Here is a 56818-nt window from a genome sequence, read left to right as displayed (position 1 = left end):
ATACTTTTATTATCCTTAAATATTATACTTTTATTTAGCAAAGATGCTTTAAATTGATCAAAAGTGATGATAAATACATTTATAATGTTAAAAAAGAGTTCAGATAAATGCTGTTCTTCTGAACTTTCGATTTATCAAAGAAACCTGAAAAAATTCTACTCCACTGTTTTCAACATAATAACAATAAATGTTTCTTGAGCAGCAAATCAGAATATTAGAATGATTTCTGAAGAATCATTTGACTGAAGTAATGATACTAAAAATTCAGCTTTGAAATTACATTTTAAAATATATTCAAATAGAAAAATGTTATTTTAAAGAGTCAAAAAATATTTAAAATTGTACTGTTTTTGCTATACTTTGGATCAAATAAATGCAGGCTTGGTGAGCAGAAGAGACACGTCTTTGAAAAACATAAAAAATCTTACTGTTCAAAAACTTTTGACTGGTAGTGTATATTTGAAAAACAAATAAAAACAAACAACAAAATTTCTTTCTTTATTTGAGTTGGCTTTGCACACATTATAATCTTTCCACTGACACACTGTATTATTTCTCTCATAATTTATTCGGATTAATTTGATGTTTAAGAAGGTCAAGATCTAAGCATCTTGAAGATTGTCATGCAAATATGGCTGATTCTCTACTCTGAGAACTTCAATAACTACTGGCCCCAGTTTAGAGCCTGCTCTGTGACCCAATTACTGTCATAAGAATAAAAATGATTAAGCAATTAATTTCCCCCCCACCAAGTCTCTCTCACACAGATACTCACGAGAGTGGCACATGGACAAAATTCACATGGCTCTCAATCACAGGCCTTCTAACACACACACACACACACACACACACACACACACACACACACACACACACACACACACACACACACACACACACGTTGGGTTTACATGTTTTATGGGGACATTCCATAGGCGTAATGGTTTTTATACTGTACAAACCGTACTTTCTATCGCCCTACACCTACCCTACACCTAAACCTAGCCCTCACAGGAGATTGTGCACACTTTTACTTCCTCAAAAAAACTCATTGTGCATGATTTATAAGCCTGTTTCCTCATGGGGACCTGAGAAATGTCCCCACAAGGTCAAAATCTACTGGTATTCCTATCCTTGTGAATTTGGTCCCCATAACGTGATGAATACCAGGTACACACACACACACACACACACACACACACACACACACGCACACACACACTCAACTCTACAACAACCTCAATACACCCACACACACTCTCCTGCACTGCTCTACTAGCACTCACGTTTCAGATGCTCACACGTGTCTAAAACACATGACACAATACAACACAGAGGTCAAAAATTTGGTCAAATCAATAGCTGCTGCACTGTAAAATTTTGCCTACACCTGACAAACATTATCCAGATTATTTTAAAACACAGCATTACTTTCCTGTTAGTGATTGCAAGTAAGTCAATGCATTAACTAAATTATAAATCAATAATATCATCATTATCTACGGCTGTTAATCTGTGACAATTTACAATGACTTTGAGGCTTGTCAATCATTTTTAGCATAGTGAACAATCTAAGTTATTTATTTTTATTAAAGAAAACGTAAACGTTATTGATATGTGGCACTAGACCACAAAACCAGTCATTTTTTTTCAAATTGAGATTTATACATAATCTGAAAGCTCAATAAATAAGCTTCTATTGATGTATGGTTTGTTAGGATAGGACAATATTTGGCCGAGATACAACTATTTGAAAATCTGGAATCTGAGGGTTAAAAAAATCTAAATATTGAGAAAATTGCCTTAAAAGTTGTCCAAATTAAGTTCTTTGCGATGCATATTACTAATTAAAAAATTAAGTTTTTATATATTTACGGTACAAAATTTACAAAATATCTTCATGGAACACGATCTTTACTTAATATCCTAATGATTTAATGGCATATAAGAAAAATCGATTCATTTTGACCAATGCAATGTATTGTAATGTTGATTATTGCTACAATAAACCCATGCTACTAAGACTTGATTTGTGGTCCAGGGTCACATATTTTTGATGTGTAAATCTATAATAATGTGATAAATAATTAAAGCAGGCCTATTTTTTCTTTTAACGTCCGATACAGTGAGCAAACAGTTGTTGTTATCGTTTCATCCAAACGCAAAAGCAATTTCTGTGTAGACAACCTTTTAGTAATAACAAAAAGTATCCACCTTATTTTTTAACGTGGACGTAAACCTATGGGTAAGACTTCTGGTTCATTAGCTGCTATAGAGTGTTTTAACGACAAGTCATCAATCAGCCATATTGGCGGCACTAAAAGTAAACAATGCCACTGAACCGAACAAAACTCGCTTATTTTGCTGATTATTGCTGCTGAAAATGGTCAATCACTGTCATGTTTTGGGCTGTACTACACAGTTGGACTAGAAAAATCATTTGGAATACTAAAGTCTGCCAAAAGCTATAACACATCAAGAAAAAGACTGTCTGAGGAACAAAAGGTGTTCATGGTTGGCCAAAATGAACCAAGATTTCCAGGGCAAGAACCTTGACAACATTTGTGCTTGTTCTTATCATTTCCAGTCAGGTAGGTGAAATACTAGGCTAATATCTTTTAATACTGCTTGTACGTATCTTTACCACCTATTAACTTTAGTTTGTCAAAATATTGTGCCCTTTCCTTCTTACTAAGTCATTCTCTATATGATTTAGCAGCTTTCACACAGTTTTCCCATGATTTAGACTGCATAAATTAACAGAACAATGTAGTCAGTAGTACATTGACCATTCAATCCATGCTGTTGCTTATCTGAGTATCACCAATATGGCCGGGCATCCAGGTTACTGACCAAATTGTGACGTAAGTGCAAACCCTCTAGGGAAATAATGAGAAAAATAACAACATGCAGTAAACGGTAAAAACAGCTTGCACTACAAACCAGTGTGCTCATATTTAAGATAATACATTAAATATGGTAAGACACACCAATTTGCAATATCAAACTGCAAAACAGGCCATTTGGTACAGCTAAAAATAACTGGATGCAGATGAAGCCAGAACTGGAAGCCAGACCCATAACATTTACAAAATGGCATAGCCGCTCTTACGTGAAGAAAAAGGTAAATATAGCCTACAATAATTTTAAATAATCCTTTAGTTACCATAAAATCTTGTCTGAAAATAAATAGCTTCTGTGTTGGGAGGTGAAAATGTCTTTAAAAACATAGTATATAAATTATATCTATCTATCTATCTATCTATCTATCTATCTATCTATCTATATATCTATCTATATATATTAATATACTATTCAGTAACAACCTTCCATTTACCATAAAAGTTTGTCTGAACAGATATATTTTTTGTTGAGAGGTAGCCTATTTATCACAACTAGCTCAACTTCTATATCTGACGGAATCCGCAAAAAAATACGCTTTATAAATATTTTCTCTTTTCTATTATTGTGATCTATCAGCTCTCTTTTTAGTTACCATGGAAATTTTGCCTAGGGTAATTATCACCACCTAGCAATTAGGAGAGAACATTTCAGCTTTAGCTCTGACATTTTCTGCTGTCAAACACTAGAGCTGAAGAGTGACTTGTGATGTAGCCTACATAAACACACCTTGGATAGGGAAATCAGGCGCGCTGTTAGAGCAGGTGCACTACCACAAACATTGGCTGTGTCTCAAATTCACCAAGCACTTCTGCCATACTTTGCATCATCACTTTGATTGGATTCCCGAAGCTCATCACATAAACTGACAGCGATTTTATGCAGTAGCTGTTGGCGTTCGTGGACCAGTGCTGGAGTCAGCCTACGCCCACAGAATTTATACCGCCCCCTCCTCTATCCTCCGGTGCATAGGACGGAGAACGCGAAGGAGACGCGTAAGTACAAAGCTGCTGCCATCGGAAGGAATATTCCGTTTTCGTTTATAGGAAGTCTCCGGATTCGTCTCAAACAACAAGATGGATGAAATGGAAGAGGAGTTAAAATGCCCGGTGTGCGGCTCGTTTTTCCGCGAGCCGATCATCCTGCCCTGCTCGCATAATATCTGCCTGGCCTGTGCGAGAAACATCCTGGTGCAGACGCCCGACGCCGAGTCCCCGCAGAGCAGCCGCGCGTCAGGCTCCGGCGTCTCCGATTATGATTACTTAGACCTGGATAAGATGAGTCTGTACAGCGAGGCTGACAGCGGATACGGCTCTTACGGCGGATTCGTAAGCGCACCGACCACCCCGTGCCAGAAGTCCCCAAACGGGGTGCGCGTTTTCCCCCCTAGCGTGCCTCCTCCGCCCCAGGCGCAACACCACCTGCTGCCTCACACCGGCGTCCTGCCGCCGGTCCCGCGGAACTCCTGCCTCACCTGCCCGCAGTGCCACCGGAGCCTGACGCTGGATGACCGGGGGCTCCGGGGCTTCCCCAAAAACCGTGTGCTGGAGGGGGTTGTAGACCGGTACCAGCAGAGTAAAGCAGCCGCGCTTAAGTGTCAGCTGTGCGAGAAGAGCCCCCGCGAGGCAACGGTCATGTGCGAGCAGTGCGACGTGTTCTACTGCGACCCGTGCCGCCTACGGTGCCATCCGCCCCGGGGTCCGCTGGCCAAACACCGGCTTGTGCCGCCGGCGCAAGGCAGAATCAGCCGCCGAACGAGTCCCCGGAAGATCTCCACCTGCACCGAGCATGAACTGGAGAACCTGAGTATGTACTGCGTCCAGTGTAAGACCCCCGTATGCTACCAGTGTCTGGAGGACGGCAAACACTCCACTCACGAGGTCAAAGCTCTGGGGGCCATGTGGAAGCTCCACAAGGTGGGAAAACTGGTTGAGATTGTTTTTTACTATTACAAAATTCCCTGGTGATTAAAAGCCTAGCCTGACCAACTGGTTTAAGCTGGTGTAACAGATGGACAACCTGGTCTGGATCTTTTACAGTCTGGGTAAATTGGTCTTCAGATGGTTTAGGCTGGTCTTCTACACTTAAAAATAAAGGTAACCAGTTTTCACAGTAAAGTCATAGTTGAACCTTTTTAGTAAACAGTTTTTAAAAGTACCAATATGTGACCCTGGACCACAAAACCAGTCACAATGGTCAATTTCTTATTTTTATTTTTTTAAATTGAGATTTATACATTATCTAAATCTGAATAAATAAGCTTTCCATTGATGTATGGTTTGTAAGGATATGACAATATTTGGCTGAAATACAACTACTTGAGAATCTGAGTGTGCACAAAAAAAATCTAAATATTGAGAAAATCGCCTTCAAAGTTGTCCAAATGAATTTCTTAGCAATTACTAATCAAAAATTAAGTTTTGATATGTTTATGGTAGGAAATTTACTAAATATCTTCATGGAACATTATACTTAATATCCTAATGATTTTTGGCAAGAGAAATCAATCATTTTAACCCATACAATGTTTTTTTATTTTTTTGCTATTGTTACAAATGTACCTACTTAAGGTCCAGGGTTGCATATTTTCTTAAAACAAGATATTCAAAAGAACCTTTTGTGCATTGAAAAGGTTCTATGGATGTTAGACGTTCTTCATGGGTCCATCAATGCCAATTAATAACCATTATTTTTAAGAGTGTGCAGCCTGACCAGCTAAAATGTGCCTTAAACCCTTTTAAAAACAGCTCAGATGTGTTTTTTAGAAGGCTGAGCACTCTGGTTTTGGTATTAAAGGTCTGTCATGTGTAGTGCAGTAAGACTTGTCACTGTGATGGGTGAGACACCACCAGTCTAATTAAAACACAGCGCACGACACAACCAGCCATGATTCGGGCCAAATGAAAAACACCTGCGCACTAGCTCTCCTGTTTAGATTCAACAGGGAAAAACCTAAAGTAATTCAAATTCAGCTATTCAAGACAAACCTTCTGATGAAAAATATATGCTTGTGTGGATTTTGAGGCGTCTTTGATCATAACTGCAGTGCACGTTCGGTGCCGTTTTAAAGTGATGGAGGTTAAATGCTCTTGTGATGTTGTGTTTTTCTCAAAATATCTGTTGATGGGAACTCAACCGTGCAGGGTGCTCATGTTAACTCTGTGTGTCTGGGTTCCTTAGGGAACATGTAAAACTGCAGTGGCCTGTTGTTGTAGCAACATGATACAGCGAGGCAGGGAGCTGATTTACTATGTCTGTCTGTGGAAGAGAAAGACTGTATCCATAGGTGAGGCGAAGAATGAGGAAAGAGACTCCCTCTCTCTCCTAGTCCTAACATGCGGCGTTGTGCAAGTTAATAAATTGTGAGTGCATTGTTTTAGCAGTAAACCCTCAGCAAGACCATTTCATTTAATCAGTAAACATAAACATGAGCAATCAACAGGCAGGGAGATGGTGGATCAATAAGTACATAGTTTAACACGGTTATATCTGTACATTACTTCAGCATTTAGAATTATTGTTGGCATGAGACCACTTAGGGATATTAAATACTCCGGGTGATATGATAAGACCATAATTATATGTTATGGCTAATAAGTGATAAATGGGCAAAGTTAAAATTCTGTTTAATACACTGAAAAGTAAAAACTGTTGTTTTGAATGCTATAAATGCATTATCACAACATTAGTATGAAAAGAGTGTTTTTAAATTATTGGTATTATATGTAAAGATTAATTTTATGCGAGTAAGAGATGAAAAATGCTTTTTTGAGCTTTCTATTCATCAAAGAATCCTGCAATTCTCAATGTTTAAAGCAGTTCTGCTGATTAATATTTTTGTGGAAACTGTGATATCACAGTTTCTACAAAGATATTAAGCAGCACAACTGTGTTTAACATTAATAACAATAAGGAATGTTTTTCTGAACACCAAATCAGCATATTAAAAAAAAAAAAAAGGATCATGTGACACTAAAGACTGGAGTAATGGCTGCTGACAATTTATCTTTTCCATCACAGGATAAATTACACGATAAGATATATTGAAATAGAAATGTGATTTGTAATAATATTTCACAAAATTTCAAAATTATAGATTTTTATTTTTTGGCAAAAATCATTAGGATATTAAGTGAAGATCATATTACATGAAGATATTTTGTTAATTGTCTACCATAAATATATCAAAACTTAATTTTTGATTAGTAATATGTGACCCTGGACCACAAAACCAGTCGCTGGGGTATATTTGTAGCAATAGCCAAAAATACTTTGTATGGGTCAAAATTATTGATTTTTCTTTTATGCCAAAAATCATTAGGAAATTAAGTAAAGATCATGTTCCATGAAGATTTTTTGTAAAATTCCTACTGTAAATATATCAAAATGTAATTTTTGATTAGTAATATGCATTGTTAAGAACTTAATTTGGACAACTTTAAAGGTGATTTTCTCAGTATTTTGATTTTTTGCACCCTCAGATTTCAGATTTTCAAATAGATGTATCTCGGCCAAATATTGTCCTATCCTAACAAACCATACATCAACAGAAAGCTAATTTATTGAGCTTTCATATGATGCATATATCTCAGTTTTGTCAAATTTAACCTTATGACTGGTTTTGTGGTCCAGGGTCACATATGCATTGCTAAGAACTTCATTTGGACAACTTAAAAGGCGATTATCTCAATATTTAAATTTTTTCGCAACCTCAGATTCCAGATTTTCAAACGGTCGTATCTGTGCCAAATATTGTCCTATCTTAACAAACCATACATCAATAAAAGCTTATTTATTCAGCTTTCAGATGATGTATACATCTCAATTAAAAAAAAAAAATTGGTCACATTTGGCCTAACTACTGTTGTATAGTACTAAAATTCAACCCTCTGTTATTCATGAAGTATAAGGAGACATTTACATGTGGAGACAGTGTGAGAGCAGAAAAAGTTACCCACAGCACAAGGAAACCATTCCTATTCACTGTCCGCCCCCTCATTTCAAACACCGCATTACTCTATGTGTTGAGCTACTGTACATTATTTTGTGTGTTCAGTTACATTACTCACTGTTCGGTGCTCTATGTGTGATGTTGTGGCTGCATAATATCAGTTTAAACTGGGACAGCAGCAGCACTACAGCAGACCCAAATACGGCTTCCCCCTTTTAGCACCTGAGACACACACACACACACACACACAGAGAGAGAGAGAGAGAGAGAGAGAGAGAGATCAGATCTTGGATCAGTGTCCTCTACTATGGTCCCATATGTAGCTGTTTCACTGAACACTGGCGAGCTGGCCTCATATCAGAGGAAAATGGCCTCTTTCCGCACTGCAGACACTTGCTCGTCATTCACTAAACAGATTGTAGTTTTGCTGTAGCCTCAGGGCACCATATGCTTCTCTTTTTCTCCATTTCTCCATCTATCTTTCCATGCTACATACACAGGCACTTACACAGCAAGTAGGAAATGGGGCCTGTGATGTGTGGATGCTCTGAAAGCCTTTCTACTTAAAGGAAGTATATTCCTGTTTTTTGAAAGAGTGAAAAATATTTAAATTTTAATATTTTAATTGGTAAAATAGTAGTCCATAGATATGGCTAATGTCAATATATAGTGTGCTGGGTGTCAGATATACAGCTGAAGTCAAAGGTTAACATACACCTTGCAAAATTAGCAAAATGTTAATTATTTTACCAAAATAAGAGGGATCATACCAAATCTTATTTTTTATTAGTACTGAACTGAATAAGATATTTACATAAAAGACGTTTGCATATAGTCCACAAGAGAAAATAATAGGTTTCTTTTTTTGTCCCTTGTTTGTCCTGAACAGTTAAACTGCCTGCTGTTCTTCAGAAAAATCCTTCAGGTCCCACAAATTATTTGGTTTTTAAGTCTTTTTGTGTGTTTGAACTCTTTCCAACAATGACTGTATGATTTTGAGATCCATCTTTTCACACTGAGGACAACTGAGGGACTCATATGCAACTATAACAGAAGGTTCAAACACTCACTGATGCTCCAGAAGGAAAAACAACGCATTAAGAGCCAGGGGCGTAAACTTTTGAACAGAATGAAGATGTACATTTTTCTTATTTTGCCTAAATATCATTTTTTTTTTATTTGTCACTGCCTTTCAGAAGCTAAAGTTGTCCTCAGTGTGAAAAATTGGATCTCATAATCATACAATCATTTTTGGAATGAGTTCAAATACACAAAAATGTGGAAAACCAAAGAATTTGTGGGAACTGAAGGATTTTTCTGAAGAACAGCAGGCAGTTTAACCGTTCAGGGGAAACATAGGACTCATGAACAACTATCACTAAAAAAAAACATAGCTGTGGATAATTCAGATAACAACACAGAATTATAAATAAAGTGTTTGTAAACTTTTGAACGGGGTCATTTTTATGAATTCAACTATTAGTTTCTCTTGTGGACTATATGTAAACATCTTTTATGTGAAATATCCATAGGGAATATCTCATTCAGGTCAGTACTAAATAAAAAATAACATACATTTTGTATGATCCCTCTTATTTTGGTCAAATAATTAACATTTTGCAGTTCTCTTTCATCATCTCGTGTTCGAGATCCACCTATGGGAAGGGCATCCGTACCTGACCTCTGCAGAAGCATCCAATTGCACCAAGTCTGGCTTGACAGACAGAAGCGCGTGCCCACTGGCAGGTAAGGGGCCGCCCCTTACCGGGCGAATAAAACCAATGCACGCGCTACCTTTCCTCAGTTGACATTCGCTTCTCGCGATCTCTGCATTTACACAGTTCGGCTGGATTACTCTGCGCACAGAGTGTCTTCAGGAGGACATATCTTACTGATCAGCCTCCGCCAGACGTGACAGTCGTCTTTTCAGCCAGGTTAGCTGTGTTCTGCCTCTGTGAGCTGCCCACGCTCCTTATATTTCTTCTCCCTTCCACGGCTGCCCGCCACGGATTTTTCCGAGTTTTTCTCCGAGATGTCGCTCTCCAAATCTGCTACTCCCGGGAGCATCTCATCACGGGCCTGCCCGGCCGCGTGTGGAGCTCTCATTGCCGCCAAGGACTCTCACGAGTTTTGCGTGGTATGCTTGGGCTTCAAGCATGCGGAGGAAGCTCTGGCTAACCCGGAGCATTGCAGTCACTGTCTTCTGCTTCCCAAGAAGCTCCTGCGACGTCGCTTAAAGGTTGCGGCGACCCAGTGTCTGGAACCCGGCCTTTCCGACTCGGATGGGGGACACGGTGACGGCGACGCGCCTCCGGGGCCCTCCCAGGGCGCGACGTCTCTCAATTGGGCTGAGCTGCCTAATCCTGCGTTTCCCGAGGAAGATATTTTCTCGGGAAACCTTCCGTTCGTCGACGAACCGGCCGGTTCCGGCGATGACGACGACGCGGGCTTGCTTGGAGTCTCAGAGGACGAGGAGGCCATCCCGCTCTCTGGTGTCGCTCAGGTTAACCCCCCCGCGGCCGTTCCTCAGTCTATTCTCCTGGAGGTGTGCGAACGAGCGGCTGCTCGTCTCAACATCGAGTGGCCAGCCCCACAGAGCGCCACCGACCAGGAGAGGGACGTGTATGATGGGAAGGTGCTGGGACCCCCTCCCGGCCCGAGGAAACAGCTTTTTCCCGTCCTTCCAGCGTGCGCTAAGCACATGCGGCACTATTGGACCGATCCGCTTGATTTTAAGCACGGCTTGACGGGTCTAGAGGTAAAGGATATGGCGACTCTTAGCATGGGCGACCCCCCCGCTGTTGAGCCGTCAATCGCCAGACACCTTAACCCCGCTCAGGGCGGGCTGCTCGCCCCCCTAAGCCGGTGCTGCCAAGCAAGATGGACCGTTTTTCAGCCTCTGTTCACCAGGCGGCCTATAAATCATCGGCCTTGGCAGTCAGAGCGCTAAACGTGTCCTCCCTTCTCTCCGCTTACCAGGCGGAAAATTTAGATGATTTGGGGCAACAGCTGGACAAAGGATCCCCCTCGCCTACTCTCTGGAAGGAGATCCTTATGGTTAATGACCTCGTCCTCCATAACGCTCGCCAGGCTGTCCAAGCCAGCGGGCGCGCCATGGCGCTTTCTGTGGTGGGGGAGCGCGCACTCTGGCTTAACCTGTCAGGACTCCCCGACAGTGAGAAGAGGCGCATCGCAGGCGCCCCCGTCGAGCCTGGTCAGGCTCTCTTTGGTCCCGCCGTGGCAATGATGCAGCAGCGGTGTGACGATAAGAAGAAGGAGGACGAGGCTTTTAAATTATGCCTTCCAAGGAAGACAGGTACGTCGCGGCAGTTGCCCACTGCGCGAGTGCCTAACCCTCCCGTTACGGGGCGAACCCCGCATCAAAGTAGGGAGAGACACCGCAACAAACCTCCTCCGCGGCAGAACAATCCATCCGCCGCAAAACCCTGGGGTAGGCCGTCTTCTGCTGCAGCTGCGGCCGGGAAACCCCCCAACCCTACCCCGTCCGACTCGAAACGCAAGCGGCCGGCCTGATGTTCACCAGCTGGGGCCGGAGAGCCCGCGTTCGCGAGCCGCAAGCTCTATGGGCTCTCTACCGGCCCCGGAGCCCTCGTTCAAAAGATAGAGGCTCTCCCATGGAAGGGTTGGCCACCTTCCACAGCCAGAGTGTTCAGTGGCTGTTGTGTGTTATCCCCCACGTTCAGGGGGTCAGTCGTCAGGGAATGTGCACAAGCAGTGTCACCACACATCACTTTCATTGTTCCCCAGACCAAACAAATAAAGGCTTCGGCCCCAGTGTTCCCCAACACAAAGAACACACAAAACACAAAGAACACACTGAAAGAAACGAATCTAATAAATTCGTTTCAGCGAGAGAACATCTCTCCGGTTCCCTGCACGCCGTCCCTAGTCTGTCCGCTAGATGGCGCCATTGCATGACATATGAGCGATCCGGCCGTATTAGCAGCCCAAAGCTGCTCTCCGGTTTGTGTGGGGTCCCTAATGAATCATGTCGCAGCCTGGCGGTCAATGTCAGCTCCCGAATGGGTGATTCGTACAATAATGAAGGGGTACAGACTTCAGTTTGCCTCAAGGCCCCCTCTTTTCAACGGAGTTCTCTCTTCTCACACGGAAGAGAGCTCCGCTCACATTCTGAAAGACGAAATCTCCGCTCTTCTCGAGAAGGGGGCGGTGCAAGTGGTACCACCGCACTCAAGCAGTCAGTGGTTTTACTCCCGTTATTTCCTAGTCCCGAAGAAGGACGGTTCTCTCCGCCCTATTCTGGATCTCAGAGTGTTGAACAAACATCTCAGGAAATACAATTTCAGAATGTTGAGTCACTCCTCTCTTTTAATATCCGTAAATCACACTGCGTTTTTTACAGTGATCGATCTGAAAGATGCCTTTTTCCACATAAGCATCTATCCTCCACACAGAAAATTCCTTCGTTTCGCCTACCAAGGCGTTTGTTACGAGTTCACAGTTCTTCCTTTCGGGCTCTCACTCAGCCCGAGGACGTTCTGTCTGTGTGTGGAGGCAGGACTCGCTCCGCTGAGAGCAGCGGGACTCAGAATCCTGACGTACATAGACGATTGGCTGATCATAGCCGATTCGAGAGAGGAAGCGATACAAAGCACTGCCCGTGTGCTCGCTCACATCACAGCGCTCGGCTTCAGAGTGAACGTGAACAAGAGCAATCTCACTCCTTCGCAGAATGTGATTTTTCTGGGGCTGGAGCTGGACTCAATCACAATGCGCGCACGGCTTTCGCAACAGCGCACCCTCTCCCTTCTGGATTGCCTCTCGCTTTTCAGAGAAGGGGCGAGGGTACAGTATCGCACATGTCTCAGACTACAGGGTCTTATGGCCTCGGCTGTCCATGTCCTGCCTTTAGGCCTGCTGAGAATGAGGGCGTTCATGAAGTGGGTTTTATCTCTTCATCTCAGCCCATTACGCGATCTCTGCCGCTCTGTCTCGGTGACGCGCACTTGCACTGCAGCGCTGCGCCACTGGAGGAATGTGGAGTTTTACGCTCATGGAACTCCCCTCGGGGCAATCATGATGCGCAAAGTTGTGACGACAGATGCCTCCTTAACAGGGTGGGGTGCCACACAGGAGGGCAGAACAGTGAACGGTGTGTGGCCAAACACACTTCACTCAGCCCACATAAATTATTTGGAGCTCCTAACGGTTTGGAAAGCTCTGAATCACTTTCTACCCCGCCTGCAAGGGCATCACGTGCTGGTGTGTTGCGACAACACCACAGCCGTGGCTTATATCAACCGTCAAGGGGGGATGCGCTCTTCAAAACTCCATGCTCTAGCTCACAGGCTGTTTTTATGGAGCAGGCGACACTTTCTGTCGTTACGGGCGACTCATGTCCCAGGCGTTCTGAACAGAGGAGCAGACCTTCTATCGAGGGGGAACCCACTCTATGGGGAATGGCGCCTCCACCCTCAGATAGTGGGGCTACTGTGGAGGAGATTCGGTCAGGCGACCGTCGATCTTTTCACCTCGCACGAAAACGCCCAGTGCCCTATGTTCTTCTCGCTACGGGACGAGAACGCCCCCCTCGGCGTGGACACACTGGCCCATCCATGGCCCAACATGCTTCTCTACGCATTTCCTCTGCTATCATTAATAGCGCCCACTCTGGCCAGAGTGAAAGAACGGAACCTGACGCTCATTCTGATAGCACCCAGATGGCCCAAATCTCCATGGCTGGCACAGATAATTCCTCTTCTGTATGCACAGCCGTGGCCACTTCCGCTACGCACGGACCTCCTGTCTCAAGCGAACGGGGAGATCTACCATCCCCACCCAGACAGGGTGGCTCTGTGGGCCTGGCCCGTGAGAGGGAAAATTTAAACACGTTGGGGCTCCCCCCACGTGTTGTCGCTACCATTCAGAATGCCAGAGCCTCCTCCACACGCTCTCTTTACAACTGTAAGTGGCGTGTGTTTGAGCAGTGGTGCGATGAGCGCCAGCTGATAGCATATCAGTGCTCTCTCACTGCTATTCTGGGCTTTTTGCAAGACCTTATCGATGGTGGAAGATCTTTTTCCACTATTAAGGTTTACTTGGCGGCTATCGCTGCATGTTATGTTGGGTTCGATGGCACGACAGTGCAACACCCCCTCATTCGTAGATTTATGAAAGGCGCCCGCCGCTCCCTTCCGGTCACTAAAAGAGTGATTCCAGAATGGGACCTCTCCATGGTGCTGGGGGTCTTGTCTCAATACCCTTTTGAACCGCTGGGAGACATTTCTCTCAAGCTTCTGTCTCTTAAGACAGCTCTGCTCCTAGCACTGGCATCAGCCAAGCGTGTCAGTGACTTGCATGCACTCTCTGTTCATTCCTCATGCACGAAATTCTCCATCAGTGGAGATAAGGTCTTCCTAAGGCCTAACCCAGCCTTTATGCCAAAATGCTTCCCAGCATTTGCGTGTGAGGTGATTCAGCTTTCCGCTTTTCATCCTCCTCCTTTCTCCTCTTCAGAGGATAAGAGGCTGAACGCTTTGTGTCCTGTTCGCTCCTTACGGGTTTACATTGACAGGACCAGCGCTTTCAGGAGGAGCGACCAGCTCTTCATTTCTTGGGCCCCCCCCAAACACAGGGAATCCCATTTCTAAGCAACACCTCTCTCATTGGCTTGTGGAAGCCATCTCCTTGGCATATGAATCTAAGGGAGTGCGTCCTCCAGAGGGCCTCAGAGCTCACTCCACTAGAGGCTTGGCAGCCTCCTGGGCTCTGTTTAACGGGGTTTCCTTGCAGGACATTTGTGCCGCTGCAAGCTGGGCCTCACCACATACATTTGTCAGATACTACCGGCTGGATGTCACCCAGACCCCGGTAGCTCATTCTGTTTTAGGTGTGGGTTCTTCGTTGGGTTGCGCCCTCGGACCCTTAACACCTTAGGCTTGAGTGGTCCAACTCAGCTTATTCATGTTTCTAAGCAAGTCATCTGCCCCCCCCCCCCCCCACATCTTTATTATGTGCGCATATATTATTATTAATATATCAGCATGAGGTGTGTGGCCATATTATGTGCATGTTACCACAGTTCATCCTTTCACGGCTGGTATTCATGCTCATTGTGGGGGTCTGATCCTTGGTGACGTGTCAAGCACCGCCTCTCCAGGTGACCGTCCTCTGGCTTACAGGGCCTCACTGTGGGTGTATTGGGCAACCGGGGAGCTGTCCATATCTCCCATAGGTGGATCTTGAACACGAGATGATGAAAGAGAACAATAGGTTACTGTCGTAACCCCGGTTCTCTGAAACATCGAGTGGAGAGATCCACCAAGTTTGCCCCGCTTGCTGCGAGAAGCGAATATGCTCACTGAGGAAAGGTAGCGCGTGCATTGGTTTTATTCGCCCGGTAAGGGGCGGCCCCTTACCTGCCAGTGGGCACGCGCTTCTGTCTATCAAGCCAGACTTGGTGCAATTGGATGCTTCTGCAGAGGTCAGGTACGGATGCCCTTCCCATAGGTGGATCTCTCCACTCGATGTTTCAGAGAACCGGGGTTATGACAGTAACCTATTGATTCTGCAAGGTGTATGTAAACTTTTCAACTTTAGATATCGTCATACTTGATTGTTTTGTATTGCATGTTTTCTGAAATGTTATGTTTAAATATACAAGGTATTATATAATTAAATTAAATTAAATTAAATTAAAATTAGTTTCTGTAACACTGCCCCTGCTGGGTTCTCATCGTGGACTTTAGTGTTTCTAGTATTTTAGTATGCATTGCTTTAGTGTGTGAGTCATTGTAGGACTCTAGAATGTAATGTTCTAGAGCGTAATGCTGTAGTGTATAGGGCTGTGATATAGTATGTAGGCCATAGAATAAAATTTGGAGCACTGTGTTTGATTCCTTGTTCTCTCATTTTTGTTCCTCGTTTGAGAACAGACCACAAATGAAAGTGGAGGTCTCTTGGCGGATGGTTGTCATAGCAATGTGAGAACATTTATAATGGGATATTTTTCCCACTCTAAAGCAACATCCCTTCACTGTGCCTGACGCACACACATACGCACATTCACTCCTCTTCCTATTCTCTCACCCACGCTTTAAATGACAGTTTTAATGACTAACCTCTTACAAATTATGTCACTTCCTCTTTCAACTCAACTTTCTAGCTTAAACACATTTCGTGTATAACGCTGATTCCATGTTTCAGCAGCTTCAACTGAATGTTAAACTATGTTGAACAAAGTGTTACGAGTACAGACAAAATGCATCATATTAAAAATGATTAAATATTTTAATGAAATATTGGATCTCTTTATGGTCTAAAATCGAATAAAGAGCCATATGTAATGTTGGGATTTACATAATATATACTACAATTCAAAAGTTTGGTGTCAGTACGTTTTTTGAAGAATTACTTATTTTATTCAGCTAAAATGCACTCAGTTGATCAAAAGTGACAGTAAAGACTTTTACATTGTTATAAAAAACATCAAATAAATTTCAAAAGTTAAAAAAATGCTGTTCTTTTGAACTTTAGATTCATCAATAAAATCGTGATTTTTTTTAACATTGATAATAATAAGATATGTTTCTTGAAAACCAAATCAGCATATCAGAATGATTTTTGAAGGATCATGTGACATTGAATACTGAAATATTGGCTTCTGAAAATTCAGCTGTCATCACAGGAATAAATTAATTTTTATACAAATTTTAAAATGTATTAAAACAAAAAAGTTATTTTAAATGACCCCAAACTTCTGAATAGTAATGTCATTTACCAAAAAAAAAAAAATAAAATTTAACTTATCTGCATTAGTTTTTACATTATGTATTTGAAAATATTTCAGACTGAAATAGAAATTGTTTATTTTGTCAAGGCTGTTGTTTGATTTTGGAACTGGTTTATCCCAAAAGCTTTAGAAAGGTTCACACATAACCCAAGTACATTAGTAAAATGCCTAGTTCTGCCATGAAACTCTAGATGGCACAGGCTGATGGGTTGTTAACGTAATTGATGATATCACAGAGTTATCTGACCTGGCACAAGCTGATTTGGTTCACGTTGTGTACACAACCAATGAGCTTGTAGCCTTACGTTTAAATGGCTGGTAGCATTCACTTGGGCATTTCGCAGCACACTTTCAGAGTTCCTCTGAAACCCTCCACCTTCCCCAGCTCCACCTGTATAGATCTGCTATGGGTTATTTTATGCTATTTGTGCAGCAGCAGTATGTCTTAAATACTCACAACACCGTATCGTCATATGCTTTAGCAGTAGTAAGTTCCTGTACTTGCTTGCAGCAGCAATAATCTACAACTAGCAATAACCAACAGCAGCAGCATAGCAGATCTATTCTGCCAAGACCAAATACATTAACATTATCACATCCATTACCATGCTAAACTTTAGCAGAGTTGTCGTGACAGAAATTAGGTTAGTAAAGTTCACTTGCTCTTTATATATATATAGTTCTTATATCTTCTCTCCTTCTGCCTTTATGTTTCCAGGGACAGCTCTCTCAAGCACTGAATGTTCTGTCTGATCGGGCCACAGAGGCCAAAGAGTTCCTGGTGCAGCTCAGAAATATGGTACAACACATACAGGTACAACAATGACACACACTTACACACTCATACACACACCTGTGCAGTGCTGTATCAACTTTTATAATCTGATTCTTTCCTTACCTTGTGTTTTAGGAGAATGGAGTTGAATTCGAGGCATGTTTGGTCGCCCAATGTGATGCTCTGATTGAAGCTCTCAACCGCAGGAAAGCCCAGCTTCTCAGCAGAGTAACCAAAGAACATGAACACAAGCTCTCGGTAAGCACAACCACACAAAACATCCCCAAACCCAATGAATGTTGAACTCCAAAATACATAAAGTATGTTGTTGGTTTTATATTAATGTCACAGGAATTGTACACTGCAACAAAATAAAACTCAAAACACCATCCAATATGTAATTTGAAATATGTGTAAAACACCTGCGAAATATCAATACAGAAAATACCTTTACATTATTGAGTCATATAGTATTTTTACAGATTTATGGAGTGTAGTGATTGACATGAACTACTGGGCAGCAGTATGCATTATTATGTAGAACACAGCAGGATGTTTAAAAGCATAAACCAATTATCCAGCCTGATGTTTTGTCAACATGCAGTATACACTTCTCAGTTATTGGGTCTTATTCCTTATTTTTAGGAGCTCATTAATAAACAACAAAATCAGAATGATAGCTCTCTGTACTCATTTGGAGGTAAAGGAAAACAGATCTGGTGCTAATTACCCAAATCACACAAGTCAATTTGATTTCGTAATTGGATGTTTAACGGCTGCCACCTTAAGGCTTTTTAGTATGTGTTAATAGAAGTGATGAATGAATTAGATTAACACACCGTTTTTTTTAATTGCAAGAGGATTTTTTTTTTTTCATTTTTCAGCTTTGTTAGAATAGAACTACAGTAAACACATAGTCCACCCCAAAGTATTATTCCAAACCTGCGACTTTGTTGCTCACGGAAGCCCGTTTCTGCCACTGTTATCTCACAATTCTGACTTTTTTTCTCAAATTGCATGATATAAAGTTGCAATTCTGACTTTTTTCTCAGAATTGTGAGATATAACCTCATAATTGCAAGTTATAAAGTCAGAATAGTGGGATATAAACTTGCAATTGCGAGAAATAGTCAGAATTGCAGTTTACATCTCACAATTCTGAGAAAAAATGTCAGAATTGCAAAAAAAAAAGCAAGAATTGCGAGATACAAACTCACATTTGTGAGGAAAAAAGTCAGAATTGAGTTTGCAATTGTGAGTTTATATCCTGCTATTCTGACTTTATAACTCACAATTGCGAGTTTGTATCTCACAATTCGGAGAAAAAAAAAGTCAGAATTGCAATTGCAGGAAAAAAAGTCTGAAATGCGAGATATAAATTCGCATTTGTAAGAAAAAAGTCATAATTGAGTTTTTGTTTCGCAATTGACTGATTTTACACAATTGTGAGTTTATTCTGACTTTATAACTCGCAGCTGTGAGTTTATATCTAACAATTCTGAGAAGAAAGGTCAGAATTGCAAAAAAAAAGGTCAGAATTGCGAGATACAAACTCACATTTGTGAGGAAAAAAGTCAGAATTGAGTTTGCAATTGCGAGTTTATATCCTGCTATTCTGACTTTATAACTCACAATTGCGAGTTTGTATCTCACAATTCGGAGAAAAAAAAAGTCAGAATTGCAATTGCAGGAAAAAAGTCTGATATGCGAGATATAAATTTGCAATTGTAAGAAAAAAGTCATAATTGAGTTTTTGTTTCGCAATTGACTTATTTTACACAATTGTGAGTTTATTCTGACTTTATAACTCGTAGTTGTGGGTTTATATCTAACAATTCTGAGAAAAAAGAAGACAGAATTGCGAGATGTAAACTTGCAATTGAGGGGGAAAAAAATTCAGAATTGTGGACAAAAACTTGCAATGACCTTTTTTTTTATTTTTTTCAGTGGCGGAAACTGGAAAGAAAAAAGATATTTTGAAGAATGTTTGTAAATAAGCAGTTTTGGTTCCCATTGACTTCAATTTTATGGATAAAAACAAATCAATGGAAATGAAAACTGCTTTGTTATCAAAATTCTTTAAAATATCTTCTTTTGTGATCAGGAGAAAAAAGTACGTCATACAAGTTTTAAAATGACATGAGGGTGAGCAAATGATGACAGAAGTTTAGTTTAGTTTAGTTTAATGTTTAGTTTATTAAAATGTGTTTAACTAACACTCAATCCCAACACTTTCTGTTTTAGGGCAACAGATGACTGAGTACTGTGGATATTTTCTATTTCCCCATTAAAAATTCATTAAATCTCTTTTCTGCCAAAGTTGGATTCAGAATAGATTCATGCTTCAGGCAGCAGGGCTAATCAGCCGCCATTGTTGGTGTGTCAAAACAGCCTGTTTCTAGCCCAAGCCTCGATGCCATCTGAAAAGGTTTCTATCGTGGGGGGAATGCAGCTTAATGGTTAAAAATCTGGGCTATTAACACCGAGATATTAGGTTTAACCTCGAGTCATTGTGTCCTTGGATAAGTCTCTGAATCTCAGGCTGCTCCAGAGAGACTGCATCTATAGTTAGTGTGCTGCAGTTCTCTTTGGTTGAAATGCAGCTGTGAAGTACCAAATAACTAAAAGTAAAATCAGTTTTAAACAGTCTTAAGAATTCTAATCTTATAATGCACTAACATGACCCGGATTTTGTCTGCCAGTGGGTAGTTGTTAAATGACGTGACAAAACTGAAATGCATGCAAATGTTAAAGTTTGCATGAGGTGCTTTTATTGCTTAGCATTTCTTTTAAGTTTTCCATAAGCTTTAATCCCATCTTTCCCATTTTTCAACTAAATGATAAAAGCCTTTTAAAAAACTTTAATCACAAACAAGCTGGAGTGATGACGGTAACTCAACTCATGTATAATAGGTTTCTCTTTCAGTCTGAAAATTTCAGTAAAATTGTATGATTTTGTTTGACATACCAGATGTAGATGAGTTTGATTCTTGATAGGAACAGATTTGGATAAATTTAGCATTCCATCACTTGCTCACCAATGGATCCTCTGCAGTGAATGGGAGTCCAAACAGCTGATAAAACCATGAAACAAATCCAACATTAAAGCATTTTTTTTAACTTTAAACTCTTGCTACTCTCCAAAATATGAGTCCATAATTTATAATGATGCTTCCTGCTATTATGTTTGATTTTTGAACTGAACTAAATGAAAATTGTCAATTATTCTCATGTTTTGGGCTGTACTAATCAGTCAGACTGGGAAAACATTTGGAGTACTACAGACTGCCAAATTTATAAATCAAGGAGAAGAGTACAAAAACTGTGTAAGGAACAAAAGGCGTTTGTGGTTGGCCAAACTGAACCAGGATTTCCAGGGAAAGGGTTTTGACAACATTCGTGTATCACTTCATATAATTTCTGGTCACCTATTAACTTTAGTTTGTCAAAATATTGCGCCTTTTCCTGCTTATTAAGACCTTCTCTATATGATTTGCCAGCTTCCACACATGGATCCTGTGGTTTAGACAGCATAAATTAGCAGAACAACATATTCAGTAGTACGTTAACAGTGCAATCTAGTGATGGGTCGTTCTTGAATGATTTGTTCATTTTGAACGAATCTTTAATGTGACTCGGGAAGAATGAGTCGTCTCGGGGAGTGATTCGTTCAGTCGCGAATGCAAAACAAAGCGCAGACTGATTTACTCGGCGTTTTGCTAAAAGGTGCTTATGCAGACGCCATTGTTGTTATACACATTTGCGACATTCGCGAACAAATTACTGACTTACTGCTTGTTCTCCCTCTTCTTCGTTATCTTTCAATGCTGGTTATTTCAAAGACTGACTTGTTGCACGCCAGTCTGTTGTTATGGGGGCATTTCCACGCACCGAAACGTGACGCTGAACGAAACGAACTGTGATTGGTTGTTTGACATGTCGGTCAAACGGTCTTATGGGCGGGACTTGGCCAATGAAAGCTGCCATGAATTCCAGACCTTCAGCCGTCAGTCTGAAGGTCTGGCTACGCGAGACTAATCATAGACTGAAGACCTAGGTAAACAATTAATTAATCTTTTCTGTTTTTAATAGAATTATAGTTTTGTCTGGTTTGTAGTGTGTTCAGCGTTTGTATAAGCAGTACATGTGTTATGGAAGTAACACGTAACTTTTTAATTATATTTTGCTAAAATGAACGAAATGACTCGAAAAAAGATTTGTTCGTTTTGATGAACGAGACTCAAAGATCCAAGTCAGTAAAATGATCCGAACTTCCCATCACTAGTGCAATCCATGCTGTTGTTTACATCCGAGAATTACCAATATGGCCGCGTATCCGGGTAACTGACCAAATCGTAACGTAAGTGCAAACCCTCTAGAAATCAATGTTAAAACGTGGAAAAGATCGACTAAAGTTAATAAACTGAAACTTTTTCAATACAACTAAACATAAAAATGTGTGGTGGGTTAAGTTGTGCTCTTGTTGGCTTAAGCAATTTCTGTAAATTACTTTTTTTGCTTACCTGCAAATGTGTCAGTGTCAGGCGCTGTTTAAACCTACATAAACGATGACAAAAGAAAACCAGCATAGCTTGCAGCGGTTAAGTTAAAATACTGTGTGTGAAATAATAAAATAAAATGTTAAAATAATGTGTGCTCTTATCATTTTGTGGACAAAATCCGCCTAACTTCACCCCGCTCGGGAGCTACATATAGGTGCGCTCATTCATGTCATCTCTTCCCACTCATTAAACTATGAAAGGTGAGTTAATGCAAAAAAGACGGTCATTGCGACAATGTAAAGAGATGAAACCATGGCACCTTGTGCTTTTAAAAAGTATTTTATAGATTAAACGTTATATTATCGACTTGGAAAATACCTTGATTTGACTAGAAACACCAGAGACCGGAAAAGCAAAACGAGCTTCATTCCAGTCGGGCTAAAGGGGATGTTCTAAAATGCTTAACGTGATATTATTCACTTTATCTGTGGAATAAGGGCTCGTTCTTTTGACAGTAGTTAGTGTTTGTTACAAGTACGGTTTGACAGAAATTTGGGGTTTCCTGGTCGTTTTTTACGTACGTTAAGCCATGTTAAGCTTTTTTCACGTTAAAGGGATAGTTTACCCAAAAATGAAAATTTGATGTTTATCTGCTTACCCCCAGGGCATCCAAGATGTAGGTGAATTTGTTTCTTCAGCAGAACACAAACGAAGATTTTTAACCAAAACCGGTGCAGTCTGTCAGTCATATAATGGAAGTGGGTGGGCACCAAACCTTTCAAAGTAAAACAAAACATGCACAGACAAATCCAAATTACACTGCGGCTTGTGACGATACACTGATGTCCTAAGACACGAAAAGCTCGGTATTTATATCATTTTTTACCTTTGATACACAGCCACGTCCATCTGTCCTGAGCACAAGCTCATCATCCGGCTCCTTACATGTGTACTCGCTCTGGCGTAGTATACGCAAACACCGGAAGCGATCTGTCGCGTGTATACGACACTCATTGTTTACACAGTGCACAGAGATTGTGGGTATAGCGGCTATTCAAAATGGTAATTGCGCTTATCCTGATTGTTCAAACCTATTTAAAGCGAAAAGATTACGTTTGCTTGCGCAAACTCAGTCGGGACTTTTCACCGATTTTCCCTTACGGCGTTTGCGTATACTACGCCAGAGCGCGTTCACATGTCACGAGCCGGATGATGAGCTTGTGCTTAGGACAGATGGACGTGGCTGTGTATCAAAGGTAAAAAATGATACGAATACTGTTCAGTTTCTCACAAAAACCGATCGTTTCGTCTCTTAGGACATCAATGTATCGTCACAAGCCGCAGGGTGTAATTAGGATTTGTCTGTGCATGTTGTGTTTTACTTTTAAAGGTTTGGTGCCCATCCACTTCCATGATAAGGCTGGCAGACTGCACCGGTTTTCATTAAAAATCTTCGTTTGTGTTTTTCTGAGGAAACAAAGTCACCTACATCTTGGATGCCCTGGGGGTAAGCACATAAACATTTTCATTTTTGGATGAACTGGCCCTTTAAGCGTTTTAGAACGTCCCGGCTAAAGAGACTTCCGCTTTCAGTAAAAAGGTGGATATAAATGTTTCATTGAAAGATGACACGTATATTTGTCTATGAGTTATAAAGGGAAATGTAAAGATGAAATATGACACATATATTTGTTTGTGAGCTTTGAAGGAAAGTGTAAAAATGTAATGTTAAAATTGTCCTTACTGTTAGTAGTATTTCAGAATTGTTGCTTTTGCTGGCATCTTATGTAGGCCTATTCTCAATCTTGTCTCCATGGTGCCACAGGCTTGTTCCCATGGTTACAAAGATGTTGGGGTTCTAGTTTTGACCAGTGGCTCTACGAGATGAGACTGCATTTCTTCAGTTCTGTCTAGTTCTGTCTGGTTCTGTCTGGTACTGTTTGGATTTGAATGGCTCTCATGTGAAGTGTTTTATGTTTGAATCATTCACTGTGCATAGATGCTCTCTGAGACTGTCTACAGCTTTGGAGGACGTGTGTGTGTGTGTATTAGTGTGTACTTGTGCATCACATAGCCGGTAGGTTTAAGTAAAAGCTAGAGAGGCACACACTGACACATACATTCATCCATTGAAATATGCAGACATGAAGTGCAAATGGATTTTAAAATGTTTTTTTTGTAAAAGGTCAGTGATGTGTTTGCTGCTCAGAGCGGATGCCGACTATTGGTCCTGCTGTTGCCTAGCAACCCAGCAACAGCACAGTTATCGTGAATTCATTCGCTTTCTCTTTCTTTCTGCCTTTTTATCTCCTTGTTGTCTCAGGTGGTCCGTGATCAGATATCCCACTGCACGGTGAAGTTGAGGCAGACCACAGGACTAATGGAATACTGCCTGGAAGTTATCAAAGAAAACGACCCTAGCGGCTTCCTGCAGGTCCTTGACCCTTTTAATATCACACTAATGAACCTCATCTGCTGACATGGGCCGGAAAGTTAGGGCGCCTACACACCAGAGAAAGATCTGACCAAACTTTTAATGGATGGGAATGCATGAGATCCATTTTAAGGGTGTGCCAAGATCCAAATCGGTTTGATGTGAAGCAAATTGGATTTCCGAAGACTAGACCGCTGCTCTGAAATTCTCATTGGTCAATGGAGTCTTTCATCAGAGTGCGCTGCAGGAATTGTTTTCTCAACCTTTGCTCTGCTCTACTCTAAAATATATTTATTGGTTTATTGATTAGATTTTAGGGGGGAAATACAGACACAGACAGATAGACAGATAGATAGATAGATAGATAGATAGATAGATAGATACCATATTAGTTATGGGAAGATTTAATTTCTTTTTTGTTCATTTTCTATATTATAATTATATATTACTACATTTTATTTATTTTATATTTTCTGTATTGGTCGATAGTAGATATTTGTTTATGCTTATTTCATAATTTTTTAATTTTATTTTTATTTGATTGCCATCCTCTAACACTCATTTAAGTTATTCTTTAAAAACACTAATAATTTATTAATACTGTTATTTTTTAGCAAATCTCAAAATGAAAATTAATTTTTCATACTGTACATTATTTTATATATCTTCAAATTTTGTGATGCCTAAATTAACTTTTGGCATTTCAAAAGGAGTTTTTTTTTTCTTTTTTAAATTATACAAAATAGTGCTTTATACAATTTGAAAAATAATAATTATTATAAATTATTATTAAAATAATAGCCATCAGCAATTATTTCAAACTGTGTAGTTTGGGGATGTCTACATTCACCTGCATAATCTTAAAAGCATTTTGATTTTAGTTTATAGTGTTTAATTTTAAATTCATAAAAAATTTAAGTTTCATATTTTTTTACATTTTTATAATAATTTAATGTGTATTAATTATTTTAATTTAATCATTTATTTATAAAACAATAGTATATATTTCACATATTATAATAATACATTTAATAAATATTAATATACATATTAAAAAATTATATTTAGTGCTGGGCAACGATTAATCGTGATTAATTCTGATTAATTGCAATTAATTGCATCCAAAAAAGAATAATTTGTTTATATAGTATATGTGTGTGTGCTGTGTGCATTTTTATGTATATATAAAGGCACACACGAACAATATATATTCCAAAAATATTTACATAAACAATAAATATTACATAAATATTACAATAAATATATCATAACTTAATTTTTTTGTCAACATTTGGACAACTTTAAAGCGATTTTTCTCTCTCTCTCTCTCTCTCTCTCTCTCTCTCTCTCTCTCTCTCTCTCTCTCTCTCTCTCTCTCTCTCTCTCTCTCTCTCTCTCTATATATATATATATATATATATATAATCACCCTCAGATTCCAGATTTTCAAATAGTTATATTATGAGTGTTGTGGGAAACTCAAAAAAAAAAAAAAAAAACAGACAGTGTAACATTATCAGTCTGTTGAGGATCTTAGTGAAGATTTCATTAGTCATTATATAGTCATTATTAAAATTACTTACTAAGTTCTCATTAATGCGTGGATAGGGCATGGAAAGGTCATGGAAATATGTGATCCTGTAAAACTTTTTCTTAATTTCAAGCACTCTTGCTCAATGACACTTTGCCTTCCAAAACTTTTCTGATCACAAAATGTTTCTTGCTCCGAGGATTCTTATTAAATTAACAGAAGGTCATAAATTTACATAATGGCAACACTTCATTAATTTGACTTAATGCCGTGTAATATATTCTGAATCACATTGTGTGTGTGTGTGTAGATCTCAGATGCTCTGATAAGACGGGTCCATATGACAGAGAACCAGTGGGGGAAGGGCTCTCTGACCCCTCGCATGAGCAGTGACTTTGACCTGACGCTGGACAGCGGACCCCTGCTGCAGACCATCCACCAGTTAGACTTCGTCCAGATGAAGGGTGAGTCTGTGTGTGCGTGATTGGGTGTTTCTTTTGCATGACTTTCTTTAATGACACAGTAAGACAGAACACTTGACCCAAAATAACCCTGTCTGTCTTTGTTTGTGGCTTTGTGTGTGTGTTTAGTTCCAGCTGCTCCTATTCTTCAGTTAGAGGAGTGCTGTACTCAAACAAACAGCGCAACTCTGTCGTGGAAACAGCCGCCTCTCTCCACCATCGCTGTGGACGGCTACATTTTAGAACTGGATGATGGGACTGGAGGCCAGTTCAGAGTGAGTGTCACATATAGGACACAGAGTGTTTGTGTTAAATGCATTCTCAGGATTATATAGACAAACCAGTCAAAAGTTTTAGGACAGTAACATTTTTAATGGTTTTTAAAGAAGTCTCTTCTGCTCACCAAGCATGTGTTTATTTGATTCAAAATACAACAAAAGCAGCAATACTGTAAAATATTTGTACTATTTAAAGTAACTGCTTTCTATTTAAATATATTTTAAAATGTAATTTATTCCTGGGATCAAAGCTAAATTTTCAGCACCATTGCCCTTCAGTGTCACATGATTCTTCATAAATCATTGCTGATTTGCTGTTCAAGAAACATTTTGTATTATTATTATCAATATTTAAAACAGTTGAGTACATTTTTCAGGATTCTTTGATAAATAGAAAGATCCAAAGATCAGCATTTATTTTAAATGAAAAGCTATTGTAACTATGCACTATACTAGGGCTGCAACAACGAATCGATAAAATCGATAAAAATCGATTACTAAAAGCGTTGGCAACGAATTTCATAATCGATTCGTTGTGTCGCGCGACGCAGAGACATTTGGTTGTTATTATATATATTAAAAAAAAATTGAGCGCAGAGCGGAGTGGACACATTCACTGTTCACATTCACATTCACTCTCCCGCGCTGATGCCAGCAGAGTTCGGCACCTCATAAGCTGTGTTTCCATCCAAAAATGCGAATTTAACTTATGCGCAAAACTGGAACATTTGAGCATAAAGCACCGTTTCTACATTATATATATATATGCTGCCCCGATTTATATCAAACATGTTTGATATTTAAGCCTACTTTGGCTAGCGTACTTTCACAGCAGCCAATGCTCGATCGCAAAACAGCTGGTGTACGGGTCGTTGGATAGTGGAGATGGAGAAAACTACTTCTATAGTTTTTGTAACACTGTCTGTCTGTATAATGTGTCGAAAACATACCACAACCGTAAGGAGAAAGAGGAGCTCTGCTGAGGTGAAATCGTCTCAGTTTTGAATAGGGCTGTGACGGTGCTGGCACGTTGTTTTTTTATATATAGCCTACACTTTAGTCAGCGAACAAGCAGCCTAAAAACGCTAAAATAAATCAAAGAAATAATATATTTAATTAAGAAAGTAGCCTAAGAGTATTAAATAGGCTATTAAACAAACATTCCTTGTAAAAATGTCCGACAGCTCATCAATTTTTGGCCCCGACTGTCTTTTTTTCTCTTTCTCTTCCTCATTACACAGCTGCTGTTTTTAAAAGCAAAGTGATTACATTTATTTTCGTTCCTTTAGTTTATAAAGTTAATTTATAGATATATTTGGAACACTTTTTGTTTGTTAAATTCAAGTTTTTGTTTTTTAAAGTTATACCTAGCAAACAGCGGCAGACAGATCAATAGCCTGCTTAATTCATCGCGATTTAAATTAAAATCCATTGATATAAAAAACTTAAAACATATCACAATATTAGTTTAATCATTCAATCAAGATAATTCCAAAGTTTGTGCGGACAGAAGCGCGCTTTGCAGGACATGGAGACACCAGTGCGATGTGGAATTTCTTTTTTGCTCATAAAGGTAAGAGTAATTTACCACCCGGGCCGGAACTGTAAAGGGTCTACCTTAGTTTGTGTGTACTAACAGTATCAACAAAATGTGCTCTTAAAGAAAACAAACAGAATACGCTTGATATCTTTGGTTTAAACAGGAGCGCTTCACAATAATTAACCGAAACCCAGGTAATTGCCTCACAAACACAATATCTATAGAAAGCTTTAAATTATTATTTTACTATAAAACGAAATAATTAAAATCGAAAACAAAACTCTTTCATTAGCTAATCCATAAAGATGAATTAGGCATTAATGAGCAGATGGCAGGATCGTCAATTTCATCTTTGCAACACTGAATCAGAAAATACTAGTTTATTAAGTAATTCGAATATTTTCTTAATTTTTGCCTTGACACATTCATGGTAATTACTTTTGCTGGGGCTTTGAGGCCAGTTTTGCGTGCATTTGAATGCGGAACTCTTCCAGCTGGTCGCTGCTGATGGCAGGACACTAAACACCGCCATGGCAGAATGCAAAGTCACATGACTTTTTTAATGCGCACTGAGGAATTTAATTTGAGAGGCTTCTTGATGGGAAATGCAGCATGTACACCACAGCAATCCGCTGTCTTGACGGATAGTAATTTTAGTTTATTTAGTCTATATATTTGGCAGATGTAAAGCATACATGTGTATGTTTTTTGTGTTAGTCCATTTTTATTTTATTATTATTATTATTATAACAGTTCAAGGAGCAACATGTTCGTGCACTTTCTAAAGATTTTAGTTCTGTTTTTGAATAAAGGGTTGTAAATCCCTTGTTTTTTTTTTATTTATCCGATTCATCGATTAATCGAAAAAATAATCGACAGATTAATCGATTATTAAAATAATCGTTAGTTGCAGCCCTACACTATACCAATAAAAAGCTTGGAGTCAGTATAATTTTTTTTTGTTTTTGGCAAAGAAATTTTATAAATTAATATTTTTATTTAGTAAGGATGCTTTAAATTGATCAAAAGTGATGATAAAGACATTTATAATGTTACTTCTGAACTTCAGAGAAATGTTGAAAAAAATCTACATAACAATTAAAAATGTTTTATGAGCAGCAAATCAGAATATTAGAATGACTTCTAAAGGATCATGTGACTGAAGTAATGATGCTATAAATTCAGCTTTGAAATTACAGGAATACGTTACATTTTAAAATATATTTAAATAGAAAACAGTTATTTTAAATAGTAAACATATTTAAATGTTACTATTTTTGCTGTGCTTTGTATCAAATAAATGCAGGCTTGTTTTTAAAGAGACTTCTTTAAAAAACATTAAAAATCTTTTAAAAATCTTTTAAAACTTTTGACTGGTAGTGTATATGCATATGTATAAGATTTTTAAATGTTTAAAAAGCATGAAGAGTCTCTGCATTTATTTGATGAAAAAAAAAAAACTGTAAAATGGGAAATATGAATACATTTTAAAATAAAATGGATTCCTGTGATGCAAAGCTCAAATTTCAGCAGCTATTACTCCAGTCACATGAACCTTTAGAAATCATTTTAATATGCTGTTTTGGTGCTTAAACAAATAAAGCCTTGGTGAGCATTAGAGACTTCTTTCAAAAATATTTAAAAAATCTTAGCAGCTCAAAAGCATCTTTTAGCTTTGACAGTCATTCTGAAGTCGCTATAGATTGCAATTAAGATGAATGGAGATTATTAGATTCTTATTGATCAGATTGTCCAGATATCAGACAGTTCTGAGCTTGAATGGGCACGCCATCTCTTGGTGGGCACACACACCAAAAACATTGCAAAAAACAGAATGCAAAAAAAAAAAAAAAAAAAAAACAAATTTAAAATTGCATGGAGATAGAAAACCTTGATATTTCATAAACTGAAGCTAAACTGAACAGCCAGCATTTTAACTCCACACATTAATTTTTAATACAGAACTGAAGCTGTGCAAAATCATATGTGGAAACACAGCACTGATTAAATTTATGATAGAATTACTGCATTGTAGAACAGTACAATAATGCGAAATTGCAATAACAATGGCTATTTCAAGCCAATGGAATGCTACGGAGACCATGCGTGATTATTATTTTTTGGTCTAGTATTTTTCTTTCTTGAAGCAGACACTGAACACTGCATGATGATTCTGCTTGGCTGACCCAGTGATCTCTTCAAAAGAAAGAGGTTTTGATTTGAAGAAAGAAAACATTGAGTACAGAGTACACGCTCATCTGATGTCAGTGTGCATTGTATTAATAAAGTGATATTTTTTAGCATGGATTTGTCATTTGGCTGTGAGCAGGCAGAATGAGTAAAGTTCATTTTGACGAGGAACACATGTATTCCCATTAGATCAGGTCAAGTCCACAAACATGGTGTCTCATCTCACATTTGCTGCAAAATGCCTGAGTCTAAAGATGATTCATGCCTCTCACTGCAGAAGTCTATTTATGTATTAGAGGACCACAGCACCCACAAACACACATTTACATGATCACACATGCACACACAACCACTGTCACTCACTGGCACTGATAACAAATGCCCCCCTGTGGTTTAATTTCATTTGGTTTTGGGAATTACTTACTCTAGCACTAGCAAATAACACTAGTTTTTAAAATAAGTCTCTTATGCTCGTCAAGGCTGCATTTATTGGATTAAAATGATGTAAAAACAGTAATACTGTGAAATATTATAACAATTTAAAATAACTTTTTTCTATTTAAATATATTTTAAGATATAATTTGTGCCTGTGATGCAAAGCTGAATTTTCAGCATCATTACTCCAGTTTTCAGTGTCACACAATCCTACAGAAATAATTTCAAGATGCTGATTTTCTGATTAAGAAATATTTCTTATCTTTATCAATGTTGAAAACGGTTATGCTGCTTAATATGTTTGTATAAAACTGATACATCTGTTTCAGAATTTTTAATGAATAGGAAGTTCAAAAGAACAACATACAATCTTTTATAACAGCATAAAAGTCTATACGGTCACTTTTGATTAAAAAAAATTGAATAATGATTTGATTTGAGTGATCTGATCACAAAATGAATTACTTGAGATTAAACTAAGACACTTTTACACTATTGCCAAAAGTATTGAGACACCCAGGGGCGTCGCTAGACCATTGTAAGGTGTCTGCTGTGCCCCAGTAAAATCTCAAATTTGAGTTATAATATACTTTGATAATCCCGAAATAAAGACATTAAACTATATGCAACAACTGAATTAACACTTCTAAAAGCAACGCAGTTTAACCGAAGACTAAGCTCGCAGATATCCATTCCCGTTAATTGTGTTGTAAATGCAGCAAATACCATATGAGTAATGGGGGGCCTGTGCCCCAGTAGAGCTTTAGGTCTAGCAACTCCCCTGAGGACACCCTCTTCTAATGAACAGGTTTGACCACTTTAGTAATTTCCATGAGTACAAATCCTAATGTTTAAGCATATAACAATATTCTAGGGAATTGTGTGCTTCTACTTTTATAACAGGTTGACAGGACCCTTTTCTATTCTAACATGACAATGCATCTGTGTATAAGGCAAGGTTCACAAAGAAATGATTGATTCAGTCAGTGTGGAAGAACTTGACTGGTTTGCGGTAAGCAAAGTCCTAATCCCAGTTGAACACCTGTGGTGTGACTTTAAATGCAGACCTTGAGGCATAAACTCATCGCTAAACACTAATGACTTGTATATACACTATGGACAAAAATATTGGGACACCCCCTTCTTTAGATCAGAAAAGGGCAGCAAAGATGGAATCTGCCAAACCTGTGGCAACAAAGATGGAATCATGATTCATGTATTTAAAAAATGTATTTCCATCTCTGTTGCAACAGTTTTGGAAGTGCCTAAAATGACTGTACCCATATGTACAAGTCATTTGTGTTTGGTGAAGAGTTTTTGGCTAAAGGTCTGCTTAAAGTCACACCAGAGGTGTTCAGCTGGGATTAGGACTTGGCTTTCTGAAGACAGTCAAGTTCTTCCACACTGACTGAATCAATCATTTCATTTTGAACCTTGCCTTATACACAGATGCACATTGTCATGTTAGAATTGAAAGGAGTCATGTCCAAATTGTTGCTATTAATTATTCACATGATTAAACATTAAAAATTGTACTCACAGAAATCACTAAAGTAGTAGTGTCCAATTACTTTTGGCAATATAGTGTATATAGCCACACACACATACATATTGGCATTGAAATACTCTCTCAGACACACACATTGTCACCTACACATTGAAACACACACTCACACACACACACTCACTCACTCAGCTATCCTCTAAACAGGCCAGGCTCTTATTTTAGAAAGCCAGGTTCATGTGTTCTCATATTTGCTCCATTTTCGGGTAGATTTTTAGCAACAGTATCACGTTGTGTTTTTCCCAAGATATTCATCAGCATATAGAAAATATATGTCTACTACATAATGCAGAAATAGAGAACACATAGCATACTACATACTACTATTTCTGTATACAAATTGTCCACATGCCTTGGAATACCAAGGCTGAATTTGATGTAGCATACTACTCTTACATAGAGTAGTATGGTAGTACATTATTTAGATTTGTCATAGTTTGTCATAATGCCGTTTACAACAGAACACTGTGTTGGGTACTACAGTATATCCCACAATGCAATGTGCTGATCTGGTCTTCCATTTCAAGTGTGAACAATAAACCCAAAGTAATATTATTAGTTCTTTTGAACATCTTTTTTTTTATTCAATATTTGATTAGACTGCCAAACACATTTTTAACACAGAATTGTGTGAAACATACTGTAATATTCATTGAGTGTTAACCATATGTGTTTACTAACTGAAGTGTGTATTCTGCAGGAAGTGTACGTTGGTACAGAGATGATCTGCACTGTGGACGGTCTGCACTTCAACAGCACTTATAAATCTCGTGTTAAAGCGTTTAACTCCAGTGGAGTCGGCCAGTACAGCAAAACGCTTGTCATGCAGACATCAGAGAGTAAGAGATGTCTCAATGTTACACACACACACACACACACACACACACACACACACACACACACACACACACACACACACACACACACACACACACACACACACACACATGTTGGGTTTACATGTTTTATGGGGACATTCCATAGGCGTAATGGTTTTTATACTGTACAAACCGTACTTTCTATCGCCCTACACCTACCCTACACCTAAACCTTGCCCTCACATGAGATTGTGCACACTTTTACTTCATCAAAAAAACTTATTGTGCATGATTTATAAGCCTGTTTCCTCATGGGGACCTGAGAAATGTCCCCACAAGGTCAAAATCTACTGGTATTCCTATCCTTATGGGGACATTTGGTCCCCACAACGTGATGAATACCAGGTGCACACACACACACACACACACACACACACACACACACACACACACACACACACACACACTCTCTCTCTCTCTTAATATTGAATGCTGTCACTCTTAATGCACAGGGAAGCTTGAGCATGTCAGTGCAAAATGATACAGCAGATTTTTATTAGTAAATTAGTTATGACAAAACCAGTCATAAGGTTAAATTTTACTAAACTGAGATGTATACATCGTATGAAAGCTCAATAAATAAGCTTTCTATTGATATATGGTTTGTTAGGATAGGACAATATTTGGCTGAAATACAACTATTTGAAAATCTGGAATCTGAGGGTGCAAAAAAATCAAAATACTGAGAAAATCACCTTTAAAGTTGTCCAAATTAAGTTCTTAACAATGCATATTACTAATCAAAAAATACATTTTGATATATTTATAGTAGGAATTTTACAAAAAAATCTTCATGGAACATGATCTTTACTTAATTTCCTAATGATTTTTGGCATAAAAGAAAAATCAATAATTTTGACCCATGCAATTTATTTTTGGCTATTGCTACAAATATACCCCAGCGACTTAAGACTGGTTTTGTGGTCCAGGGTCACATATAGTGTGCTGTTTCCACAAATAGGATATAAATTTGGTATCTCTTTTAAGGGGCTGGAGGCATACATTTTTGTTGTTAGGCCATCAAATACATTTAATAAAATAGTTTCTGAAATAAAATAAAATTAGTAGGTAGTTTTGCATGTATGTATCACCCTTAAAGGGATAGATACCAAAAAATGAAAATTCTGTCAGTAATTACTCACCCTCATGTCATTCCAAACCCGTAAAAGCTTTGTTTATCTTCAGAACACAAATTAAGATATTTTTGATGAAATCCGAGAGCTTTCTGATCCTCCATAGGCAGAAACGCAACTGAAACGTTCAAGGCCATCATGGTACTGTTGTGAACGTGCGTCAAAGACTGATATGGAATAGAAGATGTATAAAGTCGTTACTTTTTGTTTTCTATTCTCGCTTCATAAGATTAAGGTTGAACCACTAATGTCACCTGGACTATTTTAACAATGTCCTTACTGCCTTTCTGGTCTTGAACGTGGTAGTTGCGTTACTGTCTATGCAGGGTCAGAATTTAAACTCTCATATTTCCTCAAAAATATCTTAATTTGTGTTCTGAAGATGAACGAAGGTCTTATGGGTTTGAAACGACATGAGGGTAAGTAATTAATGACAGAATTTTTATTTTTTGGGTGAGCTACTGTATCTCTTTAAACATTGTTCAAAACAAATTAACTTTATCTTTTTACATTTTGATAAATATATATTTTTTTACATTTTATAGATGTGGCATATTTATTTCTGATGTTTATGTTAAAAGGTGAATTTAAGCTCCATATTCTCCTATATCATACTTTATGAGCTATGAAAGCTTGATGTATCAAATATGATACTCAACAAAGTATTTTTTATTTTTTTATATTATATTGTAATATTATACACTACCAGTCAAAAGTTTTTTAATGTTTTTAAAGAAGTCTCTTCTGCTCACCAAGCCTGCATTTATTTGATACAAAGTACAGCAAAAACAGTAAACTTTTGACTGTTTTTCTATTTGAATATATTTTAAAATGTAATTTATTCCTGTGATTTCAAAGCTGAATTTTTAGCATCAATACTGCAGTTTTCAGTGTCACATGATTCTTCAGAAATCATTCTAATATTCTGATTTGCTGCCCAAAAAAACATGTATTATTATGTTGAAAACAGCTGAGTAGAATTTTTCAGGTTTGTTTGATGAATGGAAAGTTCAGAAGAACAGCACTTACTTGAAATAGTAATCTTTTGTAACCTTATAAATGTCTTTATCATCATGTTTGATTATTTTAAAGCATCCTTGCTAAATACTGTAAAGTATTAATTGCTGTCATTTCTTTTTTTGAATGGTATAGTCATAGTGTTTAATGTTACAAAAGCTTTATATTTCAGATAAATGCTGATTTTTGGATCTTTCTATTCATCAAAGAATCCTGAAAAAATGTACTCAACTTTTTAAATATTGATAATAATAAAAATGTTGCTTGTACAGCAAATCAGCATATTAGAATGATTTCTAAAGGATCATGTAACACTGAAAACTGCAGTAATGATGCTGAAAATTAAGCATTGATTACAGGAATAAATTACATTTTCGAACATATTCAAATAGAAAGCAGTTATTTTAAATAGTAATAATATTTCACAATATTACTGCTTTTGCTGTATTTTTTAATCTAATATATGCAGGCTTTGTGAGCAGAAGAGACTTCCTTAAAAAACATGAAACATCTTACTGTTCAAAAACTTTTGACTGGTAGTGTATGTTATTATATAAAAAAGAAAGAGTTTCAGGCTCTTTCTTGTACCCTATTCATGGATAGTGCCAGTGACGTCACACTGAAAGTCTGCTGTGGAGGTCTTTATGAACACCATTGTATGTCTAATTGTATGTTACTAATATGAATGAATATGATTGTTAATGTGCTGTTAACTGTACTAACACTCTCTAGTAGTTTATTACTTGTAAGCGCTGAATAAGTCCAGCTTCCCTGATCTGCTGCTTTCCTTCCTCTCTTTCAGTACCCAATTCTGTTACTTTCTTTTTTTCTCTCCTTCCACCCCTCTGCATTTTCTGTCCTCTGCATTTCTCTGCCTTTTCCACTTTTCTTTATCTCTCCAACCTTCTCTCGCTCTTTCCCCTCTTTCTTTCTCTTGATTTCAGTGAGTCTTCCTTCATATGGTAGTAAAACTCTGGCGGCAGGTATGAATGCCTGAACATCATCATTATATTAGCCTCATATACAGTCCCTTTCTTGTCTGCTTGTATATGTTTGTTTGTGTGTATGAGAAAGTGAGTGTGTGTGAGAGAGAGAGAGAGATTGACTGTGTGTTTGCAAGTTTGATTTGCAGTGTCTCCGTGTTCTTAAACTCATCTGGACTTTTATTCTTACTGTAAATCAAAGCTCAACCAGCCTTCATGACCGTATGTGTGTTTGTGTTTTTTCTGCAGTTGCCTGGTTCACCTTTGACACCGCGTCGGCCCACCCTGACATCATCTTGTCCAACGACAACCTCACGGTGACGTGTAACAGTTACGACGATCGTGTGGTCATGGGCAACACAGGTTTCTCTCGTGGCGTGCACTATTGGGAGATGACCATCGACCGCTATGACAACCACCCTGACCCTGCGTTTGGAGTCGCCCGGGCTGATGTCATGAAGGATGTGATGCTGGGGAAAGATGATAAAGCCTGGGCCATGTATGTGGACAACAACCGCTCCTGGTTCATGCATAACAACTCGCACACCAACCGGTATGAATACATGTTTGTCTGTGTCTGCAGGCTTGTGGTTCGGAATTTCTTTAGATGATAATTATGACTAAATGATTAAACAACTAAATTTCTATACATCATGTTATTTATTCAGAAGTCATGACCATTTAAAACAACGTTGCTCACAGTTTTAGCAAAATCTAAAAAAGAAGTAAATTTAATGCAATTATTTACTTACCAGCTTGTTCTCATACACTGAAAAACAATTGGTGTAGAAACAGTTTTCACTTAGAAATGAGCTAATTAATTTCACAAACAGTTACAAAGAAACAGTAAGTAACACACTGAATTAAATGTGGAATTTTTAAGTAGAAAAACCGAAAATGTATTTTATCATAAATCATACTCCATCTTTGTTTTATTTACAACTTTTAATATTTTTTACAGTGATATCATTCACCTTTTCAAAAAATGCATTATTATATTATATTATAATATATCATATTATATTATTCCAAAATATTCCTATAGCTCTGTATATTAATATATAACATAGTGTATATTATATTATGTATATTATATTATTCCAAAAGCATTATTATATAATATTATATTATTCCAAAATACTCCTATAGCTCTGTATATTATATTATTCCAAAATACTCAATAAAAAATGCATTATTATTTTTTTCTAAAATATTCCTATAGCTCTGTATATTAATATATAATATATAATATATTATATTTTATATTATGTATATTATATTATATTATTCCAAAATACATTGTTATATTATATTATTCCAAAATACATTGTATATTAATTTTCTAAAATAATCCTAGAGCTCTATATTAATATATAATATTTTATATTATGTATATTATATTATATTATTCCAAAATGCATTGTTATATAATATAATATAATATTATTCCAAAATACTCCTATAGCTCTGTATATTATATTATTCCAAAAAAACTCAATAAAAATGCATTTTTTTTTCTAAAATATATCTTTAGCTCTGTATATTAATATATAATATGTTATATTATGTATATTATATTATATTATTCCAAAATCTATTATTATATAATATAACATAATATTATATTATATTATTCCAAAATACTCCTATAGCTCTGTATATTAATGTATATTATATTACATATTATGTACATTATGTTATTCCAAAATACTCAATAAAAATGCATTATTATATTATATTATTCCAAAATACTCTTACAGCTATCTATATTAATATATAATATATTATATTATATATTCTGTATATTATATTATATTATTCCAAAATGCTTAATAAAAAATGCATTATTATATTATATTATATTATATTGTTCCAAAATACTCCTATTACTCTGTATATTATATTATATATTATGTATATTATATTATACCAAAATACTCAATAAAATGCATTATATTATATTATATTATTATTACATTCCAAAATACTCCTATAGCTCTGTATATTAATATATTTTATATTATAATATATTATTATATATTATTCTTATTTCTCATTACAGAGCCTATAGCTCTAAAATTATATAAAGAAACTGCAAGTAACACTGAATTAAATGAAGTGAAATTTCGAAGTAGAAAAACTGAAATAGTATTTTATAATAAATCATACTCCAGTGATGTTTATTTTATTTATAATGTCAAAAACGTGTAGATATCCATCATCTTGCATTAGGCTATATTACATTATACAATTGTTGAAAGAAATTCTTGGAAAAAAAGCCTCTTGAAGCGCCTCATCACAAATGTTCACTGTTGCCCTTGGTTACAAAGTGGTTGCTATTTAAATCTTAGATGAAGAAAATAAATGAAGCTATTTATTCATGTATTATTTAAATAAATGTAGAATATATCCTAATATATCTAAATGTTGTTGTAACAGTCCTTAGTCACGCAATGACTCATAAACTTTGTGTTTAATAATATATTTGCGAAATTTTTAAACAAAATTATTGCCAATGTTGTGACAAGGTGCCAACATACAGGAATCTAGAAAACATGATTTTCTATCAAAACGGAAAATACACCCACTGACATTTTAAAGGTAAAGTATTTCACAAGAGATTGCAAATACAACACTATTGTTACAGTTTCATAAATCACACCGCAGTTGCACCGTCAGCTGGCAATATAGAAATAACAGTTTCTTCACCCACACAGTCACAGCGAACAATATGCTTTATTGTTTCTATTCTTTTTATCTTTCCCACCTTTACCTGTGCATAGATGGGTGGTAGGATCTGCTATTGGATCTAAACACTATTCCTGAGACACCATAGATGTGGATTAACATGCATAAAATGTCCTTGCTATCTGAGGGATGTCACTGAAATAGGTGTCCTGAGAAATCACACCTGTCTCAGAGACAGCCCTAGGCTCTGTGAACAGCAAAAATATCAGAAACGCTCTCTGCCTGTTAATTAATGTGCATGTTTAGGCTTGCTGACATCAGGTTGGCTATCATGTTTTGGAAGCTGGGTTTCAGACAGAATACTTATAATGGAAAGATGGGGGCTGGTTAATTTGTGCCGGAAATTAGTAAAACTACAGCACGTACAAGTGGATGAAAAAATATGATGCATTACTGCCACCTGCTGCTGGTTCATATTATTCTCATGCAGTGGAGAGAGCCCAAGGCTAACAGTAGTCTAACAGGCTAAGATCTGTAATATATTTATAGGAAATTGTGTTTTATTGAGTCAAACATAAGGGTCTGTTATAGGTGTTGCACTCTATTTTGACAGTACATATTCTTTTATTTATTCTCTTTAGTCTTTTTCTTCCCCTTAGTACGGATGGAGGAATAGGGAAAGGAGCGACTGTGGGTGTGCTGTTGGATTTCTCTCGTGGGATTCTGTTGTTTTTGATAAATGACGAGCAACAGGGACCTGTTGCCTTCAACACACTGGAGGGCATGTACTACCCAGCCATCAGCCTCAACCGCAATGTTCAGGTAACATTATTTTTTATTAATTTACTAGCATACTTGTACTGTATCAGTACTTTATTTTTCAAGCTGTGTTGTGGTAAAAATAGCAACAAACATTAGCCTGGAAAAAATCGAGCAATGATAAGGGCCTAACTCGAGGGGCGGCACCAAGCATGCATTTGAAACTCTCACTGCACGCAATTGGATAACTCTACGACCAATCACAACAATACACGGTGTGACGTATCCATTATTTCACTAAGCCCCTAGTCTCGCGTAGCCAGACCTTCAGACTGACGGCTGAAGGTCTGGAATTCATGGCAGCTTTCATTGGCCAAGGCCCGCCCATAAGACCGTTTGATCGACATGTCAAACAACCAATCACAGTTCGTTTCGTTCAGCGTCACGTTTCTGTGCGTGGAAATGCCCCCACAACAACAGACTGGCGTGCAACAAGTCAGTCATTGAAATAACCAGCATTGAAAGATAACGAAGAAGAGGGAGAACAAGCATTAAGTCTGTAATTTGTTCACGAAGGTCGCATATGTGTATAACAACAATGGCTTCTGCATAAGCACCTTTTAGCAAAACACCGAGTAAATCAATCTGCGCTTTGTTTCCCGGCGGACCGAAAATAAACGCGACACTCGCGTCTTCCGGAAATCCGGTCAAATTCAACTAATCAGATGACGACTTCGACATTCCTGAAGTGTTTCCAGTTAAGCGTACCATATGCATCAGACGTTTAGCCAACGTTCCGTGGGCGTGACGTCTGAGGCTGAGACTACTAAGCCCCATACGCTTAGCTACCACCGGAGCTAACTGATAGATTAAACTCTTGCCGTATCCAGTCAGCAAAACAGCAAAAACGTCATTCTTGCAAAGGAACGATTCGAGCGCGGTTTTCTGTTCCTCTTTTATATGAAAAGCCAAGTCTAACTCGTTCATTTTAGGGGCCAAAGCCGTTTCAAACAACTGGTGTTCATCTGTAGCCATCTTTCACTTTTTACTAATTGATTCCGGACGTCGCGCTGTCGTCATCAGCTTAGCTCGCCTCTGGCCCGCCTACATCAGATACACCGATTTGATTGGTTCCCAGAACTGCTTAAGTAATGCAGTAACGTGCATCATTGCTCAATGCCAGAGTGTCTTGCAGAGACAATTCAAATTGTGCTCTCGCGAGACCTCTGGATTTCCAGGGTAAACAAACATTTGACGTTATCGAAATTATGGCGCCCCCCAAAGTCCAAAATATGTATAAACGATGTGGATTTTTTTTTAAGTAATGTTAATATTTAATGGGTTTTCTTTGACAGCATTTAACTGCCACATAAAAAAAGATTACAAGATTAAAGTTATAATATTTTGAGAATAAAATCAAAATATTTTGAGAATAAACTCAAAATTATGAGAATAAAAACTAAATGTTTTGAGAATAATGTTGAAATATTTTGAGAATAAAGTAGAAATTATAAGAATAAAGACGAAATGTTTCAAAAATAAAGTTGAAATGTTATGAATAAAGTCAAAAATTCAAGATGAAGTTGAAATGTTTTGGGAATGAAGTAGAAATGTTACGGGAATATAGTCGAAATGTTTCGAGAATAAAGTTTAAATTACGAAAATAAAGTAAATATTTAGAGAATATTGTGAATAAATTTTGTGAATAAAATCTAAATTTCAAGAATAAAATCAATATATTTTGTGAATAAAATCTAAATTTTTAGAATAAAGTCGAAATGTTTCGAGAATAAAGTTGAAATTTCAAGAATAAAGTCGAATTGTTTCAAGAATAAAGTCGAAATGACTAGAATTAAATCATACCAATTAAAGTTATAATAGTTTGAGAGTATAGCCTGCGCATGCAAATTGACTGGATTGGGAGCACCAGGAGAAGTTGCCATTTGAATATATGTGGGATTATTAGCAGAAATCATACCATGTGTTATACTCACAGGGGACAGTGTGTATGGAAATAATATTTCACGGCTTTGATTGCATTTATTAGGCCGATTTGTAGTGCGCCAGACACTCAATAATAGCAATTAGCTTTGTGCTTTTGGTACTTTTAATATTAAACAAAACATTTGCATGAGCAAAAGGCTAGAATATACTCTTAAAATATTATGTTTAATCTCGTAATTGCTACAAATTAATTCTTCTAATTTTGACTTCATTGTTGAAAAATTTCGACTTCAGTCTCAAAATATTTGTACTTTATTCTCATAATTTCGACTTTATTCTAAAAATATTAAGACTTTAATCCGTAATCTTAACATTTCCACTTTATTCTCTAAACTCTTCAACTTTATTCTCGTAATTTTGACTTTTTCTCGAAACATTTCGACTTTATTCCCATAATTTTGATTTTATTGTCCAAATATTTCAACTTCATTCTCGAAATATTTTGATTTTATTCTTGTAATTTTGACTTTATTCTCAAAATATTCATTTTGAGAATAAAATTTATATTAATCAAAATATTAAGACTTTGATACTGTAATCTTAACATTTCGACTTTATTCTCTAAACTTTTTAACTTTATTCTCGTAATTTTGACTTTTTTCTCAAATCATTTAAACTTTGCTCTAATAATTTTGACTTTATTGTCGAAATATTTTGACTTCATTCTCTAAATATTTTGACTTTATTCTTATAATTTCGACCTTATTCTCAAAATTTTACGACTTTAATTCTGTAATCTGAACTTTCGACTTTATCTTCATAATTTTGACTTTATTCTCGTAATTTAGATTTTTTTTTTCCTGAAACATTTCAACTTTATTCTGGTAATTTTGACTTTATTGTCGAAATATTTTGACTTTATTCTGGTAATTTTGACTTTATTCTTAAAAATATTATGACTTTTCTGACTATTCTCAGAACATTTTGACTTTATTCGAATAATTTTGACTTTATTGTTGAAATATTACAACTTTATTCTCATCATTTTGACTTTATTCTCAAAATATTATGACTTTAATCCCGTAATCTTAACATTTCGAGTTTATTTTCATAATTTTGACTTTATTCTCGTAATTTATTCTCGCAATTTTATTCTTAAAACTCTTCAATTTTATTCTCGTAATTTTGACTATTCTCTAAACATTTTGACTTTATTCTAATAATTTTGACTTTATTGTTTAAATATTTTGACTTTATTCTAATAATGTTGACTTCCCGTAATCTTAGATTTAATTTTTTTTTAAGTTGCACTAAGACTACATTGCAATAAGAGACGTAATTTATGTTATATTAAGCCATACAAGTCTTAATAGACAGAATCTTTTTAAGCGAACACTGATGTAATGAGATCTGTGTGGAATTTATGATGCAACACACTTTCTTTCTTTCTGCTTTCAAAAAGTTATATATAAAGTATATGTACTAACTTGAACCAAAAGGCCTTTTATGAGCAATATCCTAATTTTTGTGCTTGCTTCTTTTCATAGGTGACTCTTCATTCTGGGCTGCCTATTCCTGATTTTTATACACCTGGAGAATCTGAAGCTGCAGGCTCAGTCTGCTGAAGAGCCCTACAACTGATACACACTTCTATACAAACACACACAGACAAGTGCACATGGATTCAGCTGTGAGTACTTGGCGGGGGGAATTGCTGCTGACAGTCATTAATACGTTTGAACAAGGTCTGAGAGCTCTGAAATGTACATGGACCTGATAAATGTAAGGGTTAGGGTTAACTCAACCCTAACTTAACCCTAACCTTAACACTGACCCTGATGTATGTGAGGTAAATTGATATTGAAATTCTTGAATCATTTTCTTCTCTCTTTCTTACACTTTTTCTAGATATGATGATTATTATTATTGATGTTGTCATTGTTGTTTTTATGGAAAAGGTGCTCATGGATGTGAACTCCCAGATAACTGGATATTAACAGATGTCTGTCTGTTGTTTCATGATACAATCCTCTGTGTGAAGTTAAGCTTAGAAATAAGTTCCTGATGTGTTAGACCTTAGAGGATGCAATTTACATTACATAGAGATGTTCTGTTGGATATAAAGGTGATTTTGACTGCAGATGGGTACAGAAGCTAAAGTAAAGTAGTGAATATTACAACCTCCTTGTGCATATTACATCTCAATCAACATATTTCCAACCTTCCTTCCACATAGTGGATGAGCAAACATACAATTGGGACATATTAAACAATGGCAGAATGAGCTGAATGTGTGTCAGTGAGGAGGTAATGGCTTTCTGTTTGTTGAACAGAATGGAAAACACTAATTGGGACAAATACATGCACACATACACACACATACAGGCATTTTCACAGCCTTGCGTAACGTATTATGGGGAGATGAGAATGAATAAACTTTTGTTTCTCTCTCTCTCTATTTATTTCTCCTTTGCTGCCTCAAATCCGCACAAGCTAAACGCAAATGCTAAACAGATAACTGGTGCTGCTTATGTTCAATGTGAGAAAATATTGCAATATAAAAGAATAGAGCTGCAGATCCAAAAGAGAGACAACTTTTGAACAAGACAGCATACATTGTAGCTGCTTGAAGCATTGGCTATTAGTTTACCATAAATGATGTACTTTTGCATTTAGAAAAATATTTAAAATCCCACTGGTGGGGTTCAAATATGGGGCAGGTGCTGTACTTTATCTGTTTGTTGAGCAGGTTTATGCTCAGCAAATAATTGAATGTGTGGGTGCAGTGAGGGAAAATTTCACCCATTGTAAATTGTATTTTTTCATAAATTAATCCCAATATAAGAAATGTATTATTATTATTATTATTATTGTGTTATTGTTGTTATCTGTAAAGTTCTATGCTCAATAAACTGGATTAGGTGCAATATAAAGCTGTCTTCTGTCATTTCCCTTCGAAAACAGTGCTCTAGATTTTTGTAGTAGTGAAATATTTTAAAATATTTTTAAATTTAAAAAAAAAAAAATGTGTTGAAATATTTAAACTTTGACTTCATTCTAAAAATATTATGATTTTAGTCCCGTAATCTTATCATTTTGATTTTATTCTCAAAACTCTTTTAACTTTATTCTCGTAATTTTGACTATTGTCGAAACCTTTAGACTTTATTCTCATCATTTTGACTTTATTGTTGAAATATTTCGACTTCATTCTCAAAATTTTCTGACTTTATTCTCAAAATATTGTGACTTTAATCCCGTAATTTTAACATTTCGACGTGATTCTCTTAATTTTGAATTTATTCTCGTAAATCATTAGAAATCATTCTAATATGTGACCCTGGACAACAAAACCAGTCTTAAGTCGCTGGGGTATATTTGTAGCAATAGCCAAAAATACATAGTATGGGTCAAAATTATTGATTTTTTTTTTTTTACGCCAAAAATCATTAGGAAATGTTCCATGAAGATTTTTTGTAAAATTCATACTATAAATATATCAAAATGTAATTTTTCATTAGTAATATGCATTGTTAAGAACTTAATTTGGAGAACTTTAAAGGTGATTTTCTCAGTATTTTGATTTTTTTGCACCCTTAGATTCCAGATTTTCCAATAGATGTATCTCGGCCAAATATTGTCCTATCCTAACAAACCATACATCAATAGAAAGCTTATTTATTGAGCTTTCGTGTGATGTATACATCTCAGTTTTGTCAAATATAACCTTATGACTGGTTTTGTGGTCCAGAGTCACATATGCTGATTTGCTACTCAAAAAACATTTATTATTATTATTATTATTATTATTATTATTATTATTATTATTATTATTATTATTATGTTAAAAAACTGGTTTCTTTGATAAAAAGAAAGTTCAGTAGAACAGCATTTATCTGAAATAGAAATATTTTGTAACATTATAAATGCCTTTTAATCAATTTAAAGCATCCTTGCTAAATAAAAGTGTTAATTTCTATATTTGATCACAGGAATAAATAATATTTTATTATATAATATGAAAGTTGACCAAAATTATTTTAATAATTAAAAAAAATCACATTATTACTTCAAAGCTACAATATTATTATTTGAAGATGTAATAATAATTTCATTTATTATTATATTTTTTAAGAATTTAAGGCCTGAGAAACATTTTTGACTGAAGCCCTAAAATATCGAAATTAATTTGATTAATTTTAACTGAAAACATGTTTACCATAGAAAATGTGTAAGTGACTGTGTGAGCTGCATTCTTATCTACTTTTTTAAAGTTAGTCAAGTCATTGATTCATATTCTGTATGTTTACCATGGTCAAAAAAAGGTCAACAAGTCCAAAGAGAGAAAGAGACTTTCTGCTCCTCCCTCTGTGCCTACTATAAAAATATGTGGCTCATCACGCGAGGCGCTCGGTGTAACCGGTGATCTTCAGGATGGCGACTCCTCTAACGGACCAGGAGAAGCGCAAGCAGATCAGCATCAGAGGGATAGTCGGTGTGGAGAATGTGGCCGAGCTAAAGAAGGGCTTCAACCGGCACCTGCACTTCACGCTGGTCAAAGACAGGAACGTCGCGACGCCGCGTGATTATTATTTCGCTTTAGCTCAGACGGTGCGTGATCACCTGGTGGGTCGCTGGATCCGAACACAGCAGTTCTACTATGAGGCCGACCCGAAGGTGAGACTGCGGTCACACCATCTGCGCTTCGTAAAAGTGCGGTCACGCCATCTCCGCCTAAAGTTACGTTGCGCGCCTATATAGATATTTACGGTAACAGACACCTCCGACCTAACGCGGCGCATTTCATGTTACTAAACTGCTTTTAAGAACTGCACACCGTAGTCAGGACAAATGCTATTAACAATCTCTCTATCTCTGTCTCCCCCCCAAAAAAAACTATTAATCTGACATGCGCAAAAAATCATAAAAATATAAAAATCGAATTCTTTTCTTCAAACTCCAACAGATTATTGTTCTGCATCCTATCACTGTGGTGATTTACATGCTGTTTAACGGTTTCATTATTTTATAATTGAATACCAAAGTTTTTTTTTTATTTATACCATTTTTCTCAATATAAACATTTTTTTTAAATCATAAAAATATGAAATCAAACTAACACTCCAGCAGATTATTGTTCTGCATGTCCTGTATGTTATATGCTGTATCATTTATTTTAATTACATACCAAAGTCGACATAAGCAATTGACATTGCTATATAGGCATTTTAAAAATTCATAAAAAAATGAAATCAAATTGTTTTCTGAAAACTCCAACAGATTATTGTTCTTCATCTCCTCAAGTACCACCAGTGGTGGCTCCTGACAAATATCTCTGGGGGGGCAACTGTTCCGATGATGGTAAAGATAACCGCTTTAATGGGTAAAATTATGATAAAATTCAGATAGCCAACTTTACAGCATTACATTACATTGTTTGATTTGGTTTCCCTGTTCCTAGATGGCAACATCAGGCATGAATTGTACAAACTGTACTGTATTTTGAATAGCTATATTAAATTTATCGCAATGGTCTCAAATACACTGAAACACTTCCACCATGGCCATCAAGAGACACATTGTCATCAACTAGTTTGCCCTCTAAGAGTAAATACTTTATTTCTCATATTAAAACTGTAATTATTCAAATCTTTTCAGAACATATTCAGTATAAATTTGCCTGCCAATAAGCAATGAATACAACTATTTAAAATTCAACATTTGAAGAATACAACTTCAAAATAGACAGACATGTAGATGATTGTGAAAGATTTTTTATTCAGTATAATGTTTTACATGGAAAGTTCGGTTTTCTTTTAGCTGAGGGTTATAAAAATAACGTTAAAATAATGACACTGGCATAAAACTAACGTTCAACTTTCCACTTTATAAAAGTCCCAAAGTGTCACACTAAATTGGACAAACGAGTCAAAAAACACGTATTATAGGTGGATCTGGCAACAAACGGAGGCTGCTGCACCCGCGCTCTCACTCAACGCGTTCTCAAGCCCCATTCACTGCAGCTTCTCGCAGCAACATGAATTGCAAACACTTATGTGATATGAGGTGGTTTAAACGGCTAAATAATCATTCAAAGAGCTTGACATTTTATTTTTGAATATAAAAAATGACCGAAGTCCAGACCTCGGTGACCTCATAGCTGGCTACGACCGTGATAACATAAACAATGCACCATTTAATAACACACGTCACTTGTATTGAAATTTTGCTCGCCTCTCTTTTAAGCAGGCGAAGTGATCAATTACCTTCTCATTAAAATCAGGCATGTTCCTCACAAGTTCCCTTTCCATTGAAAGAATGGCCAATGCATTCAGACGTCTCGCTACGCGTGCGTGCTGTACATCTTCGAGCAGACGAGCACGCATCAGTGCGTATTACGAAATCACGTTGGGGCGAGCCCTCCCGGTGCCCATTGAAATGCATTGTAGGGTTCAAAATGTGAAAAAAAAAATCTCACAATATAACTCTATGAGACCGGCTGGGGCGATTTTCAATCTGACTGAGATCGCCCCAAGGGGGCGGGGTTTTAGGTTGGAAAGTGACATTCAGGCTGTTGATTGTACAGTAATATACAGACTAGGACCAGCGAAATAAGACTCTTTTTCACCTCTCTTTTTTCGTGTGGCTCAAGGAGGGCGATGCACTATCGCCCACCATGGGCCAGCCGCCCCTGAGTACCACTGTGGTGATTTTCAAGTTGTTTTACTGTATCATTTTTTAATAATTGCATACCAAAGTCGACATTTGCAATTGACATTGCTATATAGGCATTTTAAAAATTCATAAAAAAATGAAATCAAATTGTTTTCTGAAAACTCCAACAGATTATTGTTCTTCATCTCCTCAAGTACCACTGTGGTGATTTTCAAGTTGTTTTACTGTATCATTTTTTAATAATTTCATACCAAAGTCGACATATGCTATTGACATTGCTATATAGGCATTTTAAAAATTCATAAAAAAATGAAATCAAATTGTTTTCTGAAAACTCCAACAGATTATTGTTCTTCATCTCCTCAAGTACCACTGTGGTGATTTTCAAGTTGTTTTACTGTATCATTTTTTAATAATGTCATACCAAAGTCGACATATGCCATTGACATTGCTATATAGGCATTTAAAAAAATTCATAAAAAAATGAAATCAAATTGTTTTCTGAAAACTCCAACAGATTATTGTTCTACATCTCCTCAAGTACCACTGTGGTGATTTTCAAGTTGTTTTACTGTATCATTTTTTAATAATGTCATACCAAAGTCGACATATGCCATTGACATTGCTATATAGGCATTTAAAAAAATTCATAAAAAAATGAAATCAAATTGTTTTCTGAAAACTCCAACAGATTATTGTTCTACATCTCCTCAAGTACCACTGTGGTGATTTTCAAGTTGTTTTACTGTATCATTTTTTAATAATTGCATACCAAAGTCGACATTTGCAATTGACATTGCTATATAGGAATTTTAAAAATTCATAAAAAAATGAAATCAAATTGTTTTCTGAAAACTCCAACAGATTATTGTTCTTCATCTCCTCAAGTACCACTGTGGTGATTTTCAAGTTGTTTTACTGTATCATTTTTTAATAATTTCATACCAAAGTCGACATATGCTATTGACATTGCTATATAGGCATTTAAAAAAATTCATAAAAAAATGAAATCAAATTGTTTTCTGAAAACTCCAACAGATTATTGTTCTTCATCTCCTCAAGTACCACTGTGGTGATTTTCAAGTTGTTTTACTGTATCATTTTTTAATAATTGCATACCAAATTCGACATATGCAATTGACATTGCTATATAGGCATTTTAAAATTTCATAAAAAAATGAAATCAAATTGTTTTCTGAAAACTCCAACAGATTATTGTTCTTCATCACCTCAAGTACCACTGTGGTGATTTTCAAGTTGTTTTACTGTATCATTTTTTAATAATTGCATACCAAAGTCGACATTTGCAATTGACATTGCTATAAAGACAATTTAAAAATTCATATAAAAATGAAATCAAATTGTTTTCTGAAAACTCCAACAGATTATTGTTCTTCATCACCTCAAGTACCACTGTGGTGATTTTCAAGTTGTTTTACTGTATCATTTTTTAATAATGTCATACCAAAGTCGACATATGCCATTGACATTGCTATATAGGCATTTTAAAAATTCATAAAAAAATGAAATCAAATTGTTTTCTGAAAACTCCAACAGATTATTATTCTTCATCTCCTCAAGTACCACTGTGGTGATTTTCAAGTTGTTTTACTGTATCATTTTTTAATAATTGCATACCAAAGTCGACATATGCTATTGACATTGCTATAAAGGCATTTTAAAAAATTCATAAAAAAATGAAATCAAATTGTTTTCTGAAAACTCCAACAGATTATTGTTCTTCATCTCCTCAAGTACCACTGTGGTGATTTTCAAGTTGTTTTACTGTATCATTTTTTAATAATTTCATACCAAATTCGACATATGCTATTGACATTGCTATATAGACAATTTAAAAATTCATAAAAAAATGAAATCAAATTGTTTTCTGAAAACTCCAACAGATTATTGTTCTACATCTCCTCAAGTATCACTGTGGTGATTTTCAAGTTGTTTTACTGTATCATTTTTTTATAATTTCATACCAAAGACAAATGCTGTTTACATTGCTTTATAGGTATAAAAAAATATAAAAAAATGAAATCAAATTGTTTTCTGAAAACTCCAACAGATTATTATTCTTCATCTCCTCAAGTACCACTGTGGTGATTTTCAAGTTGTTTTACTGTATCATTTTTTAATAATTGCATACCAAAGTCGACATATGCTATTGACATTGCTATAAAGGCATTTTAAAAAATTCATAAAAAAATGAAATCAAATTGTTTTCTGAAAACTCCAACAGATTATTGTTCTTCATCTCCTCAAGTACCACTGTGGTGATTTTCAAGTTGTTTTACTGTATCATTTTTTAATAATTGCATACCAAAGTCGACATATGCTATTGACATTGCTATAAAGGCATTTTAAAAAATTCATAAAAAAATGAAATCAAATTGTTTTCTGAAAACTCCAACAGATTATTGTTCTTCATCTCCTCAAGTACCACTGTGGTGATTTTCAAGTTGTTTTACTGTATCATTTTTTAATAATTGCATACCAAAGTCGACATATGCTATTGACATTGCTATAAAGGCATTTTAAAAAATTCATAAAAAAATGAAATCAAATTGTTTTCTGAAAACTCCAACAGATTATTGTTCTTCATCACCTCATGTACCACTGTGGTGATTTTCAAGTTGTTTTACTGTATCATTTTTTAATAATGTCATACCAAATTCGACATATGCCATTGACATTGCTATATAGGCATTTAAAAAAATTCATAAAAAAATGAAATCAAATTGTTTTCTGAAAACTCCAACAGATTATTGTTCTCCATCTCCTCAAGTTTCACTGTGGTGATTTTCAAGTTGTTTTACTGTAAAACTTTTAATAATTTCATACCAAAGTCAAGACAAACGCTGTTTACATTGCTTTATAGGTATAAAAAAAAAAAATATATATATATATATATATATATATATATATATATATGATATCAAATTGTTTTCTGAAAACTCCAACATGTCATTGTTCTTCATCTCCTCAAGTACCACTGTGGTGATTTTCAAGTTGTTTTACTGTAAAACTTTTAATAATTTCATACCAAATTCAAGACATATGCTATTTACATTGCTTTATAGATATAAAAAATCATCGCGGTCATCGCGACGGCAAGGTCGTGGCAGGGGAATCTAACGTCTCCGTTCCCTCCTTCACGGAACGAGGGTTACCTACATAACCTAAACGTTCCCCTTCAGTCGAATCACTTCCACGTTACATTGGGAACAAGGCAAGGCAAGGCGAGGCAAGGCAAGGCAAGTTTATTTATATATCACATTTCATACACAATTGCAATGCAAAGTGCTGAACATAAAAGGAATTAAAATCATAATAGCATAAAAATCATAAAAATTTAAAATAATAATCACAACAATAAAAACAGAGAATTTAAGAACATTTAAGATCATTTAAGATGAAATGTATTTTAAAATTAATTAGCACAGTATACATAAAATAATGCAGTCTGTTCGGACGTAGCACAGTGCTCATTCAATAAATGCACAACTAAACAGGTGAGTTTTGAGTCTGGATTTAAATGTGGCTAATGTATTAGCACATCTGATCTCTTCTGGAAGCTGGTTCCAACTGCGGGCGGCATAATAGCTAAAAGCGGATTCCCCTTGTTTTTTGTGAACCCTTGATATTACTAACTGACTCGATCCTAGTGATCTGAGTTGTCTGTTAGGTTTATATTCAGTGAGCATATCTGCAATGTATGTAGGTCCTGTAGTGCTTTATAAACAAGTAAAAGTACTTTAAAATCTATCTTAAACATAACTGGTAGCCAGTGTAAGGACCTGAGGACTGGTGTAATATGCTCTGATTTTCTGGTTCTAGTCAGAATCCTGGCAGCAGCGTTCTGTATGAGCTGCAACTGTCCAATGGTCTTCTTGTGAAGGCAAGTGAGGAGACCATTACAATAGTCCACCCTGCTGGTGATAAAGGCATGAACAAGTTTCTCCAAGTCTTGACAGGAAACAAAACATCTAATTCTTGCAATGGTTTTGAGATGATAGAATGCTGATTTAGTTACTGCTTTGACATGGCTACTGAAACAGGTCTGACTCCAGAATCACACCAAGATTCTTGACTTGATTTTTTGTTTTTTGACCCCTTGCATCAAGGTACGCATTTACCTTATGAACTTCATCCTTGTTTCCAAATGCAAAGACTTCTGTTTTCTCCTTGTTTAATTGAAGAAAGCTTTGGTACATCCAACTAATTTCATCAATGCATTTGCAGAGGGAGTCAATGGGGCTGTAGTCATTTGGCGATAAGGCTAGTTAAATCTGGGTATCATCTGCATAGCTGTGATATAGCAGTTGGCACAATCCCACGTGCCGGCAGGTATACGTGCTAGCAGGTGAGAGTGTTAATGTAACCTTCCCAACGTCCTGGGGGCCAATTGTGGGGGACCCTACAGGAATGCCAGTTGTACGGAAGCATGGTTGGGGGGCGGAGCACATGAGATCTTTCCATGTGGAAATAAAAATAATTCAATATATCCATAAGTTCTTAGGGACATACGAGGGAAACAGAGGCCTTCTGGTTGACCACCGGAAAATACTGAAACATATATTGCCACAACCAGCGGGGCGAAGGAGACCCGGCAGGAGCACAGTCAGGAACTACTCCGCAACTAGCCCTGACTGCGGGGCATGGAGGACCCAGGGTTAATGGGAAAATAGCACACGGATCCTCATGGGAATGGCGCAGCAAGCCGACACCAGCCGACCTCCCCTCACCTGAAGTCCTTATGTTAGGACACGGGAGGAAACAGCCTCTACGCGAAGGTTATAAAACCTAGCGAAGGTATTCAGTGTCGCCCAGCCCGCAGCTCTACAGATATTTGCTAGCGAGGCGCCATGAGCCAACGCATAGGATGAGGCAACACTCCGTGTGGAGTGGGCACGAACACCTAAGGGGCATGGCAGTCCCTGATACAAGTATGACAGGGAGATGTCATCTACCACCCAATGAGCCAACCTCTGTTTGGAGACCGCATTCCCTTTCTGCTGACCTCCAAAGCAGACAAAGAGCTGCTCGGTGCGTCTGAAGGGCCGAGTGCGGCTTTCATATATGCGTGAAGCACAGACTGGACACTACATAGCCAAAGCTGGGTCTGCCTCCTCCAGGGTCAGAGCTTGCAGATTCACCACCTGATCGCAGAAAGGCGTGGTGGGAACCTTGGGCATGTAGCCGGGTCTCAGGATAACGTGAGAATCGCCTGGCCCGAATTCTAGGCACGCTTCGCTAACAGAGAAGGCTTGTAGGTCCCCTACCCTCTTGATGGAAGCCAGGGCAGTCAGGAGTGCTGTCTTAAGTGACAGAAATTTTAGCTCAACTGACGCCAGTGGCTCGAATGGGGTGTCCCGCAGGCCTTGGAGGGCGAGGGAGAGATCCCAAGAGGGTACGAGGTGCAGTCTGGGAGGATTGATCCTCCTCGCACCTCTCAGGAACCTCACGATGAGTTGGTGCTTACCAAGAGATGTTACACCTACTGCATCATGATACGCTGCGATAGCAGCAACGTACACTTTGAGAGTCGAAGGGGACAGCCTGCCCTCCAACTTCTCTTGCAGGAAGGAAAGCATTACTGCAATCGTGCATCTCTGTGGGTCCTCTCCGCAAGAGGAACACCAGTCAGCAAACAGACCCCATCTCAGTGCAAAAGCCTGCCTGGTAGACGGGGCTCGGGACTGAGCGATAGTTTCTATCACGGCCTGAGGAAGGAGAGGTCTGCGGGTGTCAATCCTTGCCCTAACAGGGAGGGGCTGCCGTGAGGGAGACCTAAGTCTGGGTGGGCCACTCCCGTGGCGCAACCAGCAAGACTTACACCTCGTCCTCCCTGGACTTGCACAGACGTACTTGAGCCCCGGAGGTCAGCTGTGTGCCAGTGCCACTTTGAGAAGAGGCGACTGGCAAAGGGAGGAATCGGGAAGGGCGAGCGAATGTGGCTGGGCATTGGCGAAATAGCGTCACGGGGTGGAGTCGCCATTCCGCAGGGTGGTTGGACTGCCGTGGAAGCCAACAGGCCGTACGGTTAAGTTTCCCTGGCATCATGAGAATGGCATGTAGCAATGTCTGCCACGTTTGACTCCGTAGGAGCAGATGGTGGATGAGCTCTAAGTGCCCGTTGCACACAGCATCTCAACCTGTGGAAAGCCACGGGCTGACTAGTCAGCAACACTGCAGGAAAACTCCAGTCCAGATTGAGCCGAGATGCTATGTCCATCTCAGGACTCGATCGTGCTGAAGCGGTCTCACATGAAACGAGCTCAACGGAAAAACGGCTGAAGCTGTCATGTGCCCCAGGAGCCTCAAAATTTTGAAAAGGACCGATGAGTTGTGCCTGCATAATCGTAGGCACTACAGCACTGACTGCACACTCTTGGTGGCAAGGCGGGCTGTCCTGTTGACCGAGTCTGGCTCCAGCCCGGGAAAAGAGATCCCCCTCTATTCTAGAGGGAGTCTGCTCTTCTCTCGGTTGGCCTGAAGGACCAGATGGCAGAGGTGCCGAAGCACCAAGTCCCCAAATTCGCACAACTGAACTCGCGAGTGAGCTGAAAGGCACCAGTCATCGAGACGGTTGTAAACGCGAATCCCTGTCTGCCGAAGAGGGGACAGGAAAGCTCCCGTGGCCTTAAGAAGGATGCGGGGAGAAGGGGACTGGCCAAATGGAAGCACCTTGCACTGAAACACTCGACCCCCGGGGGCAGACCGCAGAAGGGGTCTGAGCCGGGGAGGAATCGAGACGTAACAGCGAGTGTTCTTCAACCCACCCCTGGAGACGGAAGCATACTCGTATGCACTTCATCGTGAGCATCTGATCCGGTAGCCTGAAAAGGGGCTGAAACAGAGCTCCATCCAGGATGGGTGTTTATCCACCATTCTTTCTGGGCACGTTGAAGTAGAGACAGTAAGACCCTAACTTCATCTCGGCTGGAGGGGCAGGCTGGATCGCATCCTCCGCAAGCAGGACAGAGGCAAGCTTGAAAAGGGTACCTCTGGTAACAAAATGGGAACAAAAATGTAAAGGGTACCTCTGAACCTGGGCGGACGCCTGGAGAGCTGAATCGCAAAGCCAAGCCATGCCGTACTGTCCGTATCAACCACCGTGGCAGTAGCAAGGGAATTGACCGTCGTGACCGTGGTGGGGCAGCCTGGGGGGAGACAGGGAAAAGAGACTGAACCCAGAAGGATGTACGTCCTGGAGAAGAGTCAACCTGCACTAAGCAGTGCTTACCTTCTTCCCTGGTTTCTCTTTTTGAGAAAATGTGGGTACCGTCGAACTGGGGGCGGAGGGTGGCGAGGGGAGAGGAGCTGGGGAGCGGGCAAGATGAAGAAGGTGCTCGCCACATTTTGACCAGCCCCTCGTGCACCTCTGGGAAGAAACCTCGGAGGGGTGCTGCGCCGCCGGGATGGCATCCTCACTCTCAGACTCTCCCTCTGATGCTGCAACAGACATCTCCTCCTCCTGTGGAGTGCCAAAGGAGACGCTCAGCCCGGCATGCGGGGAAGCGTACTGCTCTGGCATCTCGGCGGGACCACGCTGAGGTGCGGAAGTCCGCAGGGCGTTTGGGGCCGGCGGAACGTTTGGCACAGTGATCTGCAAGTCTCCCTCGTGTCTCCCACGGTGGCTGAAAAACATTGATGGTTTAACCGCCTACCGCGGGACGATGAGTGGAGCCGTCTCACGAACGAGCGGTGAGACTTCAGCATAGCCATGGTCATGTGTTCGCAATGAACCCACGAACCATCCGGGAACGCTGCCCCAGCATGTTCACGACCTAGACATGTGAGACAGCGTTCATGTCCGTCCAGAGAGGTGAGGTAACTGCCGCACCCACAACGCACGGCCGGAAAGCCTTTCTTAAAAGAACGTCTAACACAGCCGTGAGAAATTGCTCTTTTAGTCCCGGTCTGCCCAGGCAGGAAACCGCGGCACCACTGTGCACTCAATGGGGCTTGCTCGCTGGAGAGCAGGAGGCTTTGTTGAGGCCGTGAAAACGGGCGCCCGCAGGAACACTTCTTTTTCTTCTGTCGGCTTGAGCATGAGAGGCTCTCAAAGCAAAAATACCACTCGCCAATGTTCATTGGACTTTTGAATAAGGCTCAGAGATGATTGGTCTCTCATGCGAGTTCCCAATGTAACGTCGTAGTGATTCGACTGAAGGGGAACTAATAATCTGTTTTTAGAGTTTTCAGAAAATAATTTGATTTCATATTTTTATGTTTTTATTAATCATGTATTTATAGAGAAATATTATTGGTCCAGATTTGGTATGCAATTATAAAAACAATTAAACTGCATGTTAAGCTGCATGAAAATCACCACAGTGGTACTTGAGGGGATGAAGAACAATAATCGTTTGGAGATTTCAGAAAACAATTTGATT

General features: G+C 37.9%; 1 protein-coding gene across 2 annotated transcripts; it reads left to right on the top strand.

Annotated features, from left to right (window-relative positions):
* The first annotated feature begins 3881 nt into the window (after window positions 1-3881).
* On the top strand, window positions 3882-43944 carry trim9 (tripartite motif containing 9). 2 transcript variants are annotated; one of them, XM_073833740.1, is made up of 11 exons: window positions 3882-4817; window positions 17344-17439; window positions 17536-17658; window positions 24226-24336; window positions 26178-26331; window positions 26458-26603; window positions 33037-33175; window positions 36309-36347; window positions 36597-36900; window positions 39695-39857; window positions 43286-43944. In XM_073833740.1, exons 1-11 carry the CDS (start codon window positions 3978-3980, stop codon window positions 43361-43363), a joined length of 2193 nt encoding a protein of 730 aa, XP_073689841.1. In that variant the 5' UTR covers window positions 3882-3977; the 3' UTR covers window positions 43364-43944. The 2 variants fall into 2 exon arrangements, with proteins under 2 accessions (XP_073689841.1, XP_073689842.1); XM_073833741.1 differs by lacking the exon at window positions 36309-36347.
* The last annotated feature ends 12874 nt before the right edge of the window (window positions 43945-56818 follow it).

Source organism: Garra rufa, chromosome 2, assembly GCF_049309525.1.
Source record: "Garra rufa chromosome 2, GarRuf1.0, whole genome shotgun sequence".
Lineage (NCBI taxonomy): Eukaryota > Metazoa > Chordata > Actinopteri > Cypriniformes > Cyprinidae > Garra > Garra rufa.
This window is presented reverse-complemented; position numbering and strand designations above follow the sequence as displayed.

Excerpts from the sequence above, each read along its gene's own strand:
- trim9 (XM_073833740.1), top strand. The coding sequence starts at position 3,978 with ATGGATGAAATGGAAGAGGAGTTAAAATGCCCGGTGTGCGGCTCGTTT. Across the intron at positions 17,659-24,225 it reads AACATGAACACAAGCTCTCG|GTGGTCCGTGATCAGATATC; the intron begins GTAAGCACAACC and ends TTGTTGTCTCAG. Across the intron at positions 24,337-26,177 it reads ACCCTAGCGGCTTCCTGCAG|ATCTCAGATGCTCTGATAAG; the intron begins GTCCTTGACCCT and ends GTGTGTGTGTAG.